The sequence below is a fragment of the Carassius auratus genome, unplaced genomic scaffold, assembly GCF_003368295.1.
Source record: "Carassius auratus strain Wakin unplaced genomic scaffold, ASM336829v1 scaf_tig00035021, whole genome shotgun sequence".
NCBI classification, from domain to species: Eukaryota; Metazoa; Chordata; class Actinopteri; order Cypriniformes; family Cyprinidae; genus Carassius; species Carassius auratus.
Window position 1 is genome coordinate 1 of NW_020526191.1, and position 70885 is coordinate 70885.

The window sequence follows — 70885 nt, forward strand, 5'->3', positions numbered from 1 at the left end:
CGGCCAGAGTGGCTCCATTGTCGGGTCTATTCCCACAAATTTACCACATCCAATCAGCCATCAGATGTCTTTCCAAACCAGAAATCTCCCTTTCTTAAAGATTCTGTTATTGTTCTGTTGTACAACTTCCCACTGATGAGAGTATAAGGGCATGGCCTGAGTAAACGGGGAAGCTGTGTTCTCACCACACTTTCCACTTCACAATAAGCAAAAATAGGAAGTGCTGAAATGAAACGGCTTTATAATCGCATGCAAATTAATTCAGGAATGCTCTATATATGGAAGAAATGCACAGCTTCTGGTAAACAGGTGTAATAAATAGCAGTGGTATGCAAAGAAAACCACTCATGGTTTTGTGATTTTATGTTTTGAAATGTTTTGGAACCATAATAGATTAATATAAAATGTGTTCGTCTCCTTGACATTTGAGTCTGACAGCTCTAAATTCTCTCTCAATTCTCAAACGGAGTAACAAATGTCTTGAAAGTAAAAAAAACGAATAAAAAAACACAATAAATGAGGTCTAGATGAAAATACTTCATCATGGTTCGGAAAAGGATCCCTTTTAAGTGGTCATATGCATTGTTTAACAATTCTGTTGTCTGCTTCTAGGGTGGATCGGTGTTTTCTCCAGCTGTTGTAACAAGTTATCTAAAGCCCAGGCTCAAACTGCATCTCTGGCTAGAGAACTTGGCTGCTCGGCCTCTGATATTTCACAGCTGCTGACCTGCCTGAGGAGTAAACCAGCTCAGAGCATCAATGCTGCCCAGACCAAGGTACAAGGGGTTACATTTGAGAAGAAAATGCACATAACTGTCAAAAACGATCATTATTTTTGTTGCGCAACATCTTTGGGGTGTTTTTTCTGTGTAGTTGTTAGCAGTGAGTGGTCCCCTGCAGGCCTGGTCACCAGTGGTTGATGGAACTGTAGTTCGGGAAAAGCCTTCTGTAGCCCTTCTGTCCGGAAACTTCCACAAAGCTGAATTACTTCTAGGGACATCATTTGAAGACGGCCTCATCAGCAGAGCCAAGAACATCAAGGTCAGGACAAAAAATATATCAGACTGAGAAATGAGCGAGAGCAAAGCACCTAAAAGATAGTGTAAGAATTAAAGCTGGGTGTGGTTAGAGAACAACTACTTCCATTCTCTTATTGGTGCTTTTGTGTTTCTTTTATATGAGAAGAATTTCGAGCAGCTTCAGGGAAGGGCTGACAGCAAGACAGCGTTTTACGCAGCCCTGTCGAACTCTCTGGGAGGAGATGATGCTAATGCTTTCGTGAAGGAGGCCGCGACCTGGTTCTACTCTATGCAACACTCCCCCACACCCTCGGGATACAATGTGTTCTCTCGTGCACTGGAAAATGCTACGAGGTAAGAGGTGGAAGGTCATACAGAACAAAAGGACATTTTTTTTTTTGTTTTCATTACAAGAATGTTGGATGGAAAGCATATACCTCCCAGATACCAAAGTTGCACTACCAAGCAAAATCGGTCTAAGATTGATTCATTTGTTTATTTATTGAAAGAAATTAACATTTTTAGCAATGATGCATTCATTTGAAGTTACAATTAAAACATTCTTGCAAGATATTTAAAAAAAAAAGAAGAGAAAAGGCTATTCTTTAGAACTTTTCTATTCATCAAAGAATTGTGGAAAACAAAAACATTTGCACAAAACGTATTATCGAGGAATAATATTATATATTAATATTAGAATAAATGTATTATCAATCCCTAGATCAGCATATTAGAATACATCACTGAAGACTTGAGTAATGGCTGCTTAACATTAAGCTTTGCCATTATAGGAATAAATTACATTTAAAAAAATATATTAAAATAAAGAAGAGTTACTTTGTAATAAAATTTCACAAGATAACTGTTTTACTGTATTATCTATCAAATAAATCGAATTTTGGTGAGTGAAAGACTTCTTTTAAAGAAGAAGTGCTGTGCTCCCAAAGAGGCCAGAATGAATTTCTTTGAGAAGTAAAATCTTTCTGGGTTTATGCAATTTAAATGCAATGTTAAAAAGACAGTTTTAATCTGATTTAACAGCTTAGTTGCAATTCTTTAGTTCGATGCCAGAATGAACAATAGATTTCCTCTCTCAATGTATTCACAGCTGCCGTTTCTGTAAGTCAATAATTTTGTTTGTTCAGACCCTTGAGAAAAAGGTTAAGTGGTCTTGAATACCGAGGAATCCAGAGCTGAAATCATTTTGAGCCTTAGGGTAGGGCCCTGTGCTTGAATTCTTGTCTTGCGTTCACTGAGGGTGTGGAGGCAGCTTTGTTTGTGACAAAGAGGAAGGAAATGGTATATATAGGTCTCTGACTGAAATGTACTCAAGTGTGAGTTTAAAACAGTCCTAAGTAAAAACTGTCACTCATCAGTAATCTGAGAACAATTTCATGACATTTTGACAGTGAAGTTTATATATTGGATGGGAATAACTAATGTTGTAAGAAGAAAACTAAAAAATCTGTACAAAAATGCACTGATGTTTTAATGGTAATTTGATGGATTTTAAGTAATATATTTATCTACTTCATAGGTAATGACTGAAGTGACCTAGCTCTGAATGATACTTGATGCATGACGGATGCAACCTTCTTGAGCTCAGTTTCTGTCAAACATTAGTGTTCTGAATTTTATTCAAAGCGTGTCTGGAAAATATGAGTTCAGCGGGCTAGCATGTACACTTGAGAGTCAAGAGTTCATTTAACAAAAAGCTCAGCCTTCTCCCTCTAATTTATTGCCGTTTGTGATTACCAGATCATATCTGCAAATACTACATTCTTCAGTTTTGGAAACACAACCTAAATATTTTAAATGCATAAAGGAAATGCTGAGTAGAATTACATTTCTGCTACAATAAGGTTAAATATATATATAAATATATATATATATATTTCTGTGATTTAAACTAGTTTTAAAGATACGAAATTCAGTCTTTAGTGTTTAGCTCATCTTTGAAGGGCAGTTTCATTTTCTTTTTGATATTATGGTGTAATTATTAATACCTGCTTCTTTCTCTGAATTGTCAGGAGCTCTGAATGAAGTTGAGAAAGAGGACAAGCTGGCTGTCCACATAATCACTAGTGTCAGACAAAATACAATCCGAATGAGTAATGACCTGCTGCACATACAGCAGCATAGCATCATAAACAAGAAAGAGACCTAAAACTAGAATAGTACACACAGAACCCGATAAAACCAAGTTTAGATCCAGGATCATTTCCTGATCCTCTTTTTGCCATTGTTTCATTTCTTTTTTGTTTCAACACTGTGGCAACCACAGAAAGCGACAATCGGGGCAGAATTAAACCATGTTAAATGAACCATAATGTGATAAAACTCCTGTGTTGTTATTAAAACCTTAAAATGCAGCTTGCACCTTGCCATGCATGATGCAGCCATATTATGCACATTTATTTCTGCAGAGATCTCTTCATCATCTGTCCAGCTGTGGACATGGCTGAATTCTGGGCAGCCAACACACGGTCCAGTGTTCACATGTACCACCTGCCTGAGGCCTACAACAGGTGCCTCTCATTCCAAAAGCTTATTATCATACTTGAATTCACAGAACTCATGGTAACACACATAATAAAATCTATCACATTTAATGAGAATCTCTGTACGCTAAATACATTTTTCACAGTGCTGATTTGTCAGTGCCGATGGATGTGCAGTACCTCTTTGGAGTTCCTCTTGCCTCAGAAATGCATGATCTCTTCATCTCCAAAGAGAGAACGCTTGCCTTGCAGATCATGAACTACATGGCAAACTTCATAAAGTCTGGGTATTTATCAACCTTTTCAGTTGTATTTCTTTTTTACGTTATGTAATGTTTTTATTTTCCTTATGTTTAAGTGAAATTTAGGGCAGGATTTGATTCTGTACATCAGTTGTTGATTGGATGAAGGCAGATCTGAGCGTCAGTCTGGTCAATTGTAAGAAAAAAGCCAGTTTGAAGGGAGAGTTCACTCAAAATGAAACTTCTGTCATCATTTACTCACATTGCAACACAAATTAAGATATTTATTAAATTAGCATTTTCAAGGATTTCGGATGACATAAGTTTGAGCAAATGATGACAGAATTTTCTTTTTTGGTAAACTATCCCTTTAAAACAACCAAATGATTGAAGAAATCTAGCATTTGTCATCAGAACACTGAGTTATAACATTTTAATTGAAAATTCGACTTTATTGATTATTGCACAGCCATGTCCATCTCTCCTCTGCTCTCCACAGCAACCCCAACCTGCCTCTTGCAGCATCTAGGACATCCTTCAGTAAGTTCTTACCCCCATGGCCTCAGTTCATGCCTCACCAGGGTGGACGGGGCTATAAGGAGCTGTCCTTTACACTCAGTAACCGCAAGAACCTCCAGAGTCCTCAATGTTCCTTCTGGTCTCAATATGTGCCGTCTTTGAGCACCTCTACCGGTTAGTACCGCATTTAGAAATTGGAAGATAACAGTGGGTTGGTTGTACTTTTAGACCTGACTTTGACTTTTGACTTCACAGCTAAATTCTCCTGTGAGACTTCAGTGGGAGATTCTGGAGGTATTCAAAATCCAACCCAAGTGCCAAAGTCAATCCCAGACCCAAGCTTCTCTCTGACACCAAGCAAACCTAAATCTGAGAAAGATGCTTACAATTAGTCTCAGAATGTTCAGATTTTCTTGTAATTGCTTGTTCCAGAAGCAATCTTTGCACTATATAATTGTGGAGTTTCTATTGATATTTCTATTCTATTTCTATTATTAATCATTTTGATTAGGAATCATGGTAGAACCTAAACAATAAATTGCATTGAAAACACTTTTGGGTTGTTGTTCTTCACTTTTGACATTTAGAAACAAAATGCTTCAAATATTGTTAGAGTATTTAAATATCTTCATTAATAATTAATCAGGTGATTACACATTAAAACAAAGACATCATAATGTCACATGGAATAGGAACTGACCAAAGCTGCCAGGAGGACATAGGAGTAATCCTTTCAGCAAGTTTCCAGATGCTGCAACAGCCTTGTGTCACCAACTGAGGGCTATTCTGCGATGCTAATTATCACTTTATTCCTAGAGATTATAAGAAGCCTTTCCTCTTTGTCTAGTCTATTCTGTTCCAGCTGTCTGGACAATTGAACTTTCAGCAAAAGTCAATGTCAGAGCATTTTTCTCATAATGTGTTCTTTTGTGAGACTCTTTTTAAATAATTTCTACATGAACTATGAAACAAAGCTGCACGTTAAGGGTTGAAATATGAAAGGTTTTCCAGTGATTTTTTTTTTTTTTTTAAGTCTGTGATACAGGAATTTAGAATATACTGTTCTTCTGTTTAGTTCATCAGTCGCAGGCTGCCCAGGCGTCCGTATCAATTTGTAAAGAGTGGAAACCTAAAGCGCAACATAGCATATGATTCAAGGTTTTTGGCAGAATATGAACGCATCACACAAAACAGTTTCAAAATTCAATTCTATGCTTACCATTTAAATTAAATTAAAAATATATTGTTAATAAAGTTTATTTTTCAAATCTAGTTTAGAAAAGATTAATGTGAGTATATTTCAATTGGTCAGTTTTCTGTAGTAGATTCAAGTACTGTAAAAATGTTAAATTATGGCAAAAAAGAAAGCTGCACAGCAGCTGTGGTTGCCAGAAATTCATGGTTTTAAAGTGTACAGTAGATTTTATCAGTAAAATTTAGGTAGGATTTAAAAGTATTATTAAATCACAACAATGTCTGCTCACTTAAACATACATTTTCACCTCCATGACAGCTCTACAGGAAGAAATTATTTAAGGACACACAGTTCTCTGTCCAACTGCTCTTATCTAGAATTCCTGCTGATCTCTGGAATGATTTGTGTCCAAATGTCAAGCAGTTAAATCAATATAATACATGTACGATGGATTTAAATAATGAATGCCTCTTCTCTTGTATTCTGCTTATAAAAAATTATATATTGACTACATTTACACTCTAAAAAATGCTGGGTTATTTCAATCTAACTATGGGTCAAATTTGGTCTAACCCAACTTTTGGGTTAAAAAATGTAATGTAAAAATTTAACCCAATGGTTGGGTTAGTCCATATTTGACCCAAAATTTGGTTGAAACAACCCAGCATTTATGATTAAAAATCTTTCATCAGATTCTTTGATTCTTTGACCGAAGGTCACTCTAAAGAAATCCTCTTACGAGTGAGTAAAGTCCCGGAATTAATGGCTTGCGTTAATTTTATGTCATGCAGTAATTATGCCACTGCCGAGACGTAACTGAGACGTGAGAAATCCTCTGTTGGTGATTTGATAAGATCGACAAACGGTAGGAAAATGTCGCTTTCTAAATCATTCAGACGTTTGATTTTGCTTCCTCCCCCTTGAGGACTGAACATCCAGCAAACTCCCTCTAAATCTGACAGACTGACTTACTGAAGTCCAGTAACGCTGACCGACACATCACGAGCGCGGTGTGGACGCCACGAGGGAACGCTTGTGGATTCTACCTGTAGCAAACAACATTTCTTGTTTCAATGCATTTCTTTCAGGTATATAGTAATGTGGAGACCCCTGTCGTGGATTCTTTTGATAGCCAGTTTGCACCAGGTGAGTCTTATCATATCGTTAATTGAATACAGTATTTGAATTTGAAAAAAAAAAAAAAAAAAAATCAGGCAACTGAAGGCAGACTGTTTCAAGGAAAAGTAAAGGAAAGCAAGAATATTTGTTGTAAGCTGCCCTTTCAAGCAGTTAAAGTAATGATGAGTTGGAGACTGTATCTCTATGTGGAGACTGAAAAACTGTATCATGTCATAACCTACGTGTAAATTCTTTACAGCCTACAAATGCATCAAAAGAAAACCTAAATAATACTGTGTTCCAATTCTGACAATCAATGGCATGGTGACAATAAAGCAAAACAATTATCTATTGGTGCATCATGTGCCAGAAGTCATGAATTTGAGCGATTTTATACTAATTAATGCTCGGAAATCAAGTCTAGGAAGTGTTTGGTGACAAATTTGGTGACATTCATCACACTAACAAAAGTGCTATTGTATGCTGAATATCGATTATCAAATTATTAATATTAATAAATTATGCCTCACTATATATATATATATATATATATATATATATATATATATATATATATATATATATATATATATATATATATATATATATATATATATATATATATATATATTTCTGTCAAATCAAATAATTTCTCCGCCATTGAAATAAAGAATCAAGCGTCACTTATCAGAATTAAACAATTCACAGACGGAAAACTCCGGACTGGATCACACATTCGAGTGGAGCGGATCCGCTGAGAGCCCTTCTCCGCTTCTGCAATACGTTGTTACATTTGATCCACCGTTGAAAGAAACCCGGTCTGATGGAAAGAGTAAACGAAAGATACTTTGAGGACCAAAACTTAGGCGATGCCATACAACTCAGGCAGTATTGATTTTATTCAAATCAAAACGTTATGTCACAAAAATCTTGCATATCGTTCTGTTTGTATATCTATTAAAATCAGCAATCAGTTTTGGAAAGCACATTTGGTGTAATTACACTGTAAAAGGGATCATGTGCTTGTTCAGATTAGAAACTAATCCAATGCATCCTCTGCAATGAAGGTCTTAGAAGTCTATTCAAAGGGTCCCATTTCAATGTAATTTCAAAGCACACTCTCTGTTGCCCCAAAGTGGCTAAAGTTGGCATATCTTCTTCATGTTCCTCTCCTGTCTCCCACACAGGCCAGTTCCCACAACTCCACAGACTCTCCTCTTGCGACTACAGATTTGGACCCTCGTAACCGAAATCGATACTGCCAGTGGCCTTGTAAGTGCCCTAAGAATGCCCCTGTTTGCCCACATGGGGTCAGCCTGTTGACCGATGGATGTGACTGCTGCAAGGCCTGTGCCAAGCAGGTGGAGGAGACCTGTAATGAGAGAGATACCTGTGACTATCATAAAGGACTTTACTGTGACTACAGTGCGGACAAGCCGAGGTACGAAAAGGGAGTGTGTGCATGTAAGTGACCTTATGTGTTCCTTTACAGTGGGATAGTTAAAATACTATAAATAAACTTTTATTTTGTGTAAATGTGACTTTCAGTTGAATTCCTCATAAATTGTAAAATAAAATAAAATAACTTGAATATAATTCATATGAATGCATATGCACATAAGCCACTAGAGAAAATGTAAATTTAGCATTTTATGTATATACTATTAGACCAATCATGTTCAGTACCAACAAATTACATACAATATATAATTCTTTTCATATTCTGTGTCAAATTGGTACTCGGGCACAAAACTGTCACAGAATCTTTTAGTTGTCAGTATGAATATCCAGACTTCTTTGTTTCAGATGTTATGGGAACAGGCTTTGAGTATAACGGTGTTATTTACCGTAATGGCCAAAGCTTCCAACCCAATTGTAAGTACCGCTGTCTGTGTGTGAATGGGGCGATTGGATGTGTGTCACTTTGCACGAAGTCCCTGCCTCCCCGGGTCTGGTGTCAGTCCCCCAAGCGAGTGAAGATCCCAGGCCAGTGTTGTGAGAAATGGATCTGCGAAGAGCCCCGTAAACCACGTAAGACCAACCCCAGACACGCTCGTGAGGATGGTGAGCCATGCGGTGGTAAATATCTATAGCATCTTCTGGTGACCGTGCATTGTTTTAGTTCTTTATCACTGATGAATTACTCCTCTTCTTTATGTCTTTTTCAGTGTCCCTCATCACTAATGATATTTGGCCTAAAAATTGCATTACCCAGACTACCCCGTGGAGTCCCTGCTCAAAGACCTGTGGGCGGGGCATATCACAGCGCATCTCTAATGACAACCCTGGCTGTGTGATGGAGAAAGTGTCTCGACTGTGTAACCTCCGACCCTGTGAGGTGGACATCACCAAGCACTTTAGAGTAAGAATTGATTCTGTCTCTGGTTTATTTCTGTTCTATTTCATTTGCACACCCATCATGTTTCCCATTTATTTTAATTATATATTAAGTAAGAATAATAAATATCATAGATATTTTGAATCTATCTAATAGATAGATAGACTGATAGACTGATAGATAGATAGATAGATAGATAGATAGATAGATAGATAGATAGATAGATTGATTGATTGATTGATTGACAGACAGACAGACAGACAGACAGACACGCGCACACACACACACACACACACACACACACAGAGACAGACAGAGATAGGAAGACAGCAGATGGATGGATTGTTTGATGAATTGACTGTCATAATATTTTCATAGATAGATAGACAGACAGACACACACACACACACACACAGAGAGAGACAGACACGCACACACACGCATACACACACAGAGAGAGAGACAGACAGAGATAGGAAGACAGCAGATGGATGGATTGTTTGATGAATTGACTGTCATAATATTTTCATAGATAGATAGACAGACAGACACACACACACACACACACACAGAGAGACAGACAGATGGATAGACACACACACACACACACACACACACACACACAGACAGATACAGACAGACAGACAGACACACACACACAGACAGAGATAGGAAGACAGACAGACAGACACAGAGAGAGATAGGAAGACAGCAGATGGATGGATTGTTTGATGAATTGATTGATTGATTGATTGATTGATTGTCATATCATTATCATTGATAGATAGATAGATAGACAGACAGACAGACACGCACGCACACGCACGCACACACACACACACACACACACACACACACACACACACACACACACACACACACACAGAAATAGGAAGACAGCAAATGAATTGATTGTTAGATGAATTGATTGATTGACTGTCAAATTATTGTCACTGATGGATGGATAGATGTATTGATTGCCATATCTGTCACTCAGCCAGGTAAAAAATGCCTGAACATCTACCGTGAACCAGAGTTTCAGAACTTCACCATCTCAGGCTGCGTCAGTAAGAAGGCGTATTGGCCCAAATACTGTGGAGTCTGTAGCGATGAGCGCTGCTGCATCCCATACAAGTCTAAGACCATCGAGGTGGAGTTTGAGTGTCCAGATGGTTCAGTTTTTTCTTGGAAATACATGTGGATCAATGCCTGCTTCTGCAACCTCTCCTGCAGGAATCCAAATGATATATTTGCAGATCTGGAGCAATACTATGAGCTCAATGAGATTGTTAACTAACTAATTCACCACAATCTCTTTTTATGGCATCCTTATAGGCTCACTTTTTTAGTCTGTACATCACATTTGACAGTGACAGGGATGATGCATAGCATAGAAAGGAATCATTCACTGTTGATGTTGAGAAATCATTTCAAATGATTTAAGAATGAACGGCAGCACAATAACTCATATTGAGATGGCTTGTGGGGGGAACAATGTTAGTTCAGACTCAAGGACTTTATGGTACAACAGGATTTCTGATGGATGGATTGGGACAAATATTAAAAGTAAGGAAATGTTACATTTAAGATGTTGACTTCAAAAAATATATATAAAAAAATAATTGCCTGGCTTCGACGATAAAATAAATTCTCCTTAAAGGAATACACATCATCATTTTTTTTTAATATACAGTACATTAGGTAAAATGCTGTTAAAATACATTTTTGTATCTTTGTTAAGTAACATATTCTGAAACACTGATAAAAGAAGTGACAGTGATTCCATTTTTATTTTGCCAAGTTGCTACTGTTTATATTTAATTCTGGAAAATGCAAGAAATGTTTCTTTCTTATTAAAAGGCATTTGCTTATCCTTATGCTTTGACTTTAGACATCATATGTTTGTTCTTCATATTTTCCTTGCTCATTAATATAATGTAAGATGGGACCGAAAGATGCACAACCACTGATTTAGATTCTATATCAAATGTTCTGTAGACTACATTGTTGACTTAACTAAAAATACTGTCAGTATTTTACAGTACTGTTAGATATTACAAGTACAGAAATATGCAATAAAAAAAAAAATTTGAGCCAAACATTCATTCTCATCAGAAAACTCTCCAACACAATCATACACACTCCCCATTTTAAGATACATACGTTCTCACAGACAAGTGTAAGCATCATAGAACCTTATTCATTTAACATAATCATTATAAAATATTACATATTGTATATTGTAAGTAATGAAACAGATATTGAAACCACAGTTTCATTTATTTAAACTAGTGCCAAGTCTTTTACTTATGTTCAGTATTTGTTTGATGTGGGGGCCATCTCTAATGTATCCCATGTGTCAAATTTCCCTTGTGATAAATACCAATGATGAACATTATCTAATCAGAGGAGCATCAGCTTTCAGGTTCAAATTCTGTCACTTCAAGTCCAACCGTCAGCTGAGTTCCATTCTGATTTTCACAGTGGTATTATTTTGACGAGGTGTTCAGCAGGACAGCTCGAAGGAATGCGTGAGGGCTGAGGAACTGTGCTCTGCTCCAGAGCTGCTCTCCATGGAAACGTCAGGGTGGTTCGCTTTCAGTGCTATCAGGCTAATGTTAGCCTTTTCTAAGACCTCCTATTGCGCCTTTAATACTGCTCAAGAGGAAAGAAAAATCCCCTCCAATCTTTAAGCAATGGCTTAATTTAAGGACCTACTACATTATATGACCATAGAAGAAATATGGCACTCTATAAGAGGCTGTACCAAAGTTTTATATTACTTAATACTTGGCAACCTGTTTTAGATCAGATAAAGAAGATGGACCCCTCAGTTATCTCAGAGGAGTGATAAAAAATAATGATAATTATATATATATATATATATATATATATATATATATATATATATATATATATATATATATATATATATATATATATATATATATATATCTCTCTCTCTGAAAGCTTAAATGCACAACCGTGCAATGGGGAAATTGTTGCGGGTAGGGATGTTATCTAAGTAAGGAAAAAGATGTCTACCTGTATTATATGCCTCATGTTTGACAAAATAAAAACACTTTGGAACAAAGATAACAACGAAATGCTGGGATATCAAATTAGCTGCAATTAGTAAATTAAATGTGTTTGAGTGAATGCAAAGGATGGTAAGGTCACTGACCTTGAGAAATGATGCTGTTGTTGGGTTCATTCTGGAGTTGCTGGCAACCTGTGAAATGTTTATATAATCATTATATTACTGCTTTGCACACTGCTTTGGTTTCAATTTATTTACAGTTTATAGTTAATTATGGGGAAATTGTTGAAACCAATCAGCGTCAAGTAACATTACATTTCTATGGGAGTCATATAAGATAACATATTTTAAGATATTAACATATTTAAGATAATAAAGAAATAGCAGTTCTCACCACAGCATCCACAGTTGGAGAATTATCAACCACTATCAACAAAGCTGGACACCTGTCATGAAGACAAATCACTGATTGAAGCACAATTTTAAGGTCTAGGCCAGTGGTTCCTAAACCTGTCCTGGAGAACCCCCATGTGTCCCTTATCAGACACTCCCAATTTAGTTTGTGCAGTCTCTAACGGATGAGTTGAATCGGGTGTGTTAGATAAGGGAGACTTACAAAAGGTGCAGGGCAGGGGGTCCTACTAGACAGGTTTGGAAAGCACTGGTCTAGGCACTTGTCAAAATCTTGTATGCTTACTGTCATCGGGTCGGACTTACTGACGTTTTCATGCATTTACATTTCCTCCTTGTACTGGTCTCTCAATCTCAAGATTCTAAATCATATCAAAAGCTCATTATTAATCAGTCAAATTATTTACAGATTTCCTCAGTTCTCACCTTTCCAAACAGGTGTGAAATGGCTGTATCAGGGAGAACATGCTTGTAATCTTCGGAGAGTGTAACACTTTAGTGAGGATTTGTGCAATGGCAGGGCTTTGAACTTATATATAAACTCATTCAAATTAGTTAAATAATGCAGTCATTTCAAATCTTTTGTGACTGCAAATCTATCATAAAATAAAATTAAAAATAAAATCAGTTTTATATCTTTTGTGCTGCCCAGTGCATTAAACTCTCTGCCTGCATACTCAAATCAATCAGAACAAGACCTTCCACCATGTCTGGATGTTTTAAATTTAAGAGACACATGTGAAAATCAATAATTAATGGCAAAATAAATTACCAAATGGAAACAATCCTGTGATGTAACACCTTGTGATAGTAATCAGCAGAATAACATTGCAAAATGCTTTGTAGCCAAAGTTGCAGAATTGCAATCCAAGCTATTTAAAGCAATTCAAAATGCAACTGAGAGGGAAATTATATGAAACTCACTGCAAAACAAGCAAGGATGCTGGCTTTAGCGCCAACCACCATTCCAATCACACTCTTCAGACTGTGACGGAAAAAGAGCAAGCATTTGGATCCAGACTACTTGAATGTTACAAAATAAGAGTTGAACTTAACAGTTTTAAGCATTTAAGATTTACCCAAAATACTTGAGAACCATAGGGAGGGTTTCTGAGAGCTGATCCATGGAAGGGTAGGTATACCTACAATAATAACAGACAGTTCTTTAACAAACTCACATATGAGGAACAATATGCAGGTCAAACACTATGGCGTTCCAATCAAACAGCATGACAGGTTCATTAGGTTTGGCTGATGGTCTTCCAGGCATTGGCGAGGTCATAATCTGTCTGGATGCTGTTCTGGGAGGTTGGATTATGGGCAGTGGATGTCCGTTAATTGCTCTAGCAGATGGCAGTTCATAAACATGTTCTGCTCCCCTCAGACCCTACAAGTGACATGCTGACCTACATTCTGCCAGTCTGTTGCTAGAGGGTGCTGATTAAAGCTGTTTGCATTATATTTCCTAAAGCTGATCCACTCTGATTGAACAGTTTGTAATGGATTTCCTGTTTTAGAGGAATGGGGAAATTAACCTAAAGATGTTTTTTGTCTTTGTTGACAGAATGCGTAAGAGTTGATCATTCACTTTAAATTTTGAGACATAAATCTGAAGGTTTTAGCTAATCGTATGCCTTCGGATGGTCTGATAGACCTGGAACCATAATATGACTGCAATGACACCTTCACTTACTCTGTGGAAAGCATGCTGGCACCCTCCTGCTGTCCTGGGGGGTGTCAACATGGCACACAGCAAAGTGTTGCATGATCTCATGCACGACTTTGTGTTTAAAGAGCGACTCAAAACATCTCTTATCTGCAGAACAGAGGACACAATTGTGTTACTTAGATATCCATACACAAATTATTCAGTCCTTTAAGACAGAATACAAATGAGATGTTAGATATAAAGGACTAGTTTTAAGCGCAATGGAACTTGCACTGGCGTCTGCATTGTTACCGAACAGCTTGTGAAAAAGTCTCATATACATTGAAAAAATAAATAAGAAGGTATAAGGAAGATTCTTACATTCAGTCTGATGTCATGGAAGGTCAAGATGGTAGGCCGGTTGCAGTGCACCTTACCAAACTCAGTGTACAAGACCAAAGTTATGGTTAGGTTTGTTACATCTTGGGAATTTTGCCATCTTATGATCTCATTTACTCTCAATGGCTGCAATAAAATGTCAAAACACATTGTTCAAAATAGTTTTGAATGATTATCATTTAGGTAAACAATTTTTTTATTGTCACATTTCTCTCAGATCATCCAAAAAGTTACACACCAAAAAATCCACCTTGTAGCAATCAGATTATTTCTGATAAAAACACCAAAGCACCTTGACTGGACAAACAGTAGTAATGTTTCTAGACCGTAAACAACACAAAACCCATCAACAGACCACAAAACTCATCAAAACTCCCTTAAAAGAAATACTTAAAGCTCAAATAAAACTCGACAAACACAAACTGATCCTTTGTATCCACTTTACTAACACAATACATACAACATGTTAAAATCATATCAGAACTCACGGTGATGTCAAGCTCAAAGATGCTGCACTCCAGTACCATGATTACCTTGAAGGTTGATGTACAGGCAGATGTAAAAAAAAATGTGTGTATTTTATATTTTTGTTCTGTTATTTATCATCTCTATATTTTTCTATATTATTTCTATACTTTATTCAAAAATGTTTAGCCTACGGCTTTTATCATACTACTTTTATTAGGCAATGACCTGCACACATTTTAAACCAGAGAGAGTACTTAACTTATGAAGAATGATGTAAAAATAAATCCATTGACCTCATTTTAATTATTGAATTGATATTTAATTGATGATGAATGATAAAACTCATTGTACATTATTATTTTGCAAATCATCTGTCCTATTTATTTGAATATTTTGGAAATATGATGTCATTCATATTTTCATATGTCATATGCGAAAATGTTTGCAGATTAAATTGTTAAAGTAAGCCAAATTTTACGTTAATAGTTAAATTAGATCAATTCTATTACATGACCCACTGATTTTTCGTCATTGCAAGCTAGATGACGCAACATTAGTATATTTTATATATTAATAAACTAGCTCGGCAGGAGATTAGAAACTGTATGTTTTGAAGTGAATATGAAATATAAAAAAATAAATTGAATCAATTTCAATTATTGTAACTTTTAAAACTCGCCAATATTAAATATGAATTAACTATCTTTTTATTGTTTTAAATTAATGTAATTCATAACAACAAATATGTATTAGTGTCATTATTGAAATTTTATTTTAATGTTCTTTTCCCCTCTCGGTTGCTCTGGGTGACGCTACGTCTCCATGGTTGCAGCAGGGGAATCTCCGCGCTTGCGTGCGCGCATCCACTCAAACAAACACAGACGGATACACGCTGAATCACATGGAGCGAGTCTGACAAATCTGTGAGTATGACAAATCTATATAAAAACCTCCAGAAAGTCGTCTACTAAGATAAAACTAAGTGTTTAACCGCTTTGTGAAATCGTGTGTGCTCTGGTAATCCTTGCGACTTGTGTTTTTGACGGCGGTCGCGCGCTGATCATTTGTTTAGTTTTGAAGCTGTTACAGTCAATAACTTCTCACATATATGTAATATGTCATCAACATATGTAAACGCCCGACATGTTATGCTGTGAATGTGGTTTTCATGCGGTGTGGAAAGTTAATTTGTCAAGGAAAGTGGTCGTCTGATACCGGCGTTTTCAGAACAAAAGCGTTGAGGGGCTGTTAGCGTTAGCGCGCTGCTAACGAGGTGTGTGGAGGTATTTCTTTTACACAACACCGATTATAATAAGCATTTGTGTTTATATTTTGTTTAGCAGCACATATATAATAAATGTATATGTATTGTTCCGTTAGAAACTCAGCCTCACTTTTGTGTTTTGATTGGGGCACAGCTGGATGCATACCAGCATCCATCCATCGCATAACGATGGAGAAAGTTAAAGAAAATCATGGTTGTGCATAAAAATTGCCTTGATAAAATGCACAAGTTGAATTTGGTTGTAACTCAGTATCGCAAAAAAAAAAAACAAGTTGTGATCAGGCTTGGTTTGTGCATGTGTGCGATCTCTTTGTCTGGTATCGTGTCAAATGAATTCTTTCTCGAATAGCCGGATGATTAAATTCTACTTTTGTCACGATTTGCGTTCTCAGGAAGAGATCTTCCCAGATTAAAGAGCTTTATTGTGCCAGGTTATCTGTCTCGAGTTCATGTTTCAGTTTTTCTTCACAGGTGTAGTTGACTTTCAGATAAATGCTGGCAGAAGGGAACACAAAGTTGTTGTGGATGAGATGTGATTTGTGTGGATTATTGGCTCTAATGTTCCATCTTTCTAATGTGTTTTTTAGGCGTTGGCACAGAATGAGCATTTAGTCTACTTTTGTATTTTGGTTTGTTATTGATTTTAACTTTGGTGTAAAATCCTGAACAAGTGTATAAAAGAGACACACATTTATACAAGACATTTGAGTGGATCAGTTGATAAGCTTTCAGGGTTTAAAATGTTTGATTTGTAGTTGGGTAGTTGACATGAAATAGTCCTTTGTTGAGACATGCCAAACGCCATCTAAAAACATATTTTAACACTTCTTTTATTTTTGGGAAAGAAAAATAAACTTAATTCAAACAGAAAACAAGATTTAGACCATATATATATATATATATATATATATATATATATATATATATATTTGTCATTTTCCTTGTTTGATAAATTTATCTTGTCTTAAGAATGCTTAGATATTTGTAATTGAAAACAAGGCTAAAATGCAGTGTATGAACAAGCAACACACTGTAAACATTAAAACTGCCTTGCAAACACAATCTCTATACTTGTGCGGGAAAGAAATAGTCCTGATAAAGAAATTCCTGCCACTTCCATTGAAGTGAGAAATCTCTGAAGGTCAACTCATTTGTCTTGTTTTTGACTGCAGGTGCTACATAAATGTTGTCTATAGCCCCTTTCACACTGCCATTCCGGCAAATACAGGGGTAAAGTGTTCCTGTAATTGTTGCCTGGTCGCTAGATTTGGCACTTTCACACTGCCAGTGATGACCCGGTATATGTGCGTGCTTTCACACACAACCCCTGAAGATCCCGTAACGACACGTGACATCAGCGCGTGACGTGTAATGTACGAGTCGACAACGCTTGGCACGTTATACTTTAACTGAAGCAAGCAAACGATCTCGGCGTCAGCGCGGAAAGTGAGGAACTAACTGATCTCTGCTTCATTACAGTTTGCACATATGTTTTCGTCGCGAATGTTGATCTTCCTTCAAAACAGCCGGTAAAAGAGTCGCGCGATAACGCGCGTCATCACTTCGATACCGAATTAGATCTGGCTTTTGTTCACACAGCGCTCGTTCCGGATCGATTACCGCAATGTTACTATGTCCCCGACCCGGGTTCGATTCGGTAATCAATTCCGGGACGTGGTTGCTTTCACACAGAAGGCGACCAGGCAATGTTACGGGAATATTGCGGGTCCGACGTGCAGTGTGAAAGGGGCTTATGAGTGTAGTAGTTTTACTGACAAACAACCTTACGGTACGATCATTTGCACTTGTAACTTAGCCTGTCATTCCTACATAGTTAATTTGTGTTGCAACCATTGCTTATTATAAGTGTGCATCTAAGCGAACAAACATTGTGTCATCTTAACAACCATGGACTGCTGCAGTGGAAATGTCCTGTAGGTGCAGGCCATTAGGGTAAACCCATCTCTAATCAGTAAGGCAGGAAGAGTTTAGGCTGAGATGGGTTTCCTCCTACCTGCAGTTCACTTCATGCTAATGGAATTTTAGATCAGTTTCTCTTGGCTCTGTACACTGAGGTTTAAGTGATGACGTAAACTGCCAGCATGGGGCAAGGGGAGACTTCCTCCAAGGAAAGTGAGTTACTCCTCTTTTATTAGGAAAATGTGAGCAAAGCTGGAAGCTTTGTTAGAAATGGAGAGATTATAAAGGGGTGGGGGTGTTAATGTTTGTGTTTCTCATAATCTTAGCACTACCTCAGCCTCCCTGTGAGTCTCCCATTTAAACACAGATGCTATTGTTTGTGTTTTTTTTATTAGAGGGTTGCTTCTGTTATTCAACCTGAATTGCAGTAACCAAAGCAAGCTTCTTCATTCGTGGAAAGTCGGCCCCCAAGGGTATGTGACATTTACCCAGCATGCATTTACTGAAGCCTGCTGCTGGGAATTCCTCCCTGAGAACAAAGTCGCGAGGGGCTGGAGTCTTAAAAACATGTTACTTGCTGGTACATAGTAGTAGTTTCATAGAAGAAAACAGCTCCAGGATTCTCCCACTGCAGTTCTACCTGTCAATAAAAATTGCTTCATCTGACTTTAACGGTGCTTGGCAGTTTCTGGGGAAGAAAGTAGTTGAGGTTTCAGAAGTGCACTGTTGCCAAATAAAGGGTTATGCTACGATTCCCAGAGGAGCGGTTGTCCCTGTTCTCTTAAACTGGCATTTAAGGTCATACTTTGGATTTAGAAAGCACACTACAGGACGTGTTTGGTGGAGTGTATATATACACAAGCACTGAGCACATTATTGTAATAGGAAACATTTACTTCAAAGTGAATACGATAATTTCCAGCGATCGTATCACGATCAGATTGCACTCAACCACATTAATGCTTTCGTAAGGGCATCTATTGTGACAGAGTGTCTTCGAAGGGGGGGCAAGGATCAGTCATTTTTATAACTAGTTCTCCCCATTTCACACTTATTAGTTTCTTCATGTATATGAGAATGTTTCTAAACCTAGAAACACAATAGATCAGAAACCCGCTTATTCTGCTAGCTTAAGATGCTTTTTTCTTTCTTTTTGCGTGTTATCTTAAGGGTTTCCCCCATTTTTTCATTTTAGTTTTAGTATAACATTATAATACGTTTATATTTTTATCATTTAAAGAAACCAATCTTATGTATACTTGACATTTGAGACTAAATACTATAGAAAAGCACTAATATTTTTTTCTAGGGATGCATGATATATATTGGCCGATGATTAATGTGCATCTAGTAAGTAAAGCTGGTTATCTAATCAGCAGTAAATACCATCAGGTGCGTGATTTCACATAGATAGAGCATAATATATATATATATATATATATATACAAAATAAGGCTTTTTCTGTGCTCTTTCCATTTAAAATGAGAGGCAACCACTGCATTTAATCATGATCCAAACAAAGATTCAGCATACATGCAACGTGAGCAGTTTTTAATCTAAATTAATTAAATCGCGATTTGTTTAGCATCTCAACCAACTGGTAAATCGTTACATCCCTATTTATTTATAAAACAAAATATCTTCTTTGGCCATATTAAGCTACTCAATAGCATTAACACAGGCTTTACTCCTTTTAAAATTTATCTGGAATGTCACAGTTTCTGTCACTGCAACTTCCTGACCAGGAGAACACACAAATACAAATTAATCGTCTGCCTGCTGAAAAATGTATATGATATTGTACTTAATATTGGCATCATTTATGATTTACTTTATCCACCCGCAGTAATCAGAATGCTTTTTTTTTAATTTACTGACCGTCTTAACAGCACCTGTGGATATAACCATGATCTTACTAAGTTTTCTTCTTTCAGTAGTTTAAATGTTTCTATTTATTTTGTCCAATGTTAAATTAAGCCTAATGAGTTGCATCAAACTACTTCAATTAGTTATTTAAGGAGTTTAAATGTTTCTTTTGTCCACCACATTGTACTATTGAATAATGTTTAAATAAACCTTGTGGGTTGCATCAGACTATAAAAATAAGAAATGTTTGTTGTACCTAATAAGCATATTTGCCATGACAGGAGTAAATAAATTTTTTTATAATATTTTACAATACTGACTAGGGATGCATCGAATGTTCGGCAACCGAAATTAAACCGGAAAAAAAAATATATATTTTTTTTTACTAGGGTCCAAAGTCCTAAGCATGAGGAAAGTCTGTGCCAGTGTTGCCAAATTACACAAATTAAAACACCGGGCATAAAGTGTATCCTTAAAGGTAGGGCTGCACGATTATGACAAAAATCATAATTGTCGATTATTCCCTTGAAATTGTAATTGCGATTATATATTACGATTAACACAATTTAGATTGAATAATTTTTTTAATAGCTTTATGCCATTGTTTGAAGCCACTGCATGCCATATTGTTATATCAAAATAAACCAGCGGAAAACACTCTTCCTTCCACTCTTTTTTTAAGCCTCAAATATCATATATATATATATAATTATTATTATTATTTTTATTTTATTTTTTCTGAGAAACCAAACCAAAGTAAATATATGCATGGTATTATGTTATATTAAAACAAAGAAATTCAAACAATTGGGAAAAAAAACCCTTAAGATAATCTGTAGAGAGAACAACAACATATCTTATGCACACAGAATGATGTAAGTGAACTTTTTTTTTTTGTGTAATTGTGCCTTTAAACGATTACATAATTGTGTCATCTGTAATTGTAATTGCGATTACAAATTCGATTAATTGTGCAGCCCTACTTAAAGGAGAAAAGCTCTGTTTTGGCCCTTAAAGTTCTTCAAATCTGGCAACCACAAGCATGAATGCTAGTGAAGACTTGTTAGCAATGCAAAATAATGCAAATGCCAAATTAAAAACACGTTTCGGGATAAATAATGAACCAGCCAATATCGTGATTATTAGTTTTAATTAATCGAGAAAGGTGGATATTGTTATCGAGATTAAAATATGATTAATTGTGCAGCCCTAGTCTAAGTCATAGTTGATCCTACAGTAGTCATCACCAGAATATGTCTCTCTCTCTCTCTCTCTCTCTCTCTCTCTCACACACACACACACACACACACACACACACACACACACATACACACAAACATATAGAAGGGTTCATTTCCTAAGGCTGAATGCTTTCTTAATGAGATATCTCCATAGTTCTCCCACTGTCCCTTAGGTGATATGCTGGAGATCTGGACACTGTGTGTGGCTGCATGTGTTTGGGGTAGTTGAGGGAAAAAGGGCAGTGAGTGCCTCACAGGGAGATAAATAGTTATGGTGGTGAAGTCAAAAAGAGAGAGCAGTATAAACTTGATAGTGAGAGAGATAGAGCACAAGCTGGTGTCCTAACACTCCCAGGGGATTCCTTGTGGCCAGTGTACATAGACACAATGAGGGGAAATGCTTGCTTTAGGGATCTCATAGAGTTTTTCTACTACTGTACGTATCTTTCATTGGTGGGAATAGATCTGCAAGCATCGTTTGCATTCATCTCGTGCAGGGCTTGCAACCCCGCCTCAAAAAAAACAAACAGTGGTCCACAGGGCAATTGGGAAGCCCCTGAGCTCAAGTATAAACTAGAGTTATTATGTGCTTAGGGATTTTGAGGTGATGCAATATCATGAGAGATATCCCAGGGGACTGAGAATGCTCCCTGCAGTTTTATTTCTCATGCAGTTTACACAGGGACATGCATGTCAGACAGTTGATTCTGGGGGTGGGGGATAATCAAATGTAAAAATAAAGAACTGCATAGACTTCACAATATAAATTTAACATAAATGTATATATTGATTCATAACAAAGTAATACAATATTCAATGAAGAGCAGTGAATAATTACTTCATTCTCTTTTGTTGTTTGATTACATGATGACAGACAGCAGCTGGTTTATACAGTAGGATGCTGTCATACTGACTAGCATTCAATTACTTTTCAAACGGTTTATTTTCAATTAACTGACTATGTTTAGTGAAAACTCACCAATATGGACATTGTTACATACAAAGCGCAAAATAGTAGTGTGTAAGTGTCAGTGTTTCAGTCCATCTCGATTCATTCACACGGAAAGCACTTGGGCAACAGTGTCTCTTCTTGTGAACTTAACTTTTTTTTTTTTTTTTTTTTTTTTGTATCGAACAAGAATGGCAGGAGACCGTATATGGCAGTCACGTTACATGATTTGACTGATTTGGACGTTACATAGAAAGGGTGAAGGTAAACAGCATTAAGGTGAGGAACATTCATGTTTTCATAACCCCTGGTCAAAATCAAAAACAAAACTAAAACTAAGTAATTGTTGAGAGCAAGGGGGTCTCTTGGTGTTTCGGGGCCTTACAAATCCTTTGTGTATAGGAACAAATCATTTGTTACTTACTGACTCGCTCAATAAACTACAAGATATTATGTTTGTCTCATCTTATTTGAAATGAACCAAGAACCTGTTATTTGGACATAAACTGTTGAGGGAAACAAATAAATATGAATTTGAAAATGTTTCTTCCTCAAAATTAGTAAAACAATCATTAAAAGCTTAGTTAAATAGTTAAATTCCTTACTGTTGCCATTCCTAAGAAGCAGTCTGCCCTTATTCTGAAGCAACCGATATACACATAACAACAGGCTTCACATGTTGTTTTTTGATGTCGTCCTCTATGTACTGCTTGTTGTGCTAATGATGCTCTCTGTTGCAATAGAGAGTCAGCGATCTGATTCTGTGTCCTGTAACTGATTTGAGCTTATATCTTTATAAACACAAAGCTACTGATAGCAATTTCCTAACCTATTGGTGTGCAGTCTTGATCTTCCTTCATTGCCAGCTCATGTGAGACAATCTTGGGCAAGTCTGATATATTTCACACAGATCTGGAGCAATGGTGTGAAATGTTTCAGTACAGGCTGAGTTGCATTAGACAGATGGGGCTGTCACTGGACTCTTGCTCTCGGGAAGGAGAAGTGCCTGAATAAGTAGGGCTTGTACTTAAAGGCATACCCAAAGGGGCTTGTTAAGACCCATCTGGAAGATAAAAGTTATTTCTATCTTCCTTTGGAGAGCCCATGAGAACATCCAGTGACTTCTCAGAGACATAAATTGATTGACAAGTTTCCTAAATGCTATTTGATAAGAGGTTGGATGTGGCTATTGCTGCTTTCAGTCTAAATAGAGCTGTGGCCTAATGGTTAGAGAGCTGGACTAGTTAGCAGAAGGTCGCCGGTTCGAGTCTCGGTGCCTGCAGGAATTGTAGTTGGGAGGGAGTGAATGAACAGCGCTGTCTTCCACTCTCAACACCCACGGCTGAAGTGCCCTTGAGCAAGCCACTGAACCCCCAGTTGCTCCCCGGGCGCTTGATCTATAGCTGCCCACTGCTCCGGGTGTGTGTTCATGGTGTGTTCACTTCTCACTGCTATGTGTGTGCACTTGGATGGGTTAAATGCAGAGCACCAATTCTGAGTATGGGTTACCATACTTGGCAAAATGTCAAGACTTTCTTTCTTTTTTAGATATTGCAGGACTCCATAATAAAGTTTGCCCTCTGGTCCAGGGCAAGTTTGATAGTGTTTCAGGCTCGTAGAAGGAGCAGAATTATGGATGTTGCGGTGACGGATTTTTTCCACCGGTTAATTGACGTGTAAAAAAACCGGTAATCCCGGTGTCACCGGGGTTGCGTGTCTGGGATTTCGGGTGGCCGAAAATGCGGTCGTGCAGACATGCACACGTCTCAATTTACTTTCACTGTAATTAGCGGCAATTCAGTAGCATTTTTTTTAATTAATCATGGGTTAATTTATTTTATTCTTAATAAAAATACACAAAACAATAAGACACCTGCTTGTATTCCACACATCTTTATTGCAAAATGAATAATAACTTAACACACCATGCAAAAACTAAACAAAAGCACTTAAGAAACACCTTTAAAGTGCATTTATTAACAAAAATGTTGGGAATACGACTAACTTAAGAAGTCATGTTAGACGTTTTCACCCTGAGATGCTGACGGCTGCTGGTCCCAAGGCTGACCCAGCTCAGCCAACAATTGTTCAAACAATATCAACTCATTATCAAAAGCTCATTTTGGTTGGCCACCTACTGTATCTCTCTTCTGTTATGAGGGACACTGGTTCCTGCAGGTCAGAAGGGATAAGGATAAAACCCCAGATCTCTTGTTACATCACAGGGATGTTGCTATAGAGAACAAACACAGATGCATATGGAAAAATCTTTTGTAGTCTGCAAAACCAAGTTCATTGTGTTAAATCATCTTGTTTTAGTTTCTGCAAGACATTGTAAGGTAATAAAGTTAAGAGTTTGATAGACTCCTGATTGATAGTGAAATTGCTCCTCTGAAATCAGGAATGTTATTGATCTTCATCTGGACATAAGCACTTATTCAGCATTGTGAAGTTGAGTTTTGTCTGATCTTAACCAAAATGTAAGTTGGTATTCTCTGTTTTAGAACCCAGTGAATATCTCAGAACATGATTTCTAATTTTGTGGAGATCTGAATAATGATTTTGTCAGTGTATGTTTGCCTTTGTTTGGAAATGCTGTAATGGAGTTTTACATCCAGCTTTCCATGTGGTTTCACTAATAGCATATGCTTGCTTTACGTCTGTTGAAAATCAAATGATTGGGTCCTCTAGATGTGGTACAGTTTTGCCTCTTAAGTGCTTCCCTGTGCGTATAAGCCTGGTAATAATTTGCACACCACACTTACATGCAGTACAACATGTGAATGTGTGGACGTGTTTAACACATTAGAGTGTCAAAAAATTAGCCATATCATATGTTGATCTGATTTAATGAGTGCCTTATAAAATAGTGTCTGTGTACCAATGTTTAAGTTTGTTGAACTCTGAACTGCAAAATTGTATAGTGTAAAAATATTTGACCAGTAGAGAATATAACATCACAGATTGGCCTCTTGGCTCAAAACAAAGAATACAGACTTTGAATCAGCATGATTTTTTTAGTTCTGTGGGAAAGTAGAGTAAGGTGTAATGCCTTAGGGTGTGACATCATGTCCTTTGCCCATATTCCACAAATAATTTAGCATGTTCATAGCCTATAATGAATGCACTTTAAGAAAATTGAACCACCTCTCATCAGTTTTGTGTCTTTCTCAAACCAGTATGCATGCTTGTTTTGGTCATGGTGACCTTATCCTAGTGCAGGGTGCTCTTTGCATGCTGTCAAAGGTAATAATTGCATTGTGTTACAACCTGCAGTTATTAAAATAAGCACAGGTTTGCACTAGGTGTTCTTGTATCTTAGTTGGCAGAGCATGATGCTGGCCATGGTGTAAGAGTTTAAATGAGTGAGAACACATTGAATGTGTATCCCCGAATGCATTGCTTTGAATGAAAGTGTATGTAAAATATGCAAATAAATAATGCAAATGTATGTAGCCTAAATGTTCTGTTCAAGTAAAGTTTCTTGTAGGTACTGAGGGCAGATTTGTTACAGGGCTCCAGACCAAAAAACTGAGTAAGGAGCCATTGGCTCCTATAAGAAAAAAACTTGGGCAGCAAATTATTTTTATAGGTGCCACAGAATAAACTTTTTTCTTTTTTACATTTTAACATTTAACATTTAAGCCATGTATTTATGTCTTATCTTTTCTTGACTTTATCAGCATTTTAATCCATCTTGTAGATGACCTGGGTCTTTTCCAAAAATGTCTTTTCCAACTTGAAATATAGTCATTAATTGTAAGCTGTGTGTTACATTTCAGTAAGCTGTCTCTCTTATAAAATAGCATATGTTTTGATTAGGGGTGTCCATGGTTAACCGGTTAACCGATTAACCGTTAAAAATTGTGTAACCGAGTGAAACATTTTGCTCGGTTAAGTGACGTCAATGGCGTGAATTGAATTTAGTTGTAATACATTTTTGCACCACCAGAGACCGCCAGAGCGCTCCCAGACATTTGTAATGTCCACAAGAAGAAGTCATTTTTCTAATATGAAGCGGGCTAATACGAGTGACGGGGCAAAATGCAAGTATTGCAATACAGTGCTTAGATATACTTCAAGTACAACCTCGTTGTTGTAATCTCATCAGCCAACACCCGGGCATCATTAGGCCGGTCAGGACAAACTGGATGCGTGGCGTGTCTGTTTTTAATTCGGTTCCCATGTTAACAGGTTAGAGCTTGCCGACTGCCTGCGTGAGACGCGCGGCTCAGTCGCGGCTCGACGCGTGCATGCTAGAAATAGAACCGACGCCTTGTTGGAAGCGTTTTCAGGCAAAGTATAATAGGAAAATATGTTTATATGTCATTTTGTACAAAAATACATATTAATTCATGACATTTTGATATTTGAAAGTCTATAGGTTGACATAAATTCAGATATAAATGTAATTTAAATAAATAAATAAATAATTATCGATTTTCAAATATTGTACGTGTCAAACATAGTCATAGCCTTAGCGAGGCGGCCGCGGAGTCTGCTTGTTACCTTTTGCCTTATACATTTTAGGCTTATTCTCAAATTCAGATTGTGTTAATGGGCGGCATTATTAGGCAGTTTTAATAGGACAATTTGACCGGAGAGATTAAATTTTGTCGGACATTCCTTTTTTTTTTTTCGGCCAATGTCCGGAAATTACTATGGTTATGGTTACTATGGCACACTATGGTTAACCGAGTATTAACCGCTAAGGGCCTCGGTTAACGGTTAATGAAAAACTTGAGAACGTGCAGCCCTAGTTTTGATGTTATTTCATCTTTATTACGTAGGCTACTATAGTAGTAAAGAGAAAGATTTAAATAGGTTCACTTGCCGCTTGAACTGAGGCACTTTTAAACGATTGTACCTACCACATTAAAGAGTGCCAAAACTGTTTTTATTGTTAGATGTTTATGAATCTGGAATCATTTTAAAGCTGATACTTTATTTATTAAAAAGTAACAAAGCACAAAGCTTTTTGCGATTACTGGACAGTGAGTGCACTTCAAATAATGAAGTTCACGCATAAACAGAACAGGCATACACTAGGATCTTGATAAGAAGATGCCATATTAGTAATAATAAATGAGAATTGTTAATGATATTGCCAATATCCACACAGCTGACAGCTTTACCTGTTGTAGTTTGTTCAAGTTGTGCATGAATCAGATGCTGCTTTTCCTCACTTTCACTTTGCACATCTCTGTCATTTCGATCTCTCTCGCGCTGCACAACTGAGCTGCGTTTAGCAGGTGTGCAACAATGCTTCTGTATGGCAGAGATGAGAACTGTTTGAAACCCTTTTATCCACAAAAACGTTGATGTGCATTGTCTCAGTTTAAAACACGTACACAACAAAAAATGCATTACATGCAAGAAATGTAAGTTATTACATGTAAATACATAGGCCTAGTCACCAGTGGTGACCTCAGCAAAAACTTCACTCACCATTTAGTACTTTTGGTCACTAATGTGAACGTTTTAGTCACGATTTGGAGCCCTGTGTTATTCTTGTTTGACTTTCCTATTTGGGTTGAGTCATAATGTTGCATGAAACTTTTAGTTTTGATTGAGCAGTCATTTTAATTCTTGGTATGGCACCTGGTATCTCAGTTCCCAGGAATCTGTACTCAGATGTCCAACCTTATAAGGTTACAAGGCGAAGAAATTTGAGCTATTAATTATTTTCTCCCAGACTAATTATTTAATCCAGTTGTAAAAGTCGAGACCTTTCTGAGTAGCTTTTTTTTAGATGGTTGTCATGTTTCAAAACAAGTCCACAGTTATCTTTAACTCCCGACCCACTTCATTTCGGATCTGGCTAAATTTATTAGGTGACAGCTGGAAGAGGTATATTTAGAACACAGGTGGCCATGAAGGCTTCGTGCCCTGGAGTTCTTCTCCAGTCAAGTGCAGAACCGAGGCAGAACAAAGCCAGCCCAGTCGGCAACACACTCTAACCCGTCAAATACAGGTTCAGCCCCACCAACAGGAAGACCCCTGCAGACCTGTTCAATGAACTGACACCTCCTGCACTCTTTGAGTAGTGGCCATCTCATTCAAAATGTATTCCCTTTTCCAAACAAAATCCTAAAATATGAGTGTGAGAGTGTTAATGCGTCTAGTCGTTTTGGGTAAACTAACCGAGTTTAAAAAAGGATCATATTGAAATTTTACAAAGTAAAACTAATATCTCCAAATGTGCTGCCAAGGCATGATCTAGAAAGTGTGTCTCGATGCTGCCAGTGTGGCATTTGCTGCCCATTGGCATTAGCAGAGCGTGCCAGGGGAGCCCTTGCGCAGAGGTTACTTGAGCATAGCTGAGTGGGCCAGAGGGGAAGTGTTCCATATCACTTCTTACCTTCAATACACATTGCCTTCATTAAGCAGATGAAGTTCTGTTCATAGGTCCGTGAAAACTCTAGAACTTGAATTCATTAGAATCTGGTGAATTCTAATAAATCTAAGATTCTTATTGTTCCTGCTGTGATTAGGATAGTTTGTCAACATGGATAACAGCCTAGGCCACATGTAGCCCCTCTCTCTCCTTTTAGTGATTCCAAAATATCTAGTACCAGAATTTATCATCATCATCATAAACATAAAAATCATGTTAAAATTTGAAAATGATATGAAAAACATAAATTGGGATGATGTATTACAAAATGGTGAATTGGACAAAAACACTGAAACTGTGATGAGAACTATTGAAAAAACTATTCAAAAATACACACAACCGCTAAAATGTAGACAAAATTTATCTCTACCATGGTTAAATTCAGATATCTATCAACTAATGAAAAAGAGAGATATAGCTTTGAAAAAGTCATTGCTTACAAAAACGCAGACAGATATTATACATTTTAAATCATTAAGAAATAAAGTAATTAGTGATATGAGGAAGGCAAAAACTGCATATTTTGAGCAATTGGTTACAGAATCAGGAGGAAATAGCTCATCTCTTTGGAAGTGTATAAATAAACTTTCTAAAAAAGAGGGTACACAAAGAAAACCTTTAGTGGAGCTGAACATAAATGGTAGATTAAGTACTGATAGCACTGAAATTGCCAATGAATTTAATAGATATTTTACTCAGTCTGTGGAAGAGCTTGCTATGCGTTTTAAAACTATACAACTACCTCTAGGGGGAAGTCGTGGCCTAATGGTTAGAGGGTTGGACTCCCAATCGAAGGGTTGTGAGTTCTAGTCTCGGGCCGGACGGAATTGTGGGTGGGGGAGTGCATGAACAGCTCTCTCTCCACCTTCAATACCACGACTTAGGTGCCCTTGAGCAAGGCATCGAACCCCCAACTGCTCCCCGGGCGCCGCAGCATAAATGGCTGCCCACTGCTCCGGGTGTGTGCTCACAGTGTGTGTGTGTGTGTTCACTGCTCTGTGTGTGTGCGCATTTCGGATGGGTTAAATGCAGAGCACAAATTCTGAGTATGGGTCACCATACTTGGCTGAATGTCACTTCACTTTCACTTTCACTTCACTTTCAAAATGTAATAAATGGCACACCCTCATCCTTTCATATTTCTGAGGTTGATGAACATAAGATACTTCAAATTATTAATCAACTGAATAACTCAAGGGCTAAAGATATATTTGGAATGGATACTGCATTTGTAAAAACATATAGTGCTTGTTTGATAAAGCCCTTGGTAAATCTGATAAATTTATCAATTAGAGAAAATAAATTCCCTTCAAATTGGAAAACTAGTATTGTAACTCCAATTTTCAAAGCAGGATCAGCTGATGAGGTTCAGAATTATAGACCAATTTCTATTCTTCCTGCAGTTTCAAAAATTTTGAAAAATTGGTAGCTGAACAACTTATCAATTATTTAGAAAAACATGATTTACTTTATTCTAAACAGTTTGGTTTTAGGCCTAAGTATTCAACAGAAATGCAAACAAAATGTCAGTTATATGCAGATGATACAGTCATTTATGTATCTGCAAAGACTCCAAGTTTAGCCGCAGAAATATTAACAAATGAAATGATTGGTGTGACACAGTGGTTACAGAACAGTTGTTTGACCCTGAATTGTACAAAAACTGTCTCAATGTGTTTTTCAATCAGAAAGAAGGAAATGAGTGATTTTATAATTAAGATCAATCAAAAGGAAATTGAAACGGTTAATCATTTTACATATTTAGGTGTTATTTTAGACTCTCATTTGAAATTTGATATGCATGTTAAGAAGCTATGTAGAACAATCAAAACAAATCTGAATTGTTTTTACATGATTAGACCATATTTATCATTGAAAGCAGCCAAGTTATACATGCATGCAATGATTTTTTCACACTTATCTTACTGTGTGACTGTCTGGAGTCAGGTTTCTCAACTGACTATTAAACCTGTTAGATCCCTATATAAACAAACACTAAAAGTTTTGGATAAGAAACCAACCAGATGGCATCACTGTAGCATTTTACAAAAATATAGTTTGCTTAGTTTTGAAAATTTTATAAATTCATTTGTTATTAAAATGTTTTTTAAATGTTTAAACAATCTTGCGCCAAAAGTTATATGCGAATTAATATCAAAACAGAGTAGTAGGGGGATCGCTACAAGAGGTGCAACTACACAGAACTGTATAGCACCACAGAGAAAAACTAAATTTGCACAATCTACATTTACAGTTCAAGGTGCATTGTTATGGAACAGCTTGTCAGCTGAATTGAAAATGCAAACACAGTTGAATATTTTTCAAACAAAACTGAAAAAGTGGTTCAAACAAAAGCAGATATGTGAACATTGATGGTTGTACATAGAATTAGTTGTTTATTTTTTTTTTATATTTTATTTTTTTTAGCCTAACCAGGGACTAGGGCTGCAAATAAGCCATTGGCTAGAAGCCTATATGTAGAGCATCGGCTGCATGAAACTGTAGCAATGTTATACTGCATTGTCCCTGTTAAATAAACTGATAAATAAATAAAACATTCCAGGATGTTTAAATTTAGAATTAATCTTTTTTTTTTTTTTTTTTTTTTTTTACAATTAATTAAAATGTATAGATTAATTACAGAATGTATTCATTCCAAAATGTTTATTTCCAGAATAATTTTTCGATCATTCTTGAATGTATAATATTCTGCTGAAAAGCCTTTTACCTTTGACAGTATTCACAAAATAGTGTTTGATTCCATATTGCTTAAATAGATTTCTGTATGACTTTTTCTCTCTGGTTACAATCTGCCCTTTCTGCTTGGTGAGAGTTCTGGCCCAGAAGAGTCATGTGTTGTGTTTGTTGTTTGATCACTTGGAACACTTGCCCTTGATGAGGTCATTTGCATTTAATCCTTCAATTAATTGGTCTTTTTTTAAGCCAAGCCAGAACTTCTGGAGGGGAGGGGATTTTTGCTGAGCACCAATTGTGTAAACCTGTTTACTAACAAGCCTTGTTGATCACATAGTGTGGTTAATTCAGGAGCTGTTGGACAAATGCTTGCACAGTTAGGTGGTTCTTTATAAGGTTCGGCTGGTCATTTTTTAAATTAATTGATTATTTTTTCTCTTTCTCCGCTCTGTTTGCTGTCTGAAATTTATCTTAAGCTATACGCCTGAATACTAAGGACATCTTGAAAACTAAAAAGGAACAAAAATTACCTAGCTAAATAAATAAGAGTCCTGCAGTCCAGATTAGTGTACATTCACAGGTCGGAGTATCTGTATTTACTCCAGAGCCAACAGACAGAGCACCTGGAAACACACACCGCACTAGTGGGCAGAGAGGCCTGTCCAGCCTTCCAGCTTTATGTAAAAGGATTTGGCTCAAGATGTGCTAAGCCCTCAACAAGAGTGGCAGGGTAACTAAAGGGGTGTCATTCTGATCATGGGTATCAGAATGATAACCTCATGTTGAAAAAAGTCACTGTCTGTATTGAGGTATCCTGTCCACTGTTGAGCAAATGTTCTGTTGCTCATCTACTGAAATGAGAAAGAAAGAAGTTGGATGAATTTTAACAAAATATATCACACAGGTTTAGAACAGCACGGGCATGAGTAAATTGACACAATTTTGAGAATATCCCTTGAAGGTAATTTTATATATTCTTTCTTGTTTCAATCATGTTGTGAACATGCTAAAATGACAGGGCAGAGTGTGGAAGTATGTGAGTTTTAAACTACAGTCCAGTAAACGTTTCATGGAAGTACTTTCTTTGCATTCTTGTTGCAGTGCTGAAATGAAGTGTGTATTATTTCTCAACCAGCCACTAAAAACATCAGACAAGAGCGTATGTTGTGAAACCTATTAGGTACATTGGCCATGCTATTTTTATATTGGGATGGAGAGAGAGAGAGAGAGAGGTGGGGGTGGACTGGTCTTCACTCCTCCTAAGAGCATTATGAGTGCATTTGTTTGTGACATTAGCAGAGTGTCCTGTCACTGTCATATGGCAAGCCAGGGCAGCCTGGACTGGTTCAGAGCAGAATCGGTTATTACGGATAGCAACTGTTCACCCGCCGCTGTTCCCAGCAGAGCCCTGGGCTTAATCCCGAGCGGGAAGCAGCCTTTCATAAAGGTAAAGGGAGCCAACTCTCACGAGTCATGGGGAGATCAGACACAGTAGTTCCACATGATTTTCTCATGTGTGTTATTGGGAAAATGGCATGCAACTGAAGTTTCTTTGTGTTTTTGCTTCTTTCTCCCTTCATTTCTTGAACTAAATGGTGTGATTTCTTGTTTTTGATGCATCTATGTGAAGTTCTCATTGTTTGAGAAGTTGGCACAGGTGAGTGCTGTTTTCTCTGCTGTCAAACTGTCTGCGGTTAACAGTATGCAATTCTAAGTTTGTGTCTTGTGTCATTTTTAAAGAGTTATTTCACCCAATAATTAAAATTCTGTCATCATTTACTCACCCTTAAGTAGTTTATTTCTTCTGTGGAACACAAAAGATCATCATCAGACGTCAGTGCCTATTTTTGATATTCAATGAAAGTGAATAGTGACTGTGATGATCACTAACATCTTTTAAGGTTAATAAGTGATTAATTAATTTTGAGGTGAGATGTGCCTTTAATTGGGACTTCTTCAATGAGTTTGTTTCAAATTCTGCTTCTATTGTGCTGTCTGATTTATTTTAATTTATCTAATATGATTTGAGAACATATGTTATTAACTAGTTAATCCATGTTAATGCTAAAATCATTTAAGTTATGTATTATCCCCTTATATAATATATTATATTATATTACTATATAGAAAAATTGTTTATGGATTTGTATGTGATTGTCTTCTTTGTTCTCTTAACAGCTTTCTCCTCCAGCTTCTTGTTTGTTAATGGAGTTCCGGCAGGGCAGCGGTGATTACTGCCACGCACAACATCGTAACGCTTGATCACGGGTGGATCTGCCCGAAATCTGCCACTGAATGTACAGAGAAACATTGTCTGTGCTCTTCTCTTGCTGGTCTTCCTGAATGACCACTTTGCTCTGTGCCAAATGGGTTAATTGGCATTGCGGCACCTGGCATTTTGCTACCGGACACTGTTCCACCCATCTAGTGGCCCGGCAGAGTATCCCTTTAAAGAGGAAGAGGTTGATTTGTTGGAAGAGGAAGACTCTTGGGGCCTCTAATTTCCAAGAAATGCAGCTTTCAATTTTATATACTGAGTAGTAGTGATTTATCATAGAGGATCCTGCAAGTCCTTGAAACCTTCACTGTGATAGTGAATCTGCTGTAGCACTGTTGTGGGTCAGAGTAGTGCCATACTGTGAGTGGAACTCTGTGGATCCTGGCCTGGAGGGAGTGTTCGGTTTTCTGTAGTGTGGAGGGGACACCAGCATGACCAGGATGAACCGTCCAGCTCCTGTCGAGGTCTGCTACAAAAAAATGCGCTTCCTTATCACGCACAACCCAACCAATGCATCATTAAGCAGCTTCATTGAGGTGAGAGACCATTCAGACATGATCATTTTAAAGCATGAAAGATCACATACTTCCTCCTCTGAAAAAGTTCAAAACTACTCTGATGTGACAAGTGCTGCACATAAATGGAGCACAACCAAGAACAAACTTCAAAACATTTGTTCAGAGTCCTACATTAAATACTAAATGTACTCTGTTTTGTCCCTCAAAACTTGTGCAATCTTGTTTCATCAGGATCTGAAGAAATATGGGGCAACAACAGTGGTGCGTGTGTGTGAAATCACCTATGATAAGACACCGCTGGAAAAGGATGGAATTACTGTCATGGTGAGATATATTTCTTTGTCAAATTGTAATTAAGTGTCGCCTGTGAAGTGTTTTTTTTTTGTAATAAGCTTTTTATAATGGTATTTGAGCAAAAGTAACAACATTTATGACACAGTTGTTGTCAGATTTCATTTGTGATTTCAAAATGTAATCGTAAGCTTAGTGAACGGTTTTGGAGAATTTGATGTTTCCCCATTCATTTCCCCATGACATGACTTGCCTTAAAGGGACTTTGCATAGTATTTTGGCTTTTCTGTCTTTTTTTCTGTCTTTAGATGCATTTGACCTTCTGTTTTGTAGAAGTACATTCAGTATATGTGTGTCTAATGTGCACACACTCACTCTGTCACCTAAATGTAATAATCCTGGATTATTTCCCGATCATGGCAGTGTCACTCCATGCCTCCCTTACTTTAATTAACACTCCTGCTATTCTGCAGTGATGCTGTTGTAATTAGTGGTACTTGTGGTACCACATTAGTGATATGAAGGTGATTGGCTCCCTATGATACCATGTAAAGCCTCTGTCTGGATTTATATGTAGGATCATCCTGTTAAGCACAGACCACAGCCCTTCAGTGCTCATCTAGTTCTGGAACACACATGCTGTTTGAATTGGCCTCTCAGTCACGTGATATGATGTCAACTGAAGTGAGATGAGGTTGCTTTCTGTCTGGTGCTCCAGAGGGAACTAACTCCACATTTGAGGAGACAATCCTAAAACGTTCTGCCAAACATAAGATATTTCTCTTTCTTCACCTAAATCTACCATTCATCCAAAGTCTACATGTGTTTTCAGTTTGGATTGTTAACATTTCCCTGTTACCATTGCAGTGTAAAGGGAGCTTGATCTCTCTCTCTCCCTTTGCTTTTTATTAAGTCCTGTCACCCTTGTGCTCTTTCACTGTTGAACTTCTCATTAAATTAGAAGAAATATACATGATTCTACATATTTTACTCTATGCGTTTAAGAATTCTAGAAATGTAGCTAAGCTTCTTAGATTAACCTGAGGTCACTGTGAATTTTTCCAGGATGCAGGTGCATCTCAGTTTTTACTTTTAAAAACTCTGCAAAGTGCATGAGAAGTTATGTAAATCAGTTTCTTCCTCTGTGCCATCAAGATAACAGTCAGTTTCCGTAAGAGAGAAACACTGTTGACTACGGAGTCTGTTTGAAACACCGATAATGAATATATGCTCAGCTGGAAAAGATGTAATGTTTAAGTCCTTGGCTCTCTATCAAAAAAACATGACATATACAGGATTTAGTGCCTTTTCTTAGTTTGAATAATTTCTATAGCTTTTCCTCAACAAAATTTTAGAAGATCAATTTGAGAAATGTGGTTACTTAAAGTTTAAAAAAAGGTTTTAATTTTCTGTATCAGTCACGTCACAAAACATAATTCCAAAAATAATGACCATTTTCAAAAGGGTTTTGCAGAATACTGCTCTGTCTGCTATTGGTTGGAACAAACCAAGACAAGGTTGCTGTTGTTGGGCTAGTCAGGAATGTAACAGAGAAATGTTTTGATAGTTTCATAGAGCCATAATGTGTGCATAATGTTTGCTAATGCTACCAGGAGAAGAAAAAAAATACCTTAATTGCACATTTTGGAAAAAAATTTGTTTAAATCAAGTCCGGTCTGCACTGTTTAAAATCAGAGAAAGCATTTACACTACCTATCAAAATATTTTATGTCAGAAGATTTTTATTAATGTTTTTTGGAAAAACGATATATTAAATTGATCGAAAGTGATAGTAAAGTTTCTATTCATCTTCAAAGAATTCCGGGAAAAAAAGTTTCTTGAGCACCAGATCAGAAGAGATGTTAATGATCTCTGAAGAATCATGTGCCACTGATGACTGGAGTAATAATTCAGTTTTGCCATCCCAGGAATATATTTCATAAAATACTTTTTTCAAATACTTAAAAAAAATCATACTTGCTGCAAACTTTTGAAACTTTAATCATTCTGCCTGTGAAGTATAGTTTTCCAGTATAGTTGTGATTGCATTTTCAGCTTGTGTGGAAAAAAGGTTTTTAGTGTACTTTAGCTTTAAAAGAGAAATATCTAATTGCTGCACCACTACCAGTGCTGCAAACCAGAATTGCAAAATTTCTTCCATTGTTCAGAATAACATCCTGCCACACATTCTCACGATGAAACAGAAGTTGATATGTCAGACTGTTTGAGTGGTATTTTGAATGCCACAGTACAACCTCAGAATGGCTTACTTAGTTTTCTCTGCATATTTACTTTATTTGCTGTATGCTTTCTCTCTTTCTGTTTACCGACTCTGTGGTAGTGTCTGTATTTTATATATATATATATATATATATGTACACAAAGTGATTACTTCTGCCTTCCAAAACAAAAAAGGTTTGCAGGGGGTCAAAACTTGGAACAGGATTTCCTCTCCAATTCAAGCAACTGCAAGATGGATTTAAATGGTTATTCGCACCATGTTTGCACCGTTGGATCCCATTTGTCTCGTAGAACAAACATAAGATGGTAAAAAGTCTAGATCAGGGGTGGACAATCCACTGTCCTGCAGAGTTTCGCTCTAACGGGCCTCAACACAACTGCCGGGAAGTTTCTAGTATGCCTACTAAGACCTTGATTAGTTGCTTCAGGTATGTTTACTTAGGGTTGGAGCTAAACTTTGCAGGACACCGGCCCTCCAGGACCGAGTTTAGGTAACCCTGGCTAGATACTCTGTTTAAAACAAACCAAAAAATATAAATCGTACTGACATTACCATTTTAATGATTTTATAGATCATGAAAGATCATGAAATGCTTTTTTTTTTATGAGAAAACAGATCAGTGAGAGGATTGGTTGACATTTTATGTGCCTTATGCCTTATGTATTAGTTTTAAAAAGAAGAATACCTTTAAAGGAAGCAATGAAACTGATGTGTTGGTTGACAGAAAAATAGGTGCCTCAAACATCTCCTGCTCTCTTGTAAGCAGACGCTCGAGTTGCTTGAGCTATAGCAGGTATGTGATCCGAGAAAAAGCCATGGCATTTTCTACAGTTAGGCCCCACGCTGCCTGTTCTGGAGTTGGTGTGCCCTGGCAAGAGTACAGAGCACTTCCATTTGGGAATGGACTCCTGGAATTAATAGCTTACTGTTGACATACCAGACAAGGAGGGGCCTATTAACCTCTTAGTGGATTAAAAAGTTATTTTTAAACCAGGAGATTCTCATAGATGGTCCTCGTAGAAAACGTTCTCCGTAGCTCACTCCCTATAAATGTCTCCTTTTTCTGAGAAAGCAGCAATGCAAAACACCATGCGTAGTTTTTCAGTGTATTTTGACCCAGCACATTTGTGTTTTTTTTTAAAAAATCATTCAGATCCAGGCCTCCATGAAAAGCTCCCTGTAAAGATAAAAGTCTTTAATGTCTGCGTGCGAGTCAGATTGTGCCTAGACTGAATGTGTTTGTTCTGATCTGCTCAAGCATTTATCAAAACCCTCAATGTTTTTCTGAAGCGTGTAAAGCATATGATAATCAAACCATAGATCAAGTCCTAAAATTAAGAACATGAGAAGTTTACCATGTCAAATTTAAGTTCATCCATCATTTACTCAAACTCATGTTGCTTCAAACCGAAATTACATTTTTTTTTCTCACAATGGAGACATTTTGAAGATTATTTACAATTAAATTAAAGTCTGTTGGGTCAAATGCTGTTTTAAACCCATTGACTTTAATACATGGTCAAAATCTAATGAAACATTTTGTGTTCCACTGAAGAACATCACAGAGGTTTGGGAGAACATGAAAATAGTCTCATTTTTGTGTGAACTTTTAAGTACCTAATGAATTTGATGAAACAACTTGTTGAGTAAAGTTGTAAACATTCCGTTTCTGGTGTTGCATAATTCAACATTTCTGATGATTCAGCTCTTGCACATGGTGTTAAATCGAGCTGTTCTTGACAGATCTGATCAAACTGCTGGAGTTGACGGGATGAGTGAACGTGCCATGTTTACGCTTGCAGAATTTGTGAAAATCCCACAGGAATCATTATGGGGATTTGCAGATTACTGTGAATCTGAAATGATGCATAATGCTGAAGCTTTATAGAGCACCATCTGCTGGTGGTGACTGGAGTCATTTGTTACCCCTTGTTCCCTTTTATCTTATCTGCTAGTATTTGGTGTGTCTCAATATGAGTTTTTCCCTTTCAATTCGAAATATAGTAACATACAGACATGTAGTAATCCATAGTGATAATAGATGTCAAATCATCTTTCTGTTTGTCTCCCTCAGGATTGGCCTTTCGATGACGGTGCACCTCCTCCTACTAAGATCGTGGATGACTGGCTTAGTCTGCTGAAGAATAAGTTCTGTGAGGATCCAGGTTGCTGTGTGGCTGTGCATTGTGTGGCCGGACTGGGCCGGTGAGTGTCAAGTTATTCTGTTATCACAGAAGTGCTACTCAAAAGCTATAGCCATCTGTGTGATATGTTAAGAATTGAGCACAACCTTATCTAGCCAGTATGCCAAGCCATTCTGTGCCCGCACTGAATTAGGTTTTGTTTTTGTATTTTGTTTTTTTTGCACTAAAATTCCACAGTGGAAAAATCTGGCAACTCAAAACAACTCTATTTTGGTTGGGGATGTGACACCTAATGACTGTTTTTGCAAAAATACACTCACCTAGGTAAATGTACCTGATGATTCTGATTAGAAATTGGGTGAAATATCAGCCTAGTAAGTATAAGTATAATTATACTAGTATAATTGTATAATTATCCAATTATATTTAGGATTATTGGGAGATATCTAGATATGTGTGAACAATGGCCATTCAAATCAGTGTTGCTTATGTTGACTGAAATGAAACTATTACATTGTTTTCATAATTGAATGACTTGGAAATTTATTTGAAAATAAATCTGAAATAAAGTATATATTTTACGTGATTTAAAAAAAAAAATTATGTAAGAATGGAAATGTTGCTAATATCTCTGGCAGAGCTTTAAGGTGGCTTGTGTAAGTGTAGTGTTTGTGTTCTGCTGTTTACATTTGGTTTCTCATCATTGTTAGTTTTTTTTTTTGTGTGGGGGGCTTTTCCCCAAATATTCCTCAGCGACAGGCCTCTCACTCTTGGCCCATGTCCTCTCCAGGTCAAACCTATACTCCCTGCCTGACCGCTGTGTGCCAAAACCAACCATCCAAACAGACACACAATATTAATCCAGGTTTATTATTCAAAGAACAAAGGTTGAAATAGGAAGAGAATAAGCAACAGCTCTCTTAATTGCTCCTTCGTATCTCTTTTCAGTGAGGAATCCTGGTCACGATGTTGCCCTCTTATCCAGCTAGCTGTCAAAACAGACATACACTAATTAAGCAGTGGTGCTTGAATTCTTGATCCAGATGCCTAAATGTGATGGCTTTGCAGGAGTGGTAGGCTAAGGACAGTCCGGTTTAACCTGCCTGCCCTCCTCCCACTCTGACCACCCTGACCGCTTCTGCCGACAGGTTAAGCACCAGCCTCTCTGACGTAGATCGCAGCTCCTGTGGGAGCCCTCAGCAGTTTTTGACAGAGCGCCAATGTTTGCTTTAGCAGGATGAGTTTGTGTTGTTACGTATTGGAAAAGGGCACACTCCGGAGACTTCAGAGCTGTCAGGACCCTGAGCGTCAACGCTAGAAATAGACAAGGTCTCTGACAGGGAATGGCACACTTTTCAAATCAAAATGTATTTTATTTTAGTAATCCTTAGATTAGCACATAATGACGTTTAGTTTTAGTTTTTTTTTTTTTTTTATACAAAAAAAAAAAACATTTGTGAAAGCTGCTCCGTGAACATTTAGAATGATAGCTTAAAATGAATTGCTGTTCAAATTAAATGTCATTAAAAGGATAGTTCTTCCTTTACTATGCAAAACACAAAAAAATTATATTTTGAAGAATGTTGGAAACCAAAACATTTGGGTTCCCATTGGCTACCATTGTATGGACAAACATAAGCTTGAGTGCATTATAATACATTTTCATTTATTATATCATATTTCATTTATGGTTGGGCTGTCTTTTTAAGATATAAAGATTGTCATCTACTCACCCTCATGTCATTCTAAACCTGTGTGACTTGTTGAAGAATGTGTTGTTACTGTTTTTTAAATGAATTGGTATTTGGGCTTCCAGGGTTACTGTATATCAAGTCTTGAAGCCACACAGTAGCTTTAGAATAGATTGTAATTTAAGTTGTAGAATAATGAGTCTTGCCATTCAGAAAATGCAACATACTGTAACTGTAGACCTGTTCTCTCATGCATAAGGTGGTATCCTTTGCTGAGAAGGGCTGAATGGGTCACTTTTTCTGGAAAACATATTTTTTTCTGTGGGCTGTGCACACACAAAAGCTGTTTCCTGGTATTAAACACTGTGCATGTATGTATATGTTGCAGGGCTCCAGTGCTGGTGGCTCTGGCACTTATAGAGAGCGGAATGAAATATGAGGACGCCATTCAATTGATTAGACAGTAAGTATACATTACAGCTAACAATACATTACCAACACCGCTGTACAACCCGGTCAATACAGTGAGGGATACAGTACAAGTACAGTAAATGATGCTACACTGATAATGTGCATCGTTAATGCCTCACAGCTAATTATACAACAAACAATTTATTGCAAATTCTGAAGTAAAAAAATGATGAATGCAGTATGCACTGACACCATTATGACATACAACAGTAGCACACAACACAGCGCTAATTCATTACAGAAAAAAATTAATCAATAAAATATAACTGGTTAAAATAATCATTAATGTTCGTATATGCATATATTTCCATACATTTAGTTTTTTTTTCCATTTACATTTTGTATATTACTGATACATTTCTATATTAATTTTGTGTATATATTAAGATATTAAGATGTTAATATTTAAAATGTATATTAGTATATTAATATATAATTTTTATATAGCTCCTAATGTATATGCATGTGTGTATATATGCATGTATACATTTAACAAACATTTAAAATCCTAGTAAGTCAAAATATTTTGCATGTTGGTAAATATTTACTTTAAGTACATATACTTGTATGTTTTATAGGTAGAAACTTGTAGGTGTGTTTAATATATACATGTTTTTCATTAAAATAGAACTGTTATAAACAAATTATTAATGATTTAGGGGTTAAACATTATTTAAATTGTCTATGTGCGTTTAATATCATTATTATTACTATTATTATAAATGGAAAAATCATTGATTAAAAAAACTAATACAACTAAAGTGTATTTGGTGTTAATTGACCCACAGGAAACGCCGGGGCGCCATCAACAGCAAGCAGCTAACGTACCTGGAGAAGTACCGCCCCAAACAGAGACTGCGTTTCAAAGACCCACACAACCACAAAAGCAAGTGCTGCCTCATGTGATCCAGTCTCACCGGCCTGCCACTGAAGGATCCAGTCACTCATGGACTAAAATTACCAATCTAGTGCATTTGAACTTTTGCTACATTTCAGGAAGGGAATTTAACCCCCTTTTGGTGTAAATGTCAGACCCCTGCACACAGGGTCTTCACCAGCTCAGGGCTAAGAAAAAAGATCCTATTGAATTTTGTCTTTACACACAACCTCCCCTCCACCATCCTCATCCTCAGCTACCACCCATCACACTGTACCAGCAGAACGCAATCCAAAGATGATCATGGCTACCAGCCACCTGCTCATAGAACACAATCACTGTTTACTACCCTGTTCTTTCTCTCTCTTGAAATTTTGAAGTTTCTGAATGCGTGTCGCTGTACTTTTTTGAAGATGTGAGTGAGTGGTTTAACCTAGCCCCTTTTTTCTACATTGAACCGTGAATCTATTCTGGGATTCAAGTTTGTTGCACCACTGGCTACTTTTTACTAGAACTGTGGGCCTCTGGATCGATAACATAGACTTCCAGGTTTTTGGTTGTTTTAGCTGCTTTTAAGTCATTTTGAATCTGATATGTTGTTGTGCCACAGAATCGCATCAATGAGGAGAGAAATCCATGAGTGACTACGCTTGTAGATCAGTATTTCTAGTTTAATTTAACACAGAAACCACAAGAGGGAGTCCTCACAATATTTACCTCACAGGAAAAATCGTTTGCAGCATATAAGGACAGCTTTTTTGAATTGCCAGTTTTATTTATTTTTTGCTGTTTGCACTCAGTGCTCGTGTGTGACTGCTTGGTTGTATTGTGGACACTTACTGTGTAATAACAAAATGAACTTTTCAAAGTGAGGCTTAATATATTTAGTCTTGTCCATATTGTAGGAAATGAGATGGAATCAGTCTGCCTAACTAGTGGGGATCTGGACACCAAAGGTGATAAATCTGTGTCAGGTACTAAAATGATGTAATCTGCATCATTAATTTGTTAATATGAAATACATAAGACCTTGCATCTGGGATAACAACATTTCTCTGCCTTTGAAATCAAAATTTCAAACAGCTAGAAAGCAAATATTAAGGAAATATCTAATAAAAGAGTATCTTTGTTGAATTGTGACTGTGAGAGGGATAAGCAAATGAATTAAGGTCATGTTTTGTTTATATTTACCATGAACGGACATTTAAAGCTGAGCTCACTCCAGTTTACAACTGAACTTTAAGACAGGTGGTCAGGTGCTTATCAAATTTGCATTTCTGGTTATAACACTTAATAGTCCATATGGTTCCCATTTGAAAAAAGAAAAAAAAAAGTGTGTGAATAAAGCAGCTGAATGTTGCACACATATATAAGGGCTTTTCTCTCACGTTTGTCACTTTTGTTACAGTCTCCACCATCTGTTAAGTGTCTGCATTTGCAAATATGTAATGTTTTGATGAGTTGTTGCTTCAATAAACCAATGTGATCAGCAAAATAATGTAACAAATGTCATGGGAATATATTTAGATATCAGCTCTAGTGCTGCTTTTGTGATAAAGGATGGTGCAGGACTCACAAACTACATGGCATATCTCCGGTTTATCCTGACCACATTCATTTGTGGTCCTGAAGACGATCATCCATGACAATGTCCACCATGTGACTTAAAAAGCATTTTTTTTCTTTAAATAAAACAAATTTTTCACCTGTTTTTTCTTGTCCCTGATTTTTGGATCTTGTCCCAACAGAGCTGAAGTCATTGCCCTTGACACTGGATGATGTAGTAATGTGAGTATTTAAAAAACCTGGGAGCTATCAGAGATGATCTGATCTGTAACATCACACTCTTACCATAGTAAAGTTCGCTGACCCATTGGATTTGTGATCATATCTAAAGTGGCCTATTTGATATAAGCATATTGATATTACATGTTTTATTAAAACCGTGATTCATAATTAATGATTTATTGTTCCCTGTTCATATCTACAGTGATTGACATTATTGTATAATTGCTCATTTTAATACCAAACAAGAAAAGTTAATAATTTATGTACATATTGCTCTTTTATGAAATTGGAACAGATCTGGATTCATTAAAAATAAATAAAAAAATATCACAGTCTCATCTCATTGGTGGTCATTCCGGTATGGCTCACAAACATGAAAACAAAACAAAAAATAGTATTATTTCTGTTTTAACATTTAATCACAAAATCTATCAAAACATTAATTCGAAGTATAATGGATGTATACAGTTATCCTTGAATCAGTTTAGATTTTAATTAAATCTAATTATATCACATTGTTTCAAGTACAATTTCCTATAAAGCTCTGTTTTGAGACCTGATCTTGCTTGTAGACAAAAGTCTCTCTCTCTCTCTCTCTCTCTCTCTCTCTCTCTCTCTAACCGGTTATGTAACCATAAAGGCTGCTGTGTTAATTATTTGCCCTCTGACTAAGAATCTAAATAATTTAGGGGAAGAATTTAAAAAAATCCTCTGAATGCACTTAAAGTACGCAGAATCGAATCGAATTGAATCGTTGCAAAAATCGTTCTTGAATCGAATCGAAAACTTAGGAATCGTGAATCGAATCAATTCGCTGTGTACCCAAAGACTCACAGCCCTAATACGCGCAGCCTCTTCCCGTGGAGCATCCGCCATATTGTCTACCAGGAGACACTGAGAGGTAATGCTGTGTGCGATTACGACCTACTGATATTTGTATTCCTACACGAACTGACTTTTTAATATTTTTTTCAGAAAAGGACACACCTAAGGCACTATGCTACTTGTACATGCTTTAGTGAATACACATCGTGCTCTTTGCTGGCCACACAGCTAACCCAGTGTGTGAGAGTGCTAACTGTTCCTTGGTCTCCACTTATGTTAAACCCGTCGCGTATTCTTAATAAAAACATACATAAACGGGCTATTTGATTCCAGATCGATTAAACACAAATATCTACTTCGTGTGTTTTTATTATTCTTATGAATCTGGATTTTTTATTTTATGTAGATTTGTTTAATCTTTTGTGCGAATGTAGCTAGCGGCGCTAGCTTTGCTATAGTGTATCGCGCCACGTTCAGCTAACAGGGTTTCTGCGATAGAACATTAATATATTTGACTCCGTGTTCATGTATTGAGTAAATTTTGCTTTTATAATCTTTTTAAATTTGTAATAAACAATTTAGAGTAGAAATGACTTAGGCGTGGCAAACGCTATGCTAGTTAGCGGTTAGCTGGCTAACAGCTGTTTTAGAATCCAATAATAAGATTTTCAGAAATCCCGTAGTTATATTGTTTATATGACCTGTTTGTAATTAGTTAATTATGTGGATTATATGTAGATAAAGTTGAGAATGTAGAAAAGCTGTCTAGTGAGCTTGACCGGTTTCTTTGGCTGTGTCATCAGGCCTCTAACGTTATTTCAAAACGTAATCTTGATTTAAGGGGACATTTACAGTTTACAGTGGAAGTGTCAGCGCTTAAATATCATCCCTAGTCATGTTTTTATGTATTCCATATGTTTGCGCTCCCGGCACTGCTTTAACTAGACTATTTGTGTAATTTTAATAATTAGTCATTCATTCAGGAAGATCACACGTACGTGTCAAACAGTAGTTTGTTAGTCTGATGGCTGTATGGCAGTACAGTTACCTGGCTGGTTGTTAATGGACGTTGGACCATAAATCAGTACGTAGATACCCAAGCTGATGTTGCACAGCAATGTCTGCAAAGTTTACAACATTCTTATGTTTTCCAGCATCTGGAGGGCCACAATGAAGGACTTATAGGATTGCTGTGTCTCCCGAGTAAGCTCCTGGATGTCCTCTTTCATTCATATTACAATCAGGTGGGTTGTTTTTGTGGTGGATCTGGAAATATACTACATTTCTAATTAAGTTGGTTGACTTTGAATCGACTTGATTATCAGCTTTCTTAGCAGGCTTATTTATTTCTTTTGTAGCCTATGCTCCACCATAAAGTCATCACATCTGCCTTCATCAGCTCCGCCTGTTGTTTGCTGCTTGGAGGAACCCTCCAAGGTAATGACCAACATGTACTTTTGAAGCTTTGCAGCAGCCTGTACATTTTTAATGCTTTATGAAATTAACGTAGGGTAAATAAACAAATGTTCTAATCCACATAGAATATTGTAGAAAATACAGAGATGTATACCGTATATCGCAATCCAGAAAAAAAAATAGAGATATGATTTTTTGGCCATATCACCCAGCCCTACCTTGCTTTTCAGTATTTGTAAAATATTTTTTTGACGGCCTGCAATTTCTCAGTATTATATTTTGTTGTCTTTCCAGGTGTTTCAGGGAATACTGTGTGTAGAATATGTCTGGCCCTGTCCCAAGTCGCTCTCGAGTTTACCCTGATGTAAACACACAGCGACCCAGAGAGTACTGGGACTATGAATCCCATGTGGTGGACTGGGGGTGCGTTCTCTTGAGTTTTTAGTACTTCTAAATTACATGCACTATAAATAGCCAATTTTGACCTAGGTATAATTATGCGACTTTATCCCTGTGGATAGTTTCTTTGTTTTTCTACTTCGGTCCTTGGATCAGATGTGCTGCTTCTTATTGTGGCATGCATGCATTCTATGTTTGTCACATTCAGTGTCTAAATCTCACATTGTTTGTATTGTATGTTTGTATTCTGCAGAAATCAGGATGACTATCAATTAGTGCGAAAGCTTGGCCGTGGAAAATACAGTGAAGTGTTTGAAGCCATAAACATCACTAACAATGAGAAAGTAGTCGTCAAAATACTCAAGGTATAATTTGATGTTTTTGTTCACAGTTGTATAGAAGATTTGATTGGAGATATGTCAGTTTTTTTTCTTTTTTTTTCTTGTATTTTTAGCCAGTGAAAAAGAAGAAAATTAAACGAGAAATAAAAATTCTGGAGAACTTGAGAGGAGGCCCCAACATCATAACACTTTTAGACATCATAAAAGATCCTGTGGTATGTTTATTAAAATATTGGGGTGTTAGAGGTTTTTTTTGCTTTTTTAATAAAACTTGGTGGATTAGCAAAATGTATATATATATGTGGGAGTTTGTTTTGTGCCCTCGGGTTTAAAACCCATTCTGCTTTGTTTTCAATGCCCAGTCCCGAACCCCAGCGCTGGTTTTTGAGCATGTTAACAACACAGACTTCAAGGTAAGAGATGTTCTTGTTTGTCGCCCCAGAGAATTTGTTAAATTAGATTTTGTACTAAAGTGTATCTTTTTCTTCATAGCAATTGTATCAAACTTTGTCAGACTTTGACATCCGCTTCTACATGTATGAAATTCTTAAGGTGAGATGAATACTCAGGTCTTCCTGAACAAAGGCACATACTGGCCCTACTATTGTTATATCTAGTGTTTAAAGAAAGCGATATAAAGCAAAACAAAACCATCCAATATCTGTGTATTTTGCAGTGGCGAAACGGTTTTAAGTTCTGCCTATAGTTTTAGTTTGGAAGTTTCAGCAGTGCCCAAGTGCTCTGCTCAAATTGATGTTGGATCTAATTCTTATCTCCGCTTTTCTACCCCCAGGCTCTCGACTACTGCCACAGTATGGGAATAATGCACAGAGACGTAAAGCCACACAATGTCATGATTGACCATGAGCACAGAAAGGTATTAGCTAAGTTAAGAGTTTACCCAACATTCCTTCAAAATCAATCTAAAATGTGGATTTGATGCTCAAGTTGTTTTTCTTTATCAATGTGGAAAACAGTTGTGCTGTTTATTATTATTTTTTTTGTGGGATCCACAATACATTTTCAGGATTTTTTTAAAGGTAAAAAAAAAAAATGTTGAGTGATAATTTAATGCATTATTACGGGCCGTTCACATATCGCGTCTTTTGTGCGCGCAAGTTTGTTATTTCCAATGTAGGCGCGCAGCATGCGCGCTCATAATGGAAGCGACATGGTCCGCACCGCATTGAGTTAAAAACATCTCAACTTTTCAGAATGCCGCAAGCGCACCGCAGGTAATGTGACAAGAACTAACCAATCAGCTTCATCATTTTCCGTAACAACGTTGAAAACTCAGCAAAGATGAAGGAACAGCTGATCATAGCTGTATATGGATTGCCATTTTGAAATAAATTTAGTAACAGAGCTGCTGCGAGCGATTTTTAGTGCTGCAAATCCATTTATCCTTTGCTGAAATTTCCGTGTCTTCATGGAGAGAGCACGTCATGGTTGCTTAGCAAAGGCAGACGCCTCAGGAGCGCTTCTGCCCGAGAGCCTTGGAAAAAAGGAAAAAGCGGCGCGCCTAGCGTTTTCCACACGTTTTTAGGCGCAATATGTGAACGGCCCCTTACTGAATATAAGTATTACCTCATTGACCCCAAACTTTTACAAGTAGTGTATATAGATTGAGGCCAGTTCTTGGTTTTGCTGAATGTTTCTTTTCATTTTAAAGCTTCGTTTGATTGATTGGGGCTTGGCTGAGTTTTACCACCCAAACCAGGAGTACAATGTACGTGTGGCTTCCCGATATTTTAAAGGCCCTGAACTCCTCGTGGACTATCAGGTTAGTGTCCCAAATTAATTTACCATTTAAAATTTTTTTTTTGGTTGATATTAGGGTTGGGTATTGAAATAAGACACATGCATGTTGATTCCGCTTAATGATTCCTGTGTTCACATTTTAATGTGATTTTTAAACCATTTAGTAATGAAAAGGGAAAGAACTTGCGCAGTTGTGCATGTCACACACACATCTGAAGCGCAAGCACAGAGAACCACATTCCCGGCCTATGTCTGTTCTTGAATCGTTCCATGCATTTCCTTTGCTGAAACGGTAGTTCCGGGCCAGAATCTTGCAACCAGTATGCACAAAATAACATCAGTATATCTTCGTAAACATAGCCATTTATTATCTTAAGTGAACATCAGAGGTGAGAGAAAGCACATGTGTAACATTATGATTAGATCTGCAGGCATTTGGTGTTAAAGAGACAGCAGCCTGATGAACACGGGCTGCCTCACATTAATGTTAAACAAAGAACAAGAGAAAATCATTCACTGATCTTGATGGAATACCTTTAATGAGGATTAATCTATATTTTCTTTGTGAAAAGTAAACAATATAGTTTTTAAACTTTTGATTAAAATTTCTGTACCTGAAATGTGTTCTGTTGTATTTATGCTATTGCTAATTTATTTGTTTGTTCCTGTTTTATTACTGACTGTTTACTTGTTTTTAACAATTTCATGTTTGAAATGTATATAAACCTAGTTGTTTTTGCTGTGGTATTTATTAAAACCATTGGCAAAAGTTACTCTTGGAGGCCTAGTGTTCTGTAGGCTGCTGATTTGTGCTCATGTTATTCAGCTGCAATGCCTTGTAAAAAGACACAGAATAAATATGTTTGACATCTAAAGGTCTAATTTTTAATTGGAATCGAAACTAGGAATTAAGAATCGGAATCTATAAAAATTAAAATGACACCCAACCCTAGTTGCTATTCACGTTTTAATGAATTTCAGCTGATTTTTTTGAGTTGTCCAAAAAATGTTTTGGTCTGTATCTAGATGTATGACTACAGTCTGGATATGTGGAGTCTTGGGTGCATGCTGGCCAGCATGATCTTCAGGAAGGAACCTTTTTTCCATGGACATGACAACTATGACCAGGTAAACCATTTATTATTATTTTTTATATTAGCACAAACAAATTTATTTGTTCACAACAAATAGCTGGGATGTTCAGTCATTCATCTGATGAATTCATAAACTTGCTGTGTAGAAAAAAATATATTTGTTGGTTGCTTTTATTACGCTGGGTGTTTGTCTGTTGAATTTATTGATTTGATTTGTTTTTCTTTCTAGTTGGTTAGAATTGCAAAGGTTCTGGGTACCGAGGACCTGTATGATTACATTGACAAATATAACATTGAGCTGGATCCACGCTTTAATGACATTTTGGGCAGGTATGACTTTAATACACTGTTGAAGTTGATTAAAATAAGTATTCTGTTTTGATATCCATAGTTGTTTAATATTCAGTTATTGTACTGAAGTTCTATATCTGTGTGTGAAGTCATGTTAGTACCTTTCTGAACATGTCTCTTTCTCTTGTTCACCCAGACACTCCCGCAAGAGATGGGAGCGGTTTGTACACAGTGAGAATCAGCACCTGGTCAGTACTGAAGCTCTGGATTTTCTGGACAAGCTGCTACGTTATGATCACCAGGCCAGACTGACGGCCCGCGAGGCCATGGACCACCCTTACTTCTGTGAGTTCCCCGAGTTTAGCACTCTTGAAAACTTGTGACTCCAGTCTCTAATTGAACGGGCATTATTGCTTGCTTGTTCTTTTTATATACAGTTTAATTTATTATAGACGTCCAAACACTCCCAGTACACTGGGTGTAGTGAATCATTGAACCCTGTTAGGTCTATGATCATTTGATGACACAAGCATTTTTTTAAAGCTATTTGATCAGGAATAAGCTTGGGATTTAATGGGAATAAACTGTGAATTTGCAAAATTGCAGGAATGGGGAACTTAAATGTAGTTGAAAAATAAATGAATCTTGCAGCATAATCTTGGTTAAAACAACCAGATTGAATACAATTTCAGTTGAATTTCTACCGTGCACATTCCTCAAACACATAAACCGCACACTTTACTGCAGGACCATTGAGGACTCATACCTTAGATGCACTGTGCCTTCCTCCATAACATGCATAGATTTTAGATTTCTGAACACAGAAAGATGACAAAATGTCCGTATTGGTGAGTATTCACATTAATAATACTTAATATGTTTAAAGCTTTCTTGTGCTGTAATTAAGCTATTGCACAATAGTTATACCATTGTAAAAACAAATACACTGAGTAAATATTTAGGTGAGGAGATAAAACTGTCTAAAGAGTGTGCAAAAAAAGCCATTTGGAATTCACTCATTGTGTTTCATATGTGTCTTTGTTTATAGATCCTATAATTAAAGACCAGGGCAGAGGCGCGCCAGCTTCAGGAATGACTGCTAGTTCCACACCGGTCAGCTCTTCTAGCTTGATGGCAGGTAATGGTTTACCTTACTCTCCAGCGCTTCACCTCTGTTTGGGATATTTTGGCTGAGATGAACATTGTCGTGCGCCCAACCCCGTGTCACTTCAAACCTGTATGGCTTATTCTGCAGAATGCAAAAGATGACATTTTGAAGATTGTTTCATATTCCACCCCTCCCCCTCCATACAGTGCAAGTCACTGGAGTCCAGAACAATACCGGACCCCACTAGCTTTTATCGTATGGACAGAAGCGATTTTCTAAATATCATATTTCATGTTCCACAGAAGAAAGTCTTACAAGATTGAAATGATACGAGGGTGAGTAAATGACAATGTTCATTATTGGGTGAAACTTCTTTTTTTTTTTTATATCCTACAGTTCAAAAGTATTTTCTCAGAATGTTACTAAGAGAGATATTCAGGCTTCAGCATACACTAGGCTAAACGTGTTGGTGGCTTTCACACTGCAGGCATCGCCTCTATGACTCCGAGCACACAGCCCAATATGGCCAACATCAGCGCCGGCTCGCCCGTCATTCCTGGCTCAAACACAATGGCCACACAAGTGCCCACTGCCGCTGGAGCCCAGCCCTGAACCCCGCCCGCCCGCCCCCCACCCTCACCCCTCTTTCTCACATCCATCTATCCGTCTCTCTCTTCTATGGGCCTGTTTGGAATTGTGAATCAGCGGTGAAGGGGTGGGGGTGCACTGAATTCATGTGTGGTTATTTTTATGTTGCAAATAACCCAAACTTTTGTTTTTCTCCTCAGTTGTTGTTTAGGGGGACTGTGAACTCAGAAAGAACCCATAATGGTTTTGCACCTGTCTGTGTGAGTTAGAAAAGCAAATGGTTGTGAACTTTCACTTGCCTTGACTTGTTTAGAAACACTTTAATGTCCACCTGCAGAAGGATAATAAAATTAATTTTTATATGTCCCTGTAGTGTTCTCGTGCTCAAACCATTACACTGACTGACTTTTTAATTGTTTTTTGGGAGGCAGGGAATATATATTTTTTTTTGTATTTGGTATTTTAGTCCCAGTTTTTACAAGTCTTGATCACAAAGTTCACAAAACCTAGTGTCATATTGAACTTCTAGTATAAATGCAGAGAAGGAGTGATTTGTTCCTTGGTTTGGAAGAATATGATGGGGACAAGACAAAACAGATTTGATGTCCGAGTCATGATTCTTCTCGTTACGGCATGTTTCAACTGCATTTGGACTGAAGGCCAGATTTATTTCTGATTTGTTCAATTATTGTGTAACAAAACATTCTTGTACCAATAATGGAAGCTCTTGTTTCAGCTGTGCTGGTTCTGTGTATATTGCAGGTTGATTGGATTTGCACCTGGATCTTGAAGCCTCACTAGTGGCTGTTCAAGGACTTGTACCAATTATTGAGTAACACAATAATATGCCAATGTTTGTGTTACCTTCAGTTTGTGTGAGTGTGTACGCGTGAGTGGAATTCTTTTTTGTTTTTGAAAAGTTTCAGACATTTGTTTGACACTATGAAGAGTTTTTGTAATTTTCTTCTGAGAGGCGACTGTTCAGTGAAATACACATTTCTTTCTACCCCACGATTAAATCAATTAAACAGGTGAAATATCAATTTAGCATTGCATGTTGTGTTTTACTGTGGTTCGCCTTTGGTTGGCTGATTGAAGAACAAACAAGAATATAATGTGGAAGGTTTGTGTCACTCCCAAAGCATTTTGTCTAGACAAGCTTCTTTAATACCTTAATTGTTAAAGTGTTTCTTAAATTCTTTCTTTTGGTCTTGTCTATTAGTGAAAGATGTTGAAGTCTAGCTCTGTAGCGGAGGCTGAACTATGTTTGTCCTCTGCCTGTGTTCAGTGTGACGAGTTCAAATCTAAATATATTACTGTACTGTAAATTCATTTAAAGTTTGCAATAGATACTTTTACAGAGATTTTTTTTTTGTGTGTGTGTTTTATAAATCATTTAAAAGAGAAAATATATTGTTTTAGGAAAAAAGACCATGTCACTTGTTTATTCAGCTGTATGTTTAATGCAGCCTCTCTAATACAGTGAATGGTATGTTTAAAGTCAGGTGGGAAAAACAGAGGCTACCTCACTCACATTTATACCGAATTCAATAAAAAAAATAAAAATACAAAAAGGAAACCAATTGTTGGCTGTTGTTGAAAACTAGGTTTAATTTTTCGTTTAAAGCTTCGCTGTTCTCTTCCACTGAGGTGAGTTTTCACCAATACACCACTGATTGAAACCAGATTTAAATGTATTCTAAAACAAAATAAAGTTACTGCGTGTGTTGGCATTATCCAATACTGTCACACGAAAAAAGACAAATCTATTCTAAAAATAATAGCAAAAAATAAAACTCTAATTAGAGAAGTAGTGTTTGACCTGTTCATTTCGTGATTTAAATGTATTGTTAGCAATGGTTTACGAGTGTAAATAGTTTAAAACTTTATGCTATTTCACAACATTCTAAAAATACAGTGCTAAATAAACGCTGAATGAATAAAACGAAATAAAAACCAAGTAGGCACATGCATTTAAAAAAGAAAAAAAAACATATGTATAATAGACTGTCTTTTATTTGTCCTGTTTTCTTCTGGCTGTGACGAGTTTTCATTTGGAGCAAACGGTTTTGCACGTTTGTAGCGTAGTCTTCTTTCTTAAGGTTTGTCTGACATCTAGTGGACATAGGAGAGAATTGATTCATTTTCATTTCAAACCTGGTTTAATATCATCTCCACAAGCGGGGATCCGTTGCAGAAGTTTGAAGATATTTGAGAGCGTGGCCAAATAAGTCAAATAGAGGTAAAGCTGCACACTAAATCATCTTCATTCTTGTGTATATTCGTACATTACTAAAGATTTTACCCGTGAACATTTAGTTTAATTCCTAACCCTAAACAAGCCTAGAAGGTTAAACCATGTGTTATGTTTTAATAATTACATTCCGCTTTAATTAAAGTAGGCCTAGTAAGCGTCTCTAAATTAAATGTGTCCCAATTTCTTTTTTATCTATTTGTGTTTATTTCAAGATGTAAGCATTTTAAATAGTAATATTTAGTAATATACTGACAATAATATTTTATTGTCAGTATATTTAAAACATATTGTGTGGGGGAACGTCATTTAAACAATATTTTAAAGCCATTTTAACAAATGATCATAAATTTTCTTACTCTAGCTGTATTCATCCTAAACTTTATTATCCTCATTACAGTCTTCTAAACTGCCAGAGATCAATTCTAATATTATTTATATACATATATATATATATATATATATATATATATATATATATATTGTTATTTCGAAAGATCCTTTCCTCTAGTGTTAATTTAAAAACCCTTTTGAGAAGTATATGAAGTAAATGAATAGATGGATGATGGCCTTTAATCTAATGGTTTCCTATTTCTTCACAATGGAACAAACAAAATGCTTCAGTGGACCTCTGTGAAGGGAAGGAAATGCCATGGGGTAAATTCAGCCATGCGTCCTCTTAATTATTAAAAAACACACCTGCCATTCAGAGCAAAACAGGTCTTTGCTGGTTTCTCAGGCTTCATCTCCAGTGTCCCTGTGTCCGGTCATCTATGACCCTGTTGTCCAGATCAGCGACCAGCACTCATATAAAGCCACAAATGACACACAAACCCTTCAGAAGGACATCAGCACTCAATATGAAGCTGTAAGTGACCAAACATTTTAAATTGTATTATTTTTTTACTTGGGTTTATTTTGTTGCGATATGTTTGGTCAGCATTTTCAACGATAAAATACATGATCCATGTTAGTTTTCAAATATGTAGGGCTGTCTCATGAGTGCTGGTGTAAAATGAATGAAATTGCACAATGAGAGAGATGGCTCGACAATATTAAATGTGTGTTTGTTACATTAACATCGACATTTGGAAAATGTTGTAATTTTCCGTCTTATTCTCCCTCCTGGCTCAGGATCAACAGCTGCCTGACTTTTCTCGTCTTTATAAAAGCTGTACAATCAGCAGCTATGAGAGGTAAACTTCATTTCATATCGACTTGATTTGATTAAGGACAGGTTTAGGTTTGGGACAATATAGTAGTATTCTTATGATTTGTTTTGCTTTGAAGATATCTTATTGTGAATAATTCATAATGACATAATTCACTATACATTTTAGAAGGGAGTGAAGATTTGCTATATTTCCTGAAGGGTGAGCATGTTTTTTCCCTTGCTATAAGGAACAATTTGACATTCATTATTTATTCTCATTTTGTACATTCTCGCCTCAGATGCATTTGAAATGAATCGACCTCTTGACCGCACTGAACCAACACCGCTCTCAGGTCTGTGCTTTGTTTCTTCAGACCTTTCCTGAGTCTGTTGCATGGAAATGAAGGGAAAGTGCAGTTTATACTCTTATGTGAGAATCAGAAAAATAGTCAGCTGTGCTATTGGTCATTGGTTTCCCATTTTTCCCCCTTAGAAATGGATCTAGCAACAGAGAAGATTCTGGATCCTGTACATCTGGCAGATCCAACAGCAGGTGAGTGATTAGACGGTGATGGAAAACTGATGTAATGTTCAGACGATTTAAGAAATTTCTGACAGTCCTAACTGTGACATTATTTAATTTACAGAATGTGAAGCCCCAGAAATTGTTGTCAACTCTGCTGGTATGTTTTATTATTTCTTATTATTTTATAACTTTCTTTTATTAAAACGTATTTGCAAAAAGATAAGTTTACACTTTGGATAAATTGCTTTTAAAACAAAAATGTCTCACTTAAATTTTTATTTTTTATTTTATTTTATTTAGACTTTTCCAATACAACACCCAAACCAAATTTGGTAGAACTTACAGGTAAATTAACAATTTGTTCTATACAATTCAATAAAAAGGCTGATATTTGACTATTATTTTGTTTACTGATTTTTTAAAACACATGATCTCTCTAAGATGTTGCTGAAGAGAAATCCATAGAAAGCAGCAACTCAGGTGATCAGTCAAACAAAACAAACAAACAAAAAAAAAAAATAAAGCTAAAACTTATAGTCTACATTGTTTAGATGTTTATTATTTCCTAATTTCCTTTTTAAACAGACAGCAGATTAGCTGAAAGAGCATCAGCAGAAGACAGCAGAGGTACAGACCTGTAATATTTTTATTATACTTGTGCATGCATGAATTAAATTCTTATTCCCAAAAGCCTTGTAGATTATTTTTGCCATTTTGCCCAGTTATTTATCAGAATCACTCCAACCATGTAACTAATTCAATATACTGTTTGCTTCAGAAGGTGACGTCTTCAAGAGTTTACGGCAGGGAACAGCACTTGCAGGTATACTGCTGGATAATCTGGATTTTAGTTTTTATTTTAATTCCTGAACATATGCATCATCTTACAATTCTTTGCAGTGGTGGAGGACATTAGTAGTCAGGAAATGAACAGACCTGAGGAGAACGGGAGATACCGACCCCCAAGGACCCAGAAGTTAGATAAACACAACTTTGTGGTAAAAGAAACAGACAGACAAAATCTGGACCTCATGAAAGAGCTGGATCCCATAATGCAGAGTTTCGGCAGTAGAATGAACCTCAAAGACCAGGCTGGTAAACCACATGAGACTGACAAAAGAGCAATGGATTTAGACAGCCCAGAGTTTGTGGACACCTCGGAAAGACCAGACCGAGATGCTGACAGTGAAGAACGTGATGGTGGTCGAGGAACATTTCAGACACAAACCTCAGGTCAGTCTACTATAAAACCATTCATATATGTATATAAAACCACATATTTATATTAACCATTAATATTATGCAGGAATCAAATTGAAACTAAGCTATGCTGATAAGCAGGGCATACTGGACGACAGTAGGGAATCAGTAGATTAGCTTCTGGGATGCACAGAAACATCTGCTGAACATCCCATGGAAGAGAACAACAGTCTGGATGCCCCTAATCTGGACCAGAAGAGTCAAACGGACACAATGAGCTATCAGAACCAGCTGTGGAAAATATGTCCCACAAAGAGAGAACGAGGATCCAACAACCCAAGAGCACGGCTGGATTTAGAGCAGTGAACCATTGGACAGAGACAACAGCAGAGAGAGGCTGCAATATCATGTGGCAGCTCCTCTGTGGGACAATTTATTTTTTTCTTCCCTTGAATATATACATTATATAGTATGATACAATGTGATTTTAATGTCTGTTTGATCCAATATTTTTTTTTCTTTTTGTGGATTGTTATGGACCTGCATAAATCATTTTTACTCATTCTATGAGCTCTATGATTTTGTGGGATGCCAGTATTATTGAAATTATATAGAAATGATTAAAAACATTTTGCTGAATAAGAATAGAACCAAATAAACTACTACTACTAATTATTATTAGCATAGACTGTTAAGAGTGTTGTGTTTTAAAGAGAAAAGTCCAAATAATAATAATAGTTTTGATTATTTTATTATTATTATTATTATTCATGTCTGTCCTTTTACTTATTTTGCTTTTCCCCAGTATTATTTATGTATACATATATTTAATATCATTATTTTATTTAACTATATAATTCCTTTTGACTAAAGATATCCGAAGAATTCCGTTAAAGTTTAATGTCAGATAATATTTAGGTTAAGGTATACTTTTTTTTCCCAGAGGGAAGTTTGTCTTTGGGATCAAACTACAGCCACTGCATCACAATACTTAATGCATTGATTGCACAATAAAAAATGAACATACATTAGTCTCTTAACTTAATAAAACAACCATAAACATGCACATAAAAAAATATCCCACACTTAATACTAATTAGTGTTTTAATTGCAGAAGAAGAAAAATTCTTAAAGCTGTTTGGCATTTAGATCCTAATTAAAAGTGCAAGGAAGAGTTACACTTTACCATTGTTCTTCCTAAGTAGCAATACTTACTGTATGGTGCACCGTCCTCCATATGCAGTTAATGGCACTAATATTCCACTGAACTGATTTGTGTGTCCCACTGACAGTATTTTAAAAGATTTAAATTGTTTTTTCAGGTCAGTGGTTAGCAACAGTGCATTTTCTGCTAAATTTAGTCCCAGCTCAGAAACACAGAATGGCTTGCTGCGAATCTGTCAATAATTTAACACAGCTAAATGATTAAATCTCTCAGCGTTTAGCTTTAGACAGACAAATAGAGGGTATTTATCAGCTATGACAAGACAGCTCGCAGCTCTACAGACGTGATGGTAATGAGTGTCTTAATGCATCAGCCAGATCCACCTTTCCTATCTGTTTATCAGACAGATCCTGCTGTCTTCTCCATTTATCACATAGATCTCATTCCCCCTGGTGCTTATTAGTCTTACGGTGTTGATTTTGGTGGGTTTTTACAATCAGTTTCCAACTGACTGTATGAAAGGGGCTTCAGGTATTGTTGGCTCGATGGTGTCCTGTCAGGGTCATAAATCATGCAGTCTCTAGATGATGGCAGGAATCATCAACTCTGCCAGGCCCTGGAGAGTCTTTTTCAGACACACAATTGTGACAGAGATGTCAGCATGTTTAAGGAGATTCACAAGAGATTCTCACTCAAAGCAACTGACTCACAGCTGCGCGGCTGGTCCAGCAGGCCTATCGATCTCCACACCGAAATACTGGGGGTTATTGAAGACACATTCGTCTGCAAGTGCGACTTATAGTCTGAAAAATACGGTATTACGTTTTGAATATCTTTTATGTGACATTTTTCTTACAAAAACGCATCTATTCGCTACAGGAAGCCTCTGTTCACCTTCACCCCCCGGATCCGTGTGAGATACTATTTTTAAATGGATGAGCTTTTTATTAAACTTCTCATGGACCGATGGAGTGCAACACCCAAGAAGTTGCATCAAACGGCTTGAAAGATGAAAGACAATTTTTTAAATAACTCCAGCTGAATTCGTCTGAAAGAAGAAAGTTCCATGACATCAGGGTGAGTAATTTATGGCTTAATTTTTTCTTAATTTTTGGCTAAACTAACCCTTTAAATCTAGAGAGATTTAACGTCTCTTGAAAGCTCTATAACTTGGATGAAGCCTTTGAGACAACACAGTGCAGCTCCAGTGTCTTGTGTGTATCTATGTGTGCCTGCACAGTGATTTTATATGTACATCCAGGACAACAGATGATTCACAAGTAACCAGTCTTTATAGACCAAAAATAGCCTAACAGACGTAGGTTTTTTTTTTATGGGTTAAAGTTGTCAACCGTGTCCAAGAACACCAACCACTGTGCTCTTCATTCTTCAGATTCCTTTTTTTATGAAGTTTCTGTCCTGGGACTTGAGCCCTGTAAAACCAAGTGCTTCACTGAGCACCATCAGCACATCCAGCTGGTCTCAGGCCATGCTGGATACACAGACCTGAACGCTGTCTGTGGTTTGATGTTGAATATATTTTATCGCATATAAAATAAGTCAATGTGAGTTTGTGTTCCATATTTAAGCATGATACACAAAATTGGAAAATTGTGGGAACCTAAATCCCTTTGGGACACAACAGTCTTCCCATTTAAACAAAATCACTCAAATAAGTCGATTTTTCCCTCTTGGTTGTGGTTGTCTGCTTATTGTGTCCCTCATTTTCATCATTCCCTTTAGACTCACAGTCTTTTTTTCAGTTGAATTCTCTATTTAAAACAAACAGACATACAAATATTATAGATTCCACGTATTAACATATCTGGAAGTTATCTGTCCTTTGTGATTAGCATGGCACCATAACATTCAAATAGATGTTTGTGTATATTTCGCTCATGGCAGCAGTTGTTTGATTAATTCACCTCATTGTGTGACCTTGCTGGTGTTCTGCGTAGGTTCTTCTTGAATATATTTATTATGTCACTACACCAATAGGTGGAGAAAAGTGATTTTGAGTGTATTATGAGTGAGTTTAATCATTCACTCAAGTGATTCGTTTAAACACTGATTCATTCGCCATATGTGCCGACTGAAGATAGAAGACGATTTTTAATTTGTAATTTAATGCACAAGTAACTGTGAGCACAGGGCACTTGTACTAGATAATATGCGTTAATGTTTCGATAATTGGTAAAGTACGAAAATTAAACCATATTTACATACATAAAATAGCGAATTTCACATTCTGGCATTTGTTTGCTGTTGACTTCCGCTCTTTTCACATTCTTACACATGGGGATTCATGTGTATAATATACAATCCCTCAGGTTTTATTGCATGACTCAGTTTGATTCAGCGTATCATTTGGAAAACTGGGAACGGCATGTTGAATGTTTCATGTTTATCAGCCAGTTGGCTCTGTTAACGAGACCATGTAGTGTCCACTTCAGACGGATAAATATACTATAGATGCTACATCAAAAAGATTTTTTCTCTGCCAGGATTTTGAAAGACCAACAAGAAAATGAGACACTGTTGAAGCAAGACCTAATGATGACAGAGCTGATGGGTTTATTGCTCATCCAATACAGTCTCGGTTACATCTTTGCTTTGTTACACACGAAACCAAATCATGAATTTGTAATGATGACTGAAGCCTTGTTTGAGGTCCTGTCCCATGATCACTGCTGGATAGCTGACCATCTGCCAATGTGTCTGGTTTCTTTCAAACCCCTGAAATCTTCCGGCTCTGGGTCCAGAACCCCCTGTGGCCCCCTGTGCAATTTGTCCTCAGACCCAATGCCGATCCACACACCAGATCACCCGTGTGAGCAAATATGTGTGTATGTTCACCATGGAGAGCTGTTTCCGTCTATGTGGAGTGAGGGGGAACATGTGTGACCGCTTCATGTCTGGCTGCAGCCTCTGCGGGAGGAAGTAGGGTTTTATTCTGCAATGGCTTTTCCAGGCAGAACAAGGAATGGGAAGGAGATGCAGAGGGAGAAAGAGGAGAGAGACTAATTTTATCCGATTCCAACACCTCGCAGAGAACCTCCACACAAAAACATGTTATTCAGAGCCTCTCGGAGTAAAATCTGAAATTCCAAGATATTAAATGATGGATAAAATGAGTGTGTGTGCAGGGAGTATATACTGGGTTTTGTGATTTGGGAGAAAGTCAAGAGCTAACTCCTAGAATCCTTATTCAAAATGTTAAAGTAGCTCATTGAAGGATCTGTTCAGTCTCGTTGATCATTTTCAAACCCAACATCTGGGCTCAGAGCTTCAGGGATATTTGCTGACATTAGGCTCTACTATTAAGTTCAGTTCCATTGTGCTTTATTGGAATTGGTTGTTTCTTCAACTATAGACGCTTTTATGTCCTAGGTGTTGATTTTAATTACAGCTAACAACTAACTTTTTATTTTTATTATGTGAAAGTCACATTATAACTGCCATGAAAAATGTTACCATACCTTCATATATATTCATATTTTTTTTATTTATTTTGTAAAATAAATTTAAATACATCATAAAATATTGTTTCAAAGAGTGAAATCATAAAACATTTTAAAAATAAACATCCTTTAAACAAGTATACATTATCCTGAGAACCCAAACTCCATAACAAAAACCTGATGTAATTCAAAGTGAATTAAAGAGAAGTTATTTTTAGCCTTTTAAAAATAGTTTTAAGCATCTAAAATATTCCAGTGGATTTAATTACATTTTTCTTTCCTATTAAATGTTGTTATTAAGAATGTTTATTTACTGAAACAAAATCACTCAATAAGAAAATACATTTTGTTTGGTGTACTTCATAAACTTCTTTTTGAAGTTTGCAGTTTAGGCTAATATGCATATATGCCCGCTTTTATTTATTCTTTAAAACCTGGAAAACAGGAGTGGTTTTACTGGTGGGTGACAACCTTGTGAACTAAGCCTTTGCTTCTTGTCGGAAATTTTTATTAAATGCGGCAAAGACTGGGTGACCCACATGTCTGAGAGTGGAGATTTTTCATTTTTTCTTTAATACTCATGTTTAATTTCATGATTGGCTAAAGCTCCAGGTGGCTGTTTAATGTCCAACAGATGGGCCCTCCGCAAACCCAATTTTCCTTTGCAGGCTGATGGCAATAAAAGGAGGGATTTTCACAGTTCCGCAGGCAACCCTCGCATTTCCACTCTCCCAGGGGCAGAGAGAGAGTGAGCAAGACCGCAGTGTTATACTTTGTTTTTATTAAAGCATTTGATTGACAGCAAAGGAAGATTTTTCCAATATTAAACTCTAGGCCCATTTGAACGGGGCAAAGTACACCAAGTCTTGATTTTGAGCTACTGGGACTGAGTTATACTCTTTCTGTCTCTCTATCATTCTATCTCTCACGCTTTTCCTTTTCTTTTTCGTATGCTATGAAGCCAATAGTTCTGTGGCTCACCACAGGGAGCTGACAGATTGGCCCTTAAGATATCTAGGCTTCTTTTACAATCAAAACTTGTTAACTCACATTTCTTACTTTTGGATGGGATGGAGAGAGAAAGAAGGATTCAGAAGGGAAGGTGTATAGAAGGTGAGGGTGGAGTTAGGATGCATCAAAGTCAGGGTCTTGAGAACACATGTTTGGGCATAAAAGTGTGTAAATTAGAAGCGCTGTAAAACCAAGAACGTATTCTCCTAAGGCCAGTCAAATGAGGAGATAGAAGCAGCTGCAATGTCCAACTCCCTCTGTCCTCGCTGACCTTCACCGTCGCTCATCCTCTTCCTCACTGTGATTTCAGGGATAAGTGTTCAAGACTGAGGTGCACACATAAATCTGAGGGAAAGTCACTTGAATCAAAGATTAGAGTTCACTTCTTGGATGCTTGGATGAGGCATTCTTATTTATCCACGTTTACCAAATGTTCTTGTGATATACATGAAAAGAAAAAAAGACAGCTCAAATAAGTTAGCCTAATAGGTTTTTTTTTTTTAAAAGACTTTGTTCAGTGTGGATTTTTTAAAATAATATATTAGTTTAGTATTGGTCATGTTACACTACTGTTAGCAGAGGACAAATTAGCAGGGCTATTTCAACAATAGCAGCTCAATATTAGCCTCTCCAGCAGGAAACAATTAGCTAACAGCAGGTATAAGTGGACAGGATCGTGTTTTCTGACTGTAGAAATGTTGACACAGAGGAAACTGGCAGAAACTCAAGTCACAGAAAAATAGTTTTCTCTCTCCTACAGGTCGGTGTGTGTGTTTTAGGGACGAGAGTCGGAGAGAGCTGGAATGGGCCAGCCAGGCTTTTTGGACACCTGTCATTCCATCATTGCTTCATTACTTCCCGTCCTGTGGTATTCACAAGGCTCCCTGCTGGACCTGTGAAAGCTTTACCAGAAGCCTGAGATATGGACTGATACATAAACACTCTGACAGAAAACAAAACAGATCTAATACAAAAGAAGGCAAGAAGAACATCTTTATGCACTTCAAGTCCATATGAAATCCAATAACTCAAATACCAAAAAGACAACGTTTTTTGACTGACACATATTGAGAACTGTACCAGGATCCTTTGAATCTAACTGGCTTTTCATTTGGACCATATAAAATACACTAGATCCAAACCAATAACCAAAAGAATGACATGATGATATTCATACCCTTTCCCTCTTGAGTATTCAGGTGCTACTGTTTAGCATATTTAGGGCACATATTATTCCACTTAGAGGATTTTCAAGGGTTTGTATTCTTTGTTTGAAATGATTTAGATTACTTTTAAGGTCAAACAAGTTTGGTTATTTTTGGTGGAGTTGATAAGTGGAAAGTTTTTAATAGCTTTCTGATGTCTTTAACTTCAGGTCCAGTGACATCCAGCATACGGGACAGTGTGCAGTACTTTTATACAGACACTTTTATCCAAAGCAGCTCACGTTGCATTCAGGCTATACATTTTATTGTTTTATGCAATGTCTGGAAATAAAACTTTTGTCTTTGATGTTAATAGTACCATGCTACCATTTACAACTTAACTGAACTCTCTCAAATATTTTTTTTTCTATTTCTAAACTGATTTTGAAGACTTGTGTCCCAGACAGTGTCTCCCTTTTTTGTGCCTTTCAGTTCTCAAGCTCTTAACCTTAGTTAAACAGTATGAATATATGAAACATTTCCATGCAAAAAGTGGTATTAGTGGACCAGTTCTGTTGCCATGCTAACTAGTCTCTACAGTGCTGTCTCGAGCCACAGGGGATGATGAAGCTCTGTTGATGTTGGATAACAAGCAGATGGAGAGGGAAGGAGTGAGTTAAATGATCTGAAAGCACTAGACCGGTTGCACTTCACAGACTCTATATTGAGCGAAATATGGCTGAGCTGAACAGAGTGTGGGAGACTTTACTAAGAGTTTACTGAGACTGAGAACAATGCTGATGGTTTTGGGAGAACTACAGAAAATCACACATTTGACAAATTTGACCAAGTTTACTTGGGTTTAGATGATGTTTTGTGAACGTTGTAGGTATAATTGTCTTACGAAGTATGTAGAATGTACACAACAAATACAATTGGGTCAGTTAGATTTCATAGAAATTGCTAGGAGAACTGTTGTGGGGGCAATACTCAGTCACCGTTGGTTTTATTTCTTCATTTGTAGTATTACGTAAACATCAGTTTTGTCAATTTTAGTGTGTGGCTGTTAAAACGGACAGATGCATTATAGGCTTCACAGCATTCCCTATTTGTTCAAATGGTGTTATGCAGCCAATATAGTTAAAACTGTAACTTAACAGTTAATATTAATGAATCAGTCACTGGTTGCTTCAGTTTCCTGCATTTCATAAAAAAATAAATAGAGCAGGTCCATTCGCCTGATGGTTAAGAACTTAGGTTATTGATTTATAATAAAAAAAAAAAATCTGTTTGAATTTAACAAAAAGTTATAATGTAACAAGGAAGAATAAGCTGGCACACAATAGCTCCAAAGGTAGAAAAATATTTATAGCAAATTTTCACCACAAGTAAAGTTATGAGCTATGTGACACTATTATGTGCAAACAATTGTGGTCTATTAATTGTCTTTGGAAGACGATCCTAGGTTAGGTAATGGTGATGACCCAGGACAGGCATTTACGTTAGACCTTTGGAAAGGGGGGTTCCTAGTATGCAAGTCCCAGACTGCCTGTGTGTGTGTGTGTGTGTGTGTGTGTGTGTGTGTTTGAATGTGAGTGAGAGCTTGTGGTCAGAGGTAAAGTAGAGGACACTGTCTGCCAACAGCAATCTACCTGCAGATCTCATCTAGACTGAACTTATAGAACCAGACTTAACACTGACTCCCTTCCTGTTCACCTTTCAATCTCTCTTACTCTTGCAGACCTCTCACATTTCATTTGAGCCCTCAAGATTTTCCGACCCTGGCATTTTCATAATTTGTTTTAAACAATGTTTTTAAATGTTTAATTGACATAAATAAATACAAATAACAATCATTATGTTACAGTTTAAAAACAACTACTTGACAATAATGTTTGCTTGTACTGTAGGAATGTGTTCTAATAGCAGAAAAGCCTTTGTTGACATATGCAAATAAAGTTCAGTATAGTGCATATAAAATATATGCATCACAGACGAACCCAAAAGCACAAAAACAGGTTCTTTGCTGGTTTTAAATTACAAATCATCTTCATGTTACTCAACAGTCTTCATCCCATATCACTTTGGAATAAACGTATAACACCTCTGTATAAAAAAAATAAAAAAAAGAGGTTCTGATGAAATTCACATAGTTTTTGGTTTCTAAATATGTAAGTGCAGAGACGCAGTGTAGTTGTCCATTATGATGCTGTCCACCAGGAAGTTTAGGCTTTTGTAACTTGGTTAAGCATTGCTGCATTCAATTAAACAGCTTATTTACAGTAAATTTACAGTAAATGTTCAATTCACTCCGGCGCGTTTCTTCAGACAGATGCGATGGGGACGCTCTTTTACTCTCTCTACTCCTCATCATTAACTTCTTAACACAGCTTTTCTTTCTCTGTCTTTGTTCTAAAAGAAAAGAAAACAAAGTGATCAGCAAATGCGTAGCGTGTAGGTTAAAGGGTCTTTATACATCTTGTACATCCATTCATTTTACAGACACATAAAAACAATTATCTCATTAGATTTTTAAACACATTAGAACCCTGATGAGCAGTTGAACTCTGACCGGCATTACCAACAGGTCAGATCTATTCAGACGTCTGAACCGTAATCAGAACCATCTCACAGATAGATCTCATTTGGGGAATCTGGGAATCTTACCAGACTGTCACACTGTTATTTTTTTTTTAAACATTAAAAAGTTTTTTAAAACCCTTTTTCTGAGAGAGAAATGAATCTTCAGTTTGACTGATAACTGCAAAATAAGTGCTTTCAGCTGATAAAACAAAGTCTTTTAAATGTTTGCCACTGGACACTGACAAATTGCAAGTTTGAGTTCATCAGCTCTCATTAATTAATAAATAAATAATCCTCTGTGGCCCATTGAATATGGCCGTATTATTTCAGTAATAGTGTATGAAATACTAGATGAAAGGATGAATCTGGAGTGTTTTCATTAAACTGTGGTGTTTAAGGGGTCTGTTCAGGATTAGTCGTCGTAATGATGATGAGGGTGTTGAAGGCTTTGGTGGAACTCAGGACATACGTGGACTGTGCAGGAAGACATTCAGGTTGTCAGGGGAATAGACCAGATGTTTCTAGTCCACTACACAAATACAGCAGATGCATAGCAGCCTGTGTAGAGTGTGTTCATGTCATTTGGTATACCACTCTTTGAAAGTTTTGTCTAGAGCTAAATGAACCACTTGTTTTCATCACAGAGACTGAACAGAGATGAAAACACTTTCATTTAGAATGTGGTAGATGTTAATTAAAGTCAGACCGAGCATATTAAGGGTTTAGCCAAGTTTCAGTGCCAAAGTGATCTGTATTTATGATCTGATGACATGACATCAAGAAATTATGCTAATGTACACTCAAACAGCTGATGCATAAATATCTACTTATCTGTCAATTGCACACTCAGGACGTTTCATTTTATCATTCAATATAACATTATGATAAATGGGATTTTAAAGAGATAGTTCACCCAACAATGAACATTCTGTCATCATTTAGTCTTCCTCATGTCGTTCAAAACCTTTATGACTTAGTTTCTTTTGTAGACCACAAAAGGCGATATTTAGAAAAATTATACATATATTTTTTTCATACAATAAAAGTCAATGGGGTCCAATGTTGTTTTGGACCCCATTGACTTTTATAGTTTAGACAAAAACAAATGAAGTATTGTTCAAAATATCTGTTCCATAGAAGAAAGAAAGTCTAAAGTCTGAACTATCCCTCTAAATTTCAGATAAAGTTTTGAATGACATGAATCAATAACAGTGCACTGACCTTTGACCTCCGATTTGTCACAGAATAATAACTTTATTATTAAACACCTAATTTCTAAGATTTGACTGTTCTTTAAATGTCAGTCAGATCTGATGTTTAACCAACAATTACGTTCCATCAAGCTACTCACCAGCCGTCTCTGGTTACTGAGGCAGAAGGTGCAGATCTGTCTGGGCTGAGAGTTTTCTGAGTCCGGGCTGGGAGTCAAGCTCTTTGGAAGGTTGTGAAGACGATGATACAAGGCTTCGGAGCTGCTAAGACAAGGCTGGCCATCTCCACACTCCTCTCCAACCAGCAGCATGTTCCCTAGGTGCGAGATGTAGCTGGAGGCCAACCGCAGCGTCTCAATCTTGGACAGCTTCCTGTCGGCCGGTTCGGTAGGTATCAACGTCCTCAGGGCAGTGAATGCCGTGTTCACACTGTTCGTGCGATCCCGCTCTCGAGCATTTGCAGTGTTCCGCTGGCGGATCTCGACAATCTGAGGACGGAGCTCACTGGGAGCCGCTACCGGTTGGCAGCCATACCTCTGTTTACGAGCACCTAACTTAAGGGTGCTATAGCTGCGGCTGGCCATACGGAAGGACTTGTCGTCAGATCCAGAACCTTCACTGCCATTGTCGTCGTCCTCGGAGTGCATGCTGATCTCAGAGCACAAGAAATGACCTGGGGTTGGTCGCACCATCGCAAAAGACATGCTCAGCAACTTACAGAGGACTTCTGGACTTTGCTCTTCGTCCTTGCACAGAAATCTCTGTTGAACCGTTCTATTTTGCCTAAACACAAGCGTGAACTCAATCCCTATTTCTAATCGTACACCCCCAGCATGTTGCAAAGCTTCTGTAACCAGTCCTCCTTAGGGCTCCAAACAATCCAGCAATGCTCAACCAAGTCACTTGTGACTCACTCATTCATCAGAACTGCCCTTCTCTCCACTGTCATCAGTTATTTGGGCTAACAGCATGCCAAGCCACCTCCCAGACTTTGTATGTTCATGTGTGTAAATGAGTTTGTGAGCTCCAGATCCTTCAGTTCCATGTGTGTTTTCAGCTGAGTGTTTCCTTATGCCTTGGATTTATAGTCAGGGGGTGTGGCTGGGGTCCACTCTCCCTTTAACCACCGTAAATGTGAAATCCAGTGAGCAAGCGGGAGGAATGAGAGAATATGTGGAGTCTTTCTCTTTCTCCGTCTGTCTCTTTCACTCCACATGATGGTTTTTTTTTAAACGTGACCCTGAAATGCTTCCCCTGAAGATTAATCTCTGTGATAGATTGGTTCATTTCTTTAAGAGCATCACTTGTTTTATTTTATTTCTTTCACACTGAAATTTCAATTCAATCCATTAACTTATATTTTTTTCTACGCCCTCTCACTCTTTCAAAGAGCCAAATGCTCCGAACCTAAATACAGCTTTAAGTTTGTAGACTTTAGGCCAGTTTGTCTTGCCTTTGGCACCACAGTCACAGGAGGTCTAACAAATGATTGCACAGTTGCTGAGGGGTAATATCACAGGATATTAAGCAACATTCATAAAACAAATTCTTCATAATTCATAATATTGGTTCTTGTGTATGGAGATTGTCCACTAGCAGCTCTAGTGCTGATTAAACAGGAAGTGCCCTGGGCTGGGGAGAGTTTGGACTGTAAGCACATAATGAAGCTCATAATGGTTGAGTGGAGGTGATGGGTGATTGGTTGTTTGAAAAGTTGTATGACAGTCATGGGCACACTGACATTTTCATTTGCCATTCTTGTCAAACATTGCCAAAAATGGTGTGTTCATTATCTAAACATTTTTCAACCATTATAGGATCTTAATGCTCTTACATTTCGAGCTATATATGTAACTGAATTGAAAATTTAATATGTAGCTTTTGAAAACTCAATGTGCAAAGGAATTTAACATGCTGAAAATAATGAGGCAAAGTTAGCAATTGCTCAGTAAGGGATTGAGCATGAACTTATTTTTAATCATCTTTTTAAACTGTTGTATTTTTATACTAATTTCTGTTTTCAAACAAGATGGAAATGTTTTAGAATGAGACAAACCAAGTAAAACCACAAAATATTATTTATTAAGTCCATGGTTGTTTAATATGTGATTTTTAAAATGTATTTATTGCAGTTGTTTCCCAAAATGATGTCACTTCCTAGATGATAATACTTTTTTGTACCTGGCTTTCATTAATAATTCACAAGAAAACACATTTGAATAAAAACGTTTGGTTAGACAAAAAATGCCATTTTAAAATGTAGAGTTTAGTGTACATTTTCCTGTCCCCATTCATATATACATATACATAACCATAATTACTCTTATAGATGAAAGAAATAATAATGAAGGCTTGTGTCATTAGTGTGAACAAACTTGCATAAGCTCATTGCATTAATGCTGTGTATTCTGAAGCTTGATGTCTATAAATCAGAGCAGATTGGTAGTTAGTTCTTATCTACTGATGATCTGATTATCGTTACTTTCTGTGGAACATCGGTGGTAAAACATCATCCCAGTATTAAGTGCCCTTCTCTTTGTGCCCTATGTAGTTCTTCTGGCATTGCTTGGAAAGTGTCAAAATCCATCACTAATCCTTTGCTCAGGACTGCAGACAGTCGTTATGGATGTGTTCCGGATGTACGTCCAGTCAACTATCGGGAGACTCCGCTGTCTAGCCATAGTTGGGGACAGGCCAGCAGGCAGCAGCCACGCCTGACAGGACAGGGCCTCCGCAGCTGGCTCGTTTACTGTAAGAGGAGATGGATTTAGAGGTGGAGGGAGTGAGAGAGAGAGAGAGAGAGAGAGGGAAAGAGAGACCCTATCAGCTGTCTCATTTTAACGTGCATATCACTTTACATGTCCCTCAATAGGTCTAATGAATTGTGACCTCATCAGTTAGATGTATAGACTGGGGCGGTTTCTGTAAAATGGAGCAATGCTGCTTACAGTAGGTCATGCAAAGCTCAACTCCTCAGTTGAAATAAGACAAATAATTTGGCATCTCTCCACTGCTGACTGGTAATTGCCTTTCTTGTGGCCTTGCCTCTGGCTTCCAACCCCTCTATTTCAGGAGCAGAAATGAAGTCAGTCTTCGCTGAAATTCCATGCCGTAATCGTCCCGTTCCTCAGAAGCCAAAGAATTCAGACAGCAAAGCAGGTCAGTGGGTTTTTGAGATGAAAAAAAAAAAAACATTTAGAATCTTCTGATATTCTGTGTTTATTACAAAATAAACACAAAACAGCGCATCAGCCCCTCACGGACGACTGATGCGCACAAATAAAAAGCAAACACAAATAAAAGCCCAGGCCTGTTCCTCTCTCGTCCTTCACTGTCGTCGCTCCAATTTTGTATCCCTCCATCTCGTCTGCGGGACTCGAGACCGGTGGTGGGTCGCAGGTGTCGCTCATTTCCCAATCACTCCACCGGCCTTGCTCGTTCCCACATCCCTCGGCCCCGCCCCACTCGTCACACTTTGCCCTTTAGAGCTTTTTTTAGAGGATTTTGCAAAGAGACATTCGTATTTGGAGGTCTGTAGACCCCTGCCGTCATCTTGTGTGACAGGTTTCCACTCAAACCCCATTAGTCAACAGGCATTTTCTCACACACTGGAGTGTGTCAATCAGAATAAGTCATTACAAGTGAACTGTGAGACATGTTGCTTTACTCACACCGTGTAACCCAAAGAAGGAGTGGTGTGGCTAGCACTGGAAGGGGGGTAAGTCAAGGCCTAATCTTTGAAGTTTGCCTTGTAAAGCAGGCAGCTGGTGAGGGCAATCCCACTGTGGCTCTTCAGCCTGGG

At 37.1% G+C, this 70885-nt stretch overlaps 5 protein-coding genes and 2 pseudogenes across 15 annotated transcripts; 5 read left to right on the forward strand and 2 right to left on the reverse strand.

The window, feature by feature from the left end:
• The first annotated feature begins 612 nt into the window (after positions 1-612).
• Positions 613-4833, forward strand: LOC113081692 (thyroglobulin-like; annotated as a pseudogene).
• Positions 4834-6457: 1624 nt separating this feature from the next.
• Positions 6458-11065, forward strand: LOC113081698 (WNT1-inducible-signaling pathway protein 1-like). Of its 3 annotated transcripts, none has more exons than XM_026253733.1 (5): positions 6458-6622; positions 7783-8059; positions 8402-8674; positions 8764-8957; positions 9931-11065. In XM_026253733.1, the coding sequence occupies exons 1-5, from the start codon at positions 6575-6577 to the stop codon at positions 10228-10230; spliced, it is 1092 nt and encodes a 363-aa protein (XP_026109518.1). In that variant the 5' UTR covers positions 6458-6574; the 3' UTR covers positions 10231-11065. The 3 variants fall into 3 exon arrangements, with proteins under 3 accessions (XP_026109518.1, XP_026109519.1, XP_026109520.1); XM_026253734.1 differs by having other exon boundaries at positions 8402-8659; XM_026253735.1 differs by lacking the exon at positions 6458-6622 and having other exon boundaries at positions 7792-8036.
• Positions 11066-11246: 181 nt separating this feature from the next.
• On the reverse strand, positions 11247-14958 carry LOC113081695 (protein NDRG1-like; annotated as a pseudogene).
• A 743-nt stretch (positions 14959-15701) lies between these two features.
• LOC113081693 (protein tyrosine phosphatase type IVA 3-like) lies at positions 15702-43435 on the forward strand. Of its 4 annotated transcripts, XM_026253719.1 has the most exons (7): positions 32576-32698; positions 32882-32908; positions 33430-34065; positions 34279-34371; positions 38655-38785; positions 40804-40878; positions 41675-43435. In XM_026253719.1, exons 3-7 carry the CDS (start codon positions 33961-33963, stop codon positions 41790-41792), a joined length of 522 nt encoding a protein of 173 aa, XP_026109504.1. In that variant the 5' UTR covers positions 32576-32698; positions 32882-32908; positions 33430-33960; the 3' UTR covers positions 41793-43435. The 4 variants fall into 4 exon arrangements, with proteins under 4 accessions (XP_026109505.1, XP_026109508.1, XP_026109504.1 ...); XM_026253720.1 differs by lacking the exons at positions 32576-32698; positions 32882-32908 and adding an exon at positions 15702-15822; XM_026253723.1 differs by lacking the exon at positions 32882-32908 and having other exon boundaries at positions 32554-32698.
• An 876-nt stretch (positions 43436-44311) lies between these two features.
• Positions 44312-52957, forward strand: LOC113081694 (casein kinase II subunit alpha). Of its 3 annotated transcripts, XM_026253726.1 has the most exons (16): positions 44312-44452; positions 45531-45620; positions 45735-45813; positions 46087-46215; positions 46445-46556; positions 46646-46747; positions 46895-46945; positions 47025-47084; positions 47326-47409; positions 48205-48315; positions 49320-49421; positions 49617-49717; positions 49875-50023; positions 50727-50816; positions 51089-51121; positions 51274-51329. In XM_026253726.1, the coding sequence occupies exons 4-15, from the start codon at positions 46115-46117 to the stop codon at positions 51112-51114; spliced, it is 1089 nt and encodes a 362-aa protein (XP_026109511.1). In that variant the 5' UTR covers positions 44312-44452; positions 45531-45620; positions 45735-45813; positions 46087-46114; the 3' UTR covers positions 51115-51121; positions 51274-51329. The 3 variants fall into 3 exon arrangements, with proteins under 3 accessions (XP_026109511.1, XP_026109509.1, XP_026109510.1); XM_026253724.1 differs by lacking the exon at positions 51089-51121 and having other exon boundaries at positions 51274-52957; XM_026253725.1 differs by lacking the exons at positions 51089-51121; positions 51274-51329 and adding an exon at positions 50993-51048.
• Positions 52958-54312: 1355 nt separating this feature from the next.
• Positions 54313-57218, forward strand: LOC113081696 (uncharacterized). Of its 4 annotated transcripts, none has more exons than XM_026253731.1 (12): positions 54313-54496; positions 54763-54824; positions 54969-55001; positions 55081-55134; positions 55275-55334; positions 55429-55464; positions 55608-55652; positions 55749-55787; positions 55893-55934; positions 56086-56130; positions 56208-56540; positions 56649-57218. In XM_026253731.1, the coding sequence occupies exons 1-12, from the start codon at positions 54402-54404 to the stop codon at positions 56666-56668; spliced, it is 864 nt and encodes a 287-aa protein (XP_026109516.1). In that variant the 5' UTR covers positions 54313-54401; the 3' UTR covers positions 56669-57218. The 4 variants fall into 4 exon arrangements, with proteins under 4 accessions (XP_026109516.1, XP_026109513.1, XP_026109512.1 ...); XM_026253728.1 differs by having other exon boundaries at positions 54314-54496; positions 56089-56130; positions 56614-57214; XM_026253727.1 differs by having other exon boundaries at positions 54315-54496; positions 56614-57213.
• Positions 57219-65523: 8305 nt separating this feature from the next.
• LOC113081697 (basic helix-loop-helix transcription factor scleraxis-like) lies at positions 65524-67839 on the reverse strand. The gene is made up of 2 exons (XM_026253732.1): positions 67224-67839; positions 65524-65701 (listed from the first exon to the last, which is right to left on the reverse strand). The coding sequence occupies exons 1-2, from the start codon at positions 67785-67787 to the stop codon at positions 65663-65665; spliced, it is 603 nt and encodes a 200-aa protein (XP_026109517.1). The 5' UTR covers positions 67788-67839; the 3' UTR covers positions 65524-65662.
• Positions 67840-70885: the final 3046 nt, after the last annotated feature.

Bases quoted from the DNA above. Each gene is read 5' to 3' on its own strand.
- LOC113081698 (XM_026253733.1), top strand. From the start codon at position 6,575: ATGTGGAGACCCCTGTCGTGGATTCTTTTGATAGCCAGTTTGCACCAG. The intron at 8,675-8,763 runs GTAAATATCTAT...TGTCTTTTTCAG, and splicing joins GGATGGTGAGCCATGCGGTG to TGTCCCTCATCACTAATGAT. The intron at 8,958-9,930 runs GTAAGAATTGAT...TCTGTCACTCAG, and splicing joins ACATCACCAAGCACTTTAGA to CCAGGTAAAAAATGCCTGAA.
- LOC113081693 (XM_026253720.1), top strand. From the start codon at position 33,961: ATGACCAGGATGAACCGTCCAGCTCCTGTCGAGGTCTGCTACAAAAAA. The intron at 34,066-34,278 runs GTGAGAGACCAT...TTGTTTCATCAG, and splicing joins CATTAAGCAGCTTCATTGAG to GATCTGAAGAAATATGGGGC. The intron at 40,879-41,674 runs GTAAGTATACAT...ATTGACCCACAG, and splicing joins GCCATTCAATTGATTAGACA to GAAACGCCGGGGCGCCATCA.
- LOC113081694 (XM_026253724.1), top strand. From the start codon at position 46,115: ATGTCTGGCCCTGTCCCAAGTCGCTCTCGAGTTTACCCTGATGTAAAC. The intron at 46,748-46,894 runs GTATGTTTATTA...TTCAATGCCCAG, and splicing joins ACATCATAAAAGATCCTGTG to TCCCGAACCCCAGCGCTGGT. The intron at 47,085-47,325 runs GTGAGATGAATA...TTCTACCCCCAG, and splicing joins ACATGTATGAAATTCTTAAG to GCTCTCGACTACTGCCACAG.
- LOC113081696 (XM_026253727.1), top strand. From the start codon at position 54,402: ATGACCCTGTTGTCCAGATCAGCGACCAGCACTCATATAAAGCCACAA. The intron at 55,002-55,080 runs GTGAGCATGTTT...TTCTCGCCTCAG, and splicing joins TTTGCTATATTTCCTGAAGG to ATGCATTTGAAATGAATCGA. The intron at 56,541-56,613 runs GTCAGTCTACTA...AATATTATGCAG, and splicing joins ATTTCAGACACAAACCTCAG to GAATCAAATTGAAACTAAGC.
- LOC113081697 (XM_026253732.1), bottom strand. From the start codon at position 67,787: ATGTCTTTTGCGATGGTGCGACCAACCCCAGGTCATTTCTTGTGCTCT. The intron at 65,702-67,223 runs GTGAGTAGCTTG...CTTTTCTTTTAG, and splicing joins TCAGTAACCAGAGACGGCTG to AACAAAGACAGAGAAAGAAA.